This window comes from Vipera ursinii (genome assembly GCF_947247035.1).
Source record: "Vipera ursinii genome assembly, chromosome: 2".
Classification (NCBI taxonomy): domain Eukaryota; kingdom Metazoa; phylum Chordata; class Lepidosauria; order Squamata; family Viperidae; genus Vipera; species Vipera ursinii.
This window is the reverse complement of record NC_139513.1, coordinates 146,948,178-147,019,757: the sequence shown is the minus strand read 5'-3', so window position 1 is coordinate 147,019,757 and position 71,580 is coordinate 146,948,178. Positions and strand designations below refer to the sequence as shown.

The 71,580-nt window shown below is 43.2% G+C and overlaps 3 protein-coding genes across 3 annotated transcripts in view; all 3 read left to right on the top strand.

Annotated features, from left to right (window-relative positions):
• The window catches only part of TUBA1A (tubulin alpha 1a), a 4,539-nt gene extending 2,721 nt beyond the window's left edge, over positions 1-1,818 (top strand). Inside the window, exons 3-4 of the mRNA XM_083350936.1 lie at positions 239-387; positions 696-1,818. Coding sequence (XP_083207062.1) covers positions 239-387; positions 696-1,676 — 1,130 coding nt within the window. The 3' untranslated portion in view covers positions 1,677-1,818. The remainder of the gene's footprint in view (positions 1-238; positions 388-695) is intronic.
• An 8,732-nt stretch (positions 1,819-10,550) lies between these two features.
• On the top strand, positions 10,551-17,700 carry TUBA1B (tubulin alpha 1b). The gene is made up of 4 exons (XM_083356169.1): positions 10,551-10,725; positions 15,634-15,856; positions 15,956-16,104; positions 16,525-17,700. Exons 1-4 carry the CDS (start codon positions 10,723-10,725, stop codon positions 17,503-17,505), a joined length of 1,356 nt encoding a protein of 451 aa, XP_083212295.1. The 5' UTR covers positions 10,551-10,722; the 3' UTR covers positions 17,506-17,700.
• Positions 17,701-24,659: 6,959 nt separating this feature from the next.
• Positions 24,660-68,398, top strand: LMBR1L (limb development membrane protein 1 like). Its single transcript, XM_083353041.1, has 17 exons — positions 24,660-24,987; positions 41,213-41,297; positions 44,173-44,203; positions 50,461-50,600; positions 51,463-51,566; positions 52,343-52,469; positions 54,166-54,234; positions 54,993-55,057; positions 55,792-55,867; positions 56,699-56,782; positions 58,309-58,385; positions 60,389-60,466; positions 61,983-62,056; positions 62,512-62,602; positions 64,396-64,462; positions 65,618-65,779; positions 66,305-68,398. The coding sequence occupies exons 1-17, from the start codon at positions 24,916-24,918 to the stop codon at positions 66,361-66,363; spliced, it is 1,461 nt and encodes a 486-aa protein (XP_083209167.1). The 5' UTR covers positions 24,660-24,915; the 3' UTR covers positions 66,364-68,398.
• The last annotated feature ends 3,182 nt before the right edge of the window (positions 68,399-71,580 follow it).

The following is a 71,580-nucleotide window of genomic DNA, read 5'->3' as shown; positions in this document are numbered from 1 at the left end:
AAATTTCCTAATTCACATATAGAGAGGGCAGAGCATCCACATTTAATTTAAACCTTTATTTGGCACATAACATAATTAAGTATGCATTTGAATATGAATAGCAAAAATGTCGGTGACAATCAATGAGGTCAAAGGAATAATGTTAATTCACAAAAGAAAATCTCAAGAGATATAACTCCCACGTGGGTAATTGAATTGTGTCTTCTGATAGGAAATAATTTTGTTTTGGCTCTCATAGATGAAGTGCGCACTGGTACTTACCGCCAGCTATTCCACCCCGAGCAACTGATCACTGGCAAAGAAGATGCTGCTAACAACTATGCCAGGGGGCATTACACCATTGGCAAAGAGATCATTGACTTGGTCCTTGACAGGATACGCAAATTGGTAACTATTTTGTCTTAAGGGTGATCTATAATACATAGAATAGAAAACAAGCAAGAATGACTTATGTAATTCTGATGAGTATCATGACCAACAAAAATACTTGACTAAGCTGCAGCATACTTCCTATATAATAATTATTATGGATATATATTAGAATCTGTAACATGATTGGAAGATAGTAAGATAACAATTAACAAGCTGATTAACTGATAACTTAAAAAATAAAGACAAAAAGATTTAGTTTTATGGATATTCTTTAGATGATTATTAATGGAATTATATATGTTAACTTTTATTTGTTCTTTCAGGCTGACCAGTGCACAGGTCTGCAGGGTTTTCTGGTCTTCCACAGCTTTGGTGGTGGCACCGGCTCTGGCTTTACTTCCTTGTTGATGGAGCGCCTGTCTGTTGACTATGGCAAGAAGTCCAAGCTGGAGTTCTCCATCTATCCAGCTCCCCAAGTATCCACAGCTGTCGTTGAGCCCTACAACTCCATCCTGACCACCCACACCACCCTGGAGCACTCCGACTGTGCCTTCATGGTAGACAATGAAGCCATCTATGACATTTGCCGACGGAACCTTGACATTGAGCGCCCCACCTACACCAATTTGAACAGGTTGATAGGCCAGATCGTGTCCTCCATCACAGCCTCCCTGCGATTTGATGGTGCCCTGAATGTAGATCTGACAGAATTCCAGACCAACTTGGTGCCCTACCCTAGAATCCATTTCCCTCTGGCGACCTATGCCCCGGTCATCTCTGCTGAAAAAGCCTACCATGAGCAGCTTTCTGTAGCAGAGATCACTAATGCTTGCTTTGAGCCAGCTAATCAGATGGTGAAATGCGACCCTCGTCACGGTAAATACATGGCCTGCTGCCTGTTGTACCGTGGTGACGTTGTTCCCAAAGATGTCAATGCTGCTATTGCCACCATCAAGACCAAGCGTACCATCCAGTTTGTGGACTGGTGCCCCACCGGTTTCAAGGTTGGTATCAACTACCAGCCCCCTACCGTGGTCCCCGGAGGCGACCTGGCCAAAGTGCAGCGTGCGGTCTGCATGCTGAGCAACACCACGGCCATTGCTGAGGCCTGGGCTCGCCTGGACCACAAGTTTGACCTGATGTATGCCAAGCGTGCCTTTGTCCACTGGTACGTTGGGGAAGGGATGGAAGAAGGGGAGTTCTCGGAGGCTCGGGAGGACATGGCTGCTCTGGAGAAGGATTACGAAGAAGTGGGTGTGGATTCTGTTGAAGGAGAGGGTGAAGAGGAAGGAGAGGAATACTAAAGCAAAATGTCACAATGGTGCTGCTCATACAGGGAATATTAAACTATTTAACATTCAGGTTTTGGTCTGATCGGTTAATTTGTGATAATCCAATACCATTGTTATCCCTACAATAACTGATCTGTGCTTTAAAACATGAAATGTTACAAGTCCAAACCATCCACTAAGGTTTTGGGTTTGTGAATAAAAGGCATTCCCTGTCCTAGAAATGAGTGTCTTGTGTCTCTATTTTCAATAATATGTTGCACATTGTGGTAGGATACTGACAGTGGTCATATTTTTACATTATGCCAGAAAAAGCACTATACTACAACAACAGTATGGATTAGTGTGTTCGGCCTGGAAGGGCAACTCCTGCCCCCCCAAATTAAGTACATAAATGTAACATGACATACATGTCCCAAAGTGTCTGGAAACACCCCATTATTTAAGGGCTGAGACATATGAGCCAACTAAATTGGGAAATTAAAAAATTCTGGAACATGATAAGGGCAAACCACTCCCTTGTAATTAACATGTAGAGATAAGTTTGTGTGATTGAGCTCAGATCAAAATGTTCATCTTAGTTGGCCAGAATGACAATCTCTCCTTCCACAATCCAAGCCATATTTTACATGATACCACAGAAAATTTCCAAAAAGACATTAAAGGCAATGTTCTCTGATGCATCTTCTTTAATTTCAGAAGGATAGGTTAGTTTTTTTTCTGGACAGGAAGAACTGTATTTATATGAGATACTTTTTATACGCCAATTTCAAGATAAAACAAAGCAAAAAACAAAGTTATCTCTCTTCTTGCAAAAATCAACTGATTTTTCTTTCAAAAAAGTGGAACTGCAGTCCTAAATTCATTCACTTGGGAACAAGTTCCTCTGAATTTATTAGGGTTTCTTTCTGATTGTGTATGTTTACTTATTTATTAAACTTATATGTTGCCCATCTCACCATCCAAAGGGTGTATACACTATATATATCTGTCCTGCTATAACTCGGTAAAACCCCAATTTTCTTGGGTCTCAGACATAGAAGTAAATAATTTACATATTTTATAAAATAAGAGGTAAAGAGATGGGTGTAAAATTAGCTAGATGTACAGGTAGTCCTCAACTTACAACAGTTCATTTAGTGACTGAAGTTACAACAGCACTGGAAAAAGTGACTTATGACAATTTTTCAATCTTATGACCATTGCAGCATCCGCTGCATTCAGATGCAGATTTACATTCAGATGCTTGACAACTGACCCACACTTAAGATGGCTGCAGTGTCCCGGAGTCATGTGATCCCCTTTTGTGCCCTTCTGACAAGCAAAGTCAATGGGGAAACCAGATTTGCTTAATAGCCATGTTACTTAACAGATGTGGGAGGAAAGATCATAAAATGTGGCAAAACTCACTTAAGAAACTTCCCATTTAACAATATAAATTTTGGGGTCGTAGGTTGAGGACTGACTATTGAAAAAAGCCAGGCTCATACAATTCCTGTTTGGAATGAAAACACCCAAGGGATATATTAAACTAGCATGGCAAATATATAAATATGTCATTTTTTAACACAAATATATTGTTTCATCCAAAAGAACCTTACTAAAAAGTTATTTTTAGATCTTAAAGATGTTACTCTTATGGCGGAAAGCAAATGGTAATATTACCTACTAAAACAACATTAATTTACCAAATGCAATTACATAGGTTGTCTATAATATATAAAAAGTGATGCACCTGTAGATATGGGAGACTTGTGTTCCCCGTAATTCTAGAAATATGACAGGACTTCATTTATTCAGCACTAAATTGTTCCTCTTTTCATTTGAGTAAAATATTTTGTTGTTACACTAGTTCATTGATATATAAAATAATGGGCATACCAGTGTTCTTCAAATATTTTTGAGCAGAGAATGCATCTGATCATGCTCCAAAATTACATGGGGCCAGAAAAAAGAACAATGCTATATATTATTTATAAAAGATACAAAAATTTTAGTATAAGTTTTGAAACAGCCTATGGCTCCAATTATTAAATTTTTAAGAGACTTTTGCTTATTTAAAGATAATGGAAAAACTGCAGTCTATGTTTCTGCAGTATCAAATTTTCTTTATTAAAACTAAGATTTAGCAAAAGCTAACTATAATAGAAATAATAGCAGGAAAATAATTCAAATGGTTCTTGAACAAGTTCTGTGATATAGATTCAAGGAAATTGGAAATGTCAAACATAATTTCTAATATTGAATGTGTTTTTGTGAAAATTACATTGATACAAATCAGAACGCTCCATTCATATCCTTTAATAATCTACTAAATGGTCTTATACAAGGTGCAACTATAACCATTGACAACTGTAACAGCAGCACTTTCATCAAAGTGGCAAATTGTATACCCTTTATATACTTACGTGATATCATAACATTATAAAGTGCATCATAATGTCACAAGACACATTTTGCCATTTATCCTCCATACCCCGGCTACAGACATCGACAACACAGTTCCTTCATCTGTAATATGGAGATTCTACTGGATTCTTGCATGAAACTATGTTATATAACTGTTTATTAAATAAACCATAGTTGGTTAGATTTATGTATACTACGAGTTGTGATGTTATCTATTTTAGATAATGTGTCTTTATGATGGAGGTTTATCATATTCTCAATTCACTACAGAGACCACCTAAATGTACCCTTAGGAGTTCCAGTTTTAGACCAGCAATTCCCATCTTTTACTCACACATAACAATCCATGTCTCATTCCTGTTTTGGGGGACAATGTGGTCAGGGCCCAGTGTCTACCAAGTTCCTATTGGCTGCTTGTGGTTGCTGTAAGTATGTGGCTTCCTCCCAGAGGCTCTGTTTGGCTTGGGCTGCAGGAGAGACTGAAAACCTGGGTTTGAAATGCATCTGCCTTGCATATGTTCCAACAATCTTTCAGAAAACTGGTGGACCTTTCAGTAAAATGGGCTGCAGGTCAGTTTCAACTGGAGAAAGATGTGTCACTAGTTCTGTTCTAAATCATTATAGTTTTTTCTGTGCTTCTGACAATAAGAAGTTTTGTATGACTATGATTCTTACTGTTTTGTGGGGAACTCTGTATACCTCAGTCATTTTGCATAGAAGTTACTGCTAAGATTTATCAACAATGGTCACTCACTGCAAGGAGTGCCTTTACTGAGCAGCACTTCCTGATCTGAAATAATTGGGAGCTGGGGTGAACCTGGCAAAAGTGCTGACAATTTCCCCTTTTATTCCCAGGTGACAAGACGACCAGTAAATATGTGTTAAAAAAATAGTCCACTGGCAGATTGGTAACATAGACAATGACGCCAGGTGAAGCATGAGACACTGGTTTTAATGCCATTGTGTGAGCTTCCTCCTGCTCCACCCCACAATGTTCCTCTGCCCCACCAACCTGTCAACTGAACTATTTTTCAGCATAGGTCTACCAATTATCATAGGTATACAACCAATACAATACCAAAAAACACCCCCACCAATGCAAACTAACACAAGAATAAAACTAGAAATAGAAAGAAAGAAAAAATAAAAAAATAAAAATAGTAAAGAAAATTAAAATATATGAAGAAATTCATATATTTTATATTCATCACAAATATAATTTTAATAATCTATCAACTTCTCTTAAAATAAAACAAATGATTTCTTCTTCCCACATCCAAACACTTATCTATTAATGAATCCTTAAAGCCTCATCATTTCAGTCCAGACTAGCAAAAATCCATCAAAGAGTTACCAGAGTTAATAACTTACCTATTTTAACCTTGATTAAATAAACCAACTTTGTATTCTTCCCTTTTACTTTTAATTTTTGATCCCTTCAAACAATGTCCTAGAACCTGATTTCTTTTCACTTCTTTGTCTCTTCTACAAAATTCTTAAAAGTTTTAACGTTATTTTGAAATCCACATTCAGAACAGTCTCAGTGTTGTAAACATAACATTCTTCTTTCATAACATCTTTCAAACAGTCTATATATAAAGACTCTTAAAATTAATTTTTACAGTCTTAAATAATAAGGGACGCAGTGGCTCAGTGGGTTGGGACGCTGAGCTTGTTGATCAGGTCGGCAGTTTGGCGGGTCGAATCCTGAGTGCCGCGTAACAGAGTGAGCGCCTGTTACTTGTCCCAGCTTTTGCCAACCTAGCAGTCCAAAAGCACGTAAAAATGCAAGTAGAAAAATAGGGACCACTATGGTGGGAAGGTAACAGTGTTTCGTGCACCTTTGGCGTCTAGTCATGCCGGCCACATGACCACAGAGACGTCCTCGGACAAGCGCTGGCTCTTCGGCTTTGAAAGGAGATGAGCACTGGCCCCTAGAGTTGGAAACGACTAGCACGCATGTGCGGGGGAACCTTTCAATATATTCAATATTAAAATATTTTACTTCATCCACAGTAAGTCACATTTAAATGTTCTTCTTTAATTCCAATCTTTGGTACTTTAGTGTGCAATCTTCAAATCTCATCCTCTCATGTGTTTTTTTAAGAGAATTCAAAACAAAACTATTTTCCCATGAAAAGGATTCTGTAATGGCATAATATGAGAATGACCTTGAGGGAGAAGAGGAAAAGATGCTGCTTAGGAAATGATCAAACAAGGGGGGGAGGGGTAAATTGCCCAGTGGTTTAACAATCAAAGGAAGAAACTTAGGAAGGAACCCACCCTGTTTGATCAGCTGACTAAAAATTATGGTGGGAAATTTATATCTTCAGACTTGCAAGATTCTGTTAACATAGCCTGACAATAAAATAGAAGTAACTCATTTCGTTATGTTGCCTATCTGTCTTACCTGGGAGAGTCTATAGCAGGGGTGTCAAACTGCCAGCCCACGGGCTGGATGCGTCACAACAAAACCGCGCCCATCCCATTGCCGGCAATGGGGAAAAAGCTCCAATACGTCGCACGATGTCACGTGACGTCGCGAGTTTGACACCCCTGGTCTATAGATTCTTACAATTAATTCCAAAATCTTATTTCAAATTCATCTGGATCCTTAGTCCATTTGTAACTTTCCAAAATCAAAGTTCTGTTCACTTTTTTGTTGATTGTTCCAAAGGATTTTTTAAAGTCCTTAAAACAGGGGTCCCCAACTACAGTCTGTGGACCAGTACTGGGCCACGGTATGCCAGCAACCAGTCCACACAAATAAGCAAAGCCCCATCAGGCGAGATTCAGGCAGCACACAAAACCACGCATCCTCTGGTCCATGGAAAAACCTCTCTCCTTGGAACTGGTCCCTGGTGCCCAAAAGGAGGAAGACCTCTGCCTTAAAAGGAAACTCAGCTGGTGCTCTATATCAGGGCTTTTCAACCTTTTCACCCATTGTACCACTTTTAGGATATGGCAACATCCGAGTACCACCAGTCACCTAGCAAGGTGTCAAGAACTTGATGACCAAAAAAAAAAAGAAAAAGAAAAAAGTGATGAAGTACAGTCCTCGACTTACAACAGTGACTGTTCGAAGTTACAGTGGCACCGAAAAAAGTGCCCCCAAGCCACAGCCGAGCAAGACACCTGCCTGCCTGCCCGGCGGTGCTCTTCCTCCTGTCCGAGGTTTTCATTGTTGTGAGCATTTCTGTTGAGGATTGGCAGTGGGGGTGGGGTGGGGGGGTGTTAGACACAAAAATAGTCACAAATTGAAATCCACTCTGTTTGAGTTACAAATAGAAAAGAAGTTTATTAGACTTCACAACAAAGTGTAAAAAGTAAGAGTTTGCAAAGCGTGGTGGATTCAGGAAGGCAAACAATGCAATGTAGCCAAGCACTGAACCACACCCCAAATTCCAAAATCACATATTATTATACATCCTATCGCGATGCCCCATTCCCTCCCCCATGGCCCCATTGGCTTACAGTAACACTATCAAGGACAGGACCATTCTCAAGCCTTGTTAGTGAGCCAGGCTATGGAGTAGTTGCTGGAGAAGCACGAATTATATCCCCAGTTCAAGGACTGGAGGAATCCACATTGCCATAGCTGTGAAAAGCACTGTTCCATATACATCATAGTATTCAATCCACAATAGCTAGGTTTGCAAGACATGCAAAACCCCGAACCGCATAGCATTTATTAAAGTAAGCTCAAACTTGCAAAGTGATTTTATAGTTTACAGCTAGCTAACACATCAGAAGCGCTTAATAGCTAAGTGCCTCATACTAACTAACATGAAATTTTCAATCCTTGGCAGCCCAGGCTAAAACCGTTATAGGGGAATGTGCTATACATGCCACCTTGAGTTCCTGCATGAAAGCCTGAAATGATCTTTGATGTTTTTTTAAAAAAAGACTTGGAAAAAATACAGCGTTCAAACTGTTAGATGTTTTTTTGTGCCAGCCATGGCAGTTCCCCAAAAAGGTCATCAGATGGGAGCAAAGAGGCATCTTTGCTCCCACTGGTGGGTCAGGGGTCCCCGGCCCCTGCAGCCCCATTGGAGAGAGTTAATTGGTAAGGGAGGGGCTGAGGACCCCCCATAAAAACCTCTGCTCAGGGGCTGCTCTTGTGTGCTCTCTTTGTTCTCTCTTCTGCTTGCTTACTTGCTGATCCGTGAGCTCAATCCAGGCATGGATGCCTCCATGCCAGGGAACTCTTTCTATTTACTTTATCGTTAAATAAAGCTTTGACTGATTGCATCCCTGCGTGCTGCCTTTTACTTGGAAGCATGGTCTCGTGAGGCCATCTCACACAAACTTAGGGCTTTTTGTCCTATGGCTGAAAGCAAAAGGTCGGCGGCCACACGTGCTACCAAAACGTGAGCGAACTGTGCAGCCTGGCTGCAGACAGGAAGAACCAGCATCGCCTCTCCCTGCCTGGGGAATGGGTGTCGCGGCTTCTGCCAACTGCTGCGGGGGGGGGGGGGTTGGGGGCGATCTAGGGCAGGCGAACGGACCAACGTTGCATCACCCAACAGTAGACCCGTTTTTCGCCGTGTACCGCACCATAGCGGGGCATGGGGAGGCAGGGAAATATAAGTCAGGACAGAGTTCCAGCCCGTGGAAAACAGGAGCGAGGGAAGAAGGGACGATCGAAAGGGGTATCATCAATACCGCGCGCGCTCAGGAGACTGAATAAGAAGCTGCAGTTCATCGGGAACGTTTGAGAGGATTAGAAAATAGAGAGAGAGAGAGATTCGGTTGTGGAAGGTTGCGGCTGGGTTAAGGGCGGGCCTCGTAGAGGAAGGTTGCCAGAGACGCCGCAATCTTGCTGCAAGCAAACGGTACCGGCAGAGCGAGCACGTGGAAGGGCAAAGATGGCGCTTCTGCAAGGGGTCCTCGCTCCCTTCTTCCTGCCTCCGCGCTCTTCGGAGATGGAATTCTTAATTTTCTGCCGTTGCACAGAGTAGAATAGCAACGTCGGGGAAAAAAGGGACCGACTCTTCTCTTGCGTGGCGCCGCAACGGAGGCGGCTTTGTTTATTATGCAGCATCTTTTCCGGCTCCCTTTTTTCCCCCCCTACTCTGCGACAAGGACGTGGGGCGTTGAGGTGCCTCTGTCGGAGGCTCGCAGACTGCAGCCCCAGAAACGCAGCCTCTGGTCGTCATCGGTGCCGCAGTTTTTCTCCGCAGGAGAAAAACTGCGATCTCACTTCTTCGCCCCCGCTCTGCGGCTCTGTTATTTATGGCTTCCGGAACATTCCTAACGCTCTCCATCTTTTGATCCAGTTTAATCTTTGCCCACGTGAGCAGGCAGGCTTCTTTCCACTAGGTAGGATAAAGGGTATTTTTCGATCACGCTACAGATTCAATGAGCAACAAGCTAACTAAGACAAAACGCAATTGTTACTTTATTTCTTTTCCTCCGTTCTGCCCATCCTTACAAAGTTCTCCCTCGATTCCGATGTCGGGAGGAAATGCGGAATGAATTTAGATTGAACCTCAGTTTTAAAAAAAACCACGTCGGTTATTTGAACAAATATGCAGAAGCCTTTGCAGCTGTCGACCATTTGTCTCTCCCCCCCCCACCTAATTCCAGTAAGACTTGGAGCATTACAAATGTCCGAATACAGCAAGCAACGTTGCATAATTTAAATTCTACTTTAAAAGTATATCAGTCTTGCGTTGAACAGTGTAAATGAGTAAATTGAGGTGGTGGGAGGATTGCAAAATACAATCCTGTCCCCCCCTCCCCATTGCTTTAAATTTGAATCCAAAAGTTGTATGAATACATGTATCTATACTTTTCATGTCAAGGAATTTTTTCCCCCTTTACGGCAGGCAGACTTAAATGGAGACTTAAGTATCCATGCGTGGCGATTATCTCCTTGGGGATAGATTATAACACGAAGAACTCCGACAAGAGCATTCCTCGCCTAGTTGATTTCTCTGCGGTTCTTCCTGTACAAATGGGGTTTTAGATTTTGCCTCTGCCCCAAGAGTTACCTGTATCTTTCTTGATTTACCACGTTAAAATTGCCCGAAGGAACAAGAGATTCGTCTCTTTGGATTCGTCTCCAGAGTTGGTTAAAATAGGAGGGGGGAATTATTAAACGTTTATTATTTATTATTTAAGCGTTTTCAATATTTTCAAATAAATATTAAAAATTTGTATACCTTATCCTTGAACTACTCTAGCTCGTTCCTGCAAGGCTTTTCAAGGCAAATAAGAGTTGAACGTTACATAAAAATCTTTCGCTTAAGACTTTGCTGGGTTGCTTCCTTGGTTAAAGACGAAGAACGGATTACTTCGCCGCCTTGGCTGCGCGATTTTTTTCCCCCTCTTCCTCCCACCAAAAATCTCCTGTTTCCCATAGCAAAAGGAGGGTCGTCGGTCTCAGCCAATCACCGATTATGAGCTCACAGATGGACGTGGAGGTTGGCCCAATGGCAACCGCGTAATGAGTCCATGATACTAAATACACGTAAGGCCAGCTTCCCCATCCAGCCTGAGAGTGAGATGTGATATAAAAGTAGCGGGGCGGCCCCTTCCTCTTCCATTCTGTTACTTACATCGACTCTTAGCTTGTCGGGAGAAGTAACATCTTGAGGCTTTCCTTTAATCCCCTTCTCCTCTTTCTTGCCATTCCTTCGTCAGCATCATGGTAAGCGGTGGTGGTGGAGGAGGAGAGACGGGTCGGGGGAGAATAGATGCTGATCCAAGAGAACCTCCGGGGGTGGAAGGGTGCTGCGAGGGATGGGACAGGTTGCGGAGGAGGAGGCGGCGGAAAGAACGCGGAGGCTGGGCGGAATTCTGGGAAAGTCGAGAGAAAAATCCAGCAGGGGAAGGGAGGGGAGATGCACTTATTAGCTTCCCCCCAGCCACGCGACCTCCAGATTTTATTTTTATTTTAATCCCATTTATATCCCGCCCTTCTCCGAAGACTCAGGGCGGCTTGCAATCTAAAGCACAGTGTGCTTAGCAATAGCCTTCATTCTATGTATATGCCTGCTTATTAGGGTTTTCGGGAGCCCCAAGCGGTATTTTTACAAAGTCAGCTTACTGCCCCCAACGATCTGGTGGTAACAGAACCTGCAAAACCTGAAGATAAACGGGGAGAGGGAGGAAAGACCATAGATCGTTTGATTCCTAGAAAGGGGTTCTGGTTCGTTTGATTCCTAGAAAGGGGTTCTGGTTCGTTTGATTCCTAGAAAGGGGTTCTGGTTCGGCTGTCCCGACCCGAGCGGATAATAGAGAGGTGACGTGGGCTTTTGCGGCCGCCGATCCTTGGAAAAGGCACCCAGGGAAAAGAGGCGGAGAGGAGAACTCGGGAGGGAGGGAGGCGGTGCTGCTGCGCTGGCCACGGGCTTCAAATCGAAGGGCGGGAACGCGGTCGGTGGCATTCCGAGAACTGGGGTGGGGGGGGTCAGGCGGGGAATGTTCTGGAAGAACAGCCTTCCCAGCTCCGGGGGCCCTTCGGATGCGCAGCTAGCTGGGGATTTAAGGTACAGTAGGAGGCGCAAGGCGTCTGGAGGCCGCCAGTTGGATTAAGCTGCCCTGGAAAATGGCGGGAGTCGGCCCCGGGTTGGTTGTCTTGAAAGAGACGATCGAGAGGTTTGGCGTGGAGCCTCGTAGAAAAGCCGGTCGCCTTTAGCCTACGCAGATCACCCCTGTGAGTCACGGTACTCGCACAAAATGATTCATCGTTTCTCGCTGCGACGCCTGAAGCAGACTCGGCTGAGGGAGCACGTTCGTACTGTGCTCAAGAGAGCGCGAAAAAGCCCTCAGGGTTTTTTTTTTTAAAAGGTCGATTTGAATCCTGTCCTTCCCAATCTAACCCCAATAATTCGACCGCTACATCGCCATGGGCTGGAATAAGCCCGGCCAGCTACGAAATGTTTCGCTCGAAGGGAGATGCCCGCCTCCCCTCACGGCAGAAAGCGGCGATTTCCGCCGGCCCCTCCCGCGCTGGCCGTTACACTTTCCCGCGCGGCATGTCGACGTGCCTCGAGGGAAGAAGGCGCATGCGCGCGCCGTCTGGGTTGGCTTTGGAGCTACGCGAGGGCGCTTCTGCGGTTGCTGGCTGAGGAATTCTGGGAGTTGAAGTCCACAAGTCATAAAAGGGCCAAGTTTGAAGACCCCTGATTTAGTTGCTTGGAGCAACTGCTCGACTTGCCAAATGCGATTCAGGTCATAAACCGGTTTTCCAAACAAGCCATTTCCAAACTCCTAACTCAGTGAGAGAGAATGCAGGTTCTAGAAGTCTCACAGGAGACTAGCAGAGTTGGTGGGGGGGGGTGTCATCTGAAGAGGATGGTGGTGTAGGGGGCTGCCTAGGCCCCACAGTTTAAAGGAAGGAATATGAAACATACCCACTCTGCTGAAAATTAAGAAATGGGGCAGATGTAATAAGTGAGGCAATCCCTCAAATAACCTGGCCATGTGACCTGAAGGGCTTTATAAGTGATAAGTTTGAATTGAAGGCAATGGTTTATGAAATAGTGGTATTGAATGGACACATTATGGTACCCCCATCATTTGCTGCTGCATTGTGGGTCAGTTCATTAAAGTGTGACCCTGTGTAAAATACCTTGAAAGTGTGAGGGGTGGCCAAGGCGCCAATCACTTAGAGCCTCTCCTTGCAAAAATGGAAGCAACTGGCATGCAAGGTGAACCTATTCAAAGAATCGGGAGCCACGAATATGGGAGGATTCTCAAGATTGCACCTCAATTCTGTCTTCGAGAGTGCTATCCCTTTGGAAGCTCAAAATAGGACTTTACAAATCTAGGGGGTTATGAAGCCCATAACCTCCAGGCTTTGAAGGCATCACTTGGTTGGTCATTTTAAAGACATACTGATGATATATAATATCCCATTACTGTCTGAAACAATGGAAAACCATTGTAACATGGTGCCTACTACTCCTAACCTGTACTCCTAACCTCTCCCCTGCCACCAATTTGTGCTGAGAACCAGGGTGGATACACTACTCGCAGACAGTAATGCATAGATCATCAGCAACTGTCATTAATGCCATCTCAGTGCTGTATTCCGGTCTGAAAGCTGATTGAAAAGGGTCTAGATAATCCATTCCTTCCAGAATCTTATGGAGCTGCAGACTTGACCAACTTTCCTAAAAAGGGGACGTTTAGTGATATGACAAAAAAAATGGTCTAGAACAGGGGTGTCAAACTCGCAAGGTCATGTGACTTGTCACAATATACTGACTTTTCTATTGCTGGCAATGGGGTGGGCGCAGTTTCAGCATGACACATCCCATCAGTTTCACACCCCTAGTCTAGAAGTATTAGATCCAGGGATGGGTTGACAGAGGAGAACAGACTCACCATCTCTTTTAAGAAGTAGCAGAACCATACTATTTCTTAAGGGTATATTTCATGCAACACACACCTTAGGCCTTTAGCCACTTAGGAGGGACATAGATACATAAAGAGTGCTCATTTTCCCACAACCAACAGGCTCAACTCTTCTCAGATAACTGCTCCAGAATGCCTCAGTCATCTCTAAAGGACCTAAACTGCCAAAGTCCACTTCAGAGCTGGTTCAAGTAATTTTGTCTCACAGATGCTTCAAATTGATGATCTGCTGCTTTATCTCTCTAAGAACCAGAGAATTCACATAGGCATGGTCCAATATAAAATTATTGCTCTCCCCCATTCCAGATAGTGACTACGACCTCAGTTGAACAAAGCCACAGGATTTATAACCTCATTTATTTCTGTTCAAACTCATTAGGGCCCACTAAGCCCCTTGGGCAAACTAAATAGGTCCTCCCTGCAGAGGAGAGTGGCTGCATTAAGCAGCTCAGGCAGGGGTGCCGCAATGCAGTGGGAAAGCTGATACAGTAGCAGTAACCCAAATGATACTTACATTTATCAACAAGACCTGTCTTCCAAGTACAGCCCTTTTCTGAGGCTATATTCATACTGTATTTTGTATGCTGTTTATTTAACTGGGATTTTACTCAACCACTTTTTAAATTGATAGGACATACTGAATCATAAATCAGGGTTACTATATCTGGAATACAAAAATCAAGATAAGCACTAGATGACAGCAAAAAATCTAAAGCAGGGTGGATTTTTGCTCTTGGAATGTGGTATCCGTGTAAAAACTAACCATTGAGTGGTAAGCTAACCTATGGTGGGCTAATTTGTAGTTTAAAGTTCCCTGTGATCCCTCTGATGTATCATAAAATATATATGGTTAAAACTTTTTGCTTTTAAATCTTCAGGATTCAGATCTCATCCCTGTTAAAATCTTTCCTGAATTTTGTAATTGATCATCCTTTGGAATTTAATTGTACAAGTTTTCTTTGCATATTTTCCAATTGAACACATGTATATGCATTTGCACAGATTCTAATTACAAAATGTATATAATTATTTTGCACAAATGCTGCAGGTTATATAAGACTACCTGCAGATACAAGTATGTGCATTGGGTGCATAAGCTCATAGTGTTCTGCAGATGCCATCACAGATCCTAACACAAAAATCATGCTTTCATAGTGCAGCTCTATAGAAAAGTACACACAGAAGTCAGTATAAACTTCAGTGAAATGTGTGCATGTTTCAAGTATGGCTGAAACAACTAGTAGTCATAAAAAGGATTTAGTACAGTTCTCAGATTTGAACAGCTTATCTGCCTCTTTAGAAATCACTCCTGACATTTAAAAGGCTTAATTGCCAGACATCTTTTGCCATCTGTTGAGTGTAAGATTCTTAACAAGGTCTTAAAGGAATGTGTTACAACAGGTGGTACTCAGCAGGTTGAACTGGGTCTCTGTAATGAACACAAACTATGTAGGGAGTGCAGGCATGTGCCAGGAATTTAAAGCAAGGCCTTAGATAAATCAAGAAACAGGCTGTAAGCAGATGTTCCACAGAGGAAATGAATGCTAGGGGGGAAATCTGCTTGGCCAGCTTCCTCTTTGTAGACGTGGGAGGCTGACTGCATCTTTTTTGCTTTCTGGCTTGCAAGAAATGTGACTGATGGTGCAGGGAGTGGCAGCAGGGAGTAGCTTTTTCATGATGTTTTTTAAGTATTGAATTTTATTGTGCTTGGAAATAAAAACTTATCAGTACATTTTTTCAGGTGATGTAAACTGAATGAACTATAACAGCTTTAATGGGATTCTAAACTGGAACTTAAAACGTCCTCTATTACACGTTAATAATGTGTGTATTTTTATTCAAAAAAGTTTTGATTGTGTAATGTTGAAGGCCTTCATTTATGACTTCTCTGGAACAACCTGGCTTAAGTAGTCATGTTCCACAGTCCTTGGTTTGTCATTTTTTGTTTTTTAACTTCAATGTGACATGAAGACATGCCAGACATGAAACAGAAAGACAAAGATAATGAAAGAGAATTTATCAAATTTTTATACCACCTGTCCCACCTAACTAAAAATATACAATTGCTAAGCACATTGATTTGTGCTTTAAATTGTAAGCCGCCCTGAGTCTTCGGAGAAGGGCGGGATATAAATGGAATTAAAATAAATAAAATAAAATAAAAATCTTTACTGTTTCTCTGTCCTTGCTACAGCGTGAGTGCATCTCCATCCACGTTGGTCAAGCCGGTGTCCAGATTGGCAATGCCTGCTGGGAGCTCTACTGTCTTGAACATGGTATCCAGCCAGACGGGCAGATGCCCAGCGACAAGACCATTGGGGGAGGAGATGATTCCTTCAACACTTTCTTCAGTGAGACTGGAGCTGGCAAACACGTCCCCAGGGCTGTGTTCGTGGATTTGGAGCCAACGGTGATTGGTGAGTGAGACAATTCATGTAAGTTTTCTCATGCATATATATATATATATATTAAAAAGAATATAGAGATCTTAATTTGGGCATTCATTTTCCCAACAGATGAAGTGCGCACTGGAACATACCGCCAGCTATTCCACCCTGAGCAACTAATCACTGGCAAAGAAGATGCTGCTAACAACTATGCCAGGGGACATTACACCATTGGCAAAGAGATCATTGACTTGGTCCTTGACAGGATTAGAAAACTGGTAATAATAATAATAATAATAATAATAATAATAATAATAATAATAATAATAATAATAGCATAAATGAACATTTGGGATAATCTCGACAGAAGAAAAAAGAACCTTGAGTAGTTATCATCTGAATTTGCTTTCATAACTTTCCCTAGATTAATTACCTGGCCTCTTTACTAGTATGATTAATTGTTCCTTATATCCTTTAATACTGGGCTATTATTTAAAGCACCATTTTGTTGGTGCTTACCTCCTGAGCTTGATGAACTGGAATAATCAAAGTAGCAGCAGACTGGGAATTCACAAACTTATTTTTTTGGTGGCTGTTCATAATCTTAAAACTAGCATGATGGTTATGTAGATTTAATATATTCAGAGATAGACAAAAAATACCTGAAATTACTGTATGAATTCTCTTTTTTCCAATAGGCTGACCAGTGCACAGGTCTGCAGGGTTTTCTGGTCTTCCACAGCTTTGGTGGTGGCACCGGCTCTGGCTTTACTTCCTTGTTGATGGAGCGCCTGTCTGTTGACTATGGCAAGAAGTCCAAGCTGGAGTTCTCCATCTATCCAGCTCCCCAAGTATCCACAGCTGTCGTTGAGCCCTACAACTCCATCCTGACCACCCACACCACCCTGGAGCACTCTGACTGTGCCTTCATGGTAGACAATGAAGCCATCTATGACATTTGCCGACGGAACCTTGACATTGAGCGCCCCACCTACACCAACCTCAACCGCCTTATCAGCCAGATCGTGTCCTCCATCACAGCCTCCCTGCGATTTGATGGTGCCCTGAATGTAGATCTGACAGAATTCCAGACCAACTTGGTGCCCTACCCCAGAATCCATTTCCCTCTGGCGACCTATGCCCCGGTCATCTCTGCTGAAAAAGCCTACCACGAGCAGCTTTCTGTAGCAGAGATCACTAATGCTTGCTTTGAGCCAGCTAATCAGATGGTGAAATGCGACCCTCGTCACGGTAAATACATGGCCTGCTGCCTGTTGTACCGTGGTGACGTTGTTCCCAAAGATGTCAATGCTGCTATTGCCACCATCAAGACCAAACGCAGCATCCAGTTTGTGGACTGGTGCCCCACCGGTTTCAAGGTTGGTATCAACTACCAGCCCCCTACCGTGGTCCCCGGAGGCGACCTGGCCAAAGTGCAGCGTGCGGTCTGCATGCTGAGCAACACCACGGCCATTGCTGAGGCCTGGGCCCGCCTAGACCACAAGTTTGACCTGATGTATGCCAAGCGTGCCTTTGTCCACTGGTACGTTGGGGAAGGGATGGAAGAAGGGGAGTTCTCGGAGGCTCGGGAGGACATGGCTGCTCTGGAGAAGGATTACGAAGAAGTGGGTGTGGATTCTGTTGAAGGAGAGGGTGAAGAGGAAGGAGAGGAATATTAGACCAGCTTTGCTACATCTCTGCTGCATGGGTCGTCTCCATGATGTTTCATTTAACACACCTAGGTTACTAGTTATCTGGGGCAGTAATCCTACAAAGGAATGCAGCAGACACTAGGATGTCTTGCCATTCCACCATGTGATCATGTCAATTTTCCATGTCTGTAAACGTATCATGTCTGTGAAATAAAAAGCTATAAAACATTTTTAGTATGTGCTATTCAATACATTTTTAAAAGAAATGTCTCTGAGTTTAAATGTTTTCTGCTATATAAATATAAAATCTGTTTTTGACTATTAATTTTGGCATGTTCTCTACCCTGGGTAATACAGAAAACCAGCCATACAAGTTTAAAGTGTTATGAATCAAGTTTCTTGGCATTTTTATGCTAAAAAATAAGGCAAATTTTTTACACAGAATTTATTTTGATTTTAGGTTCTAAAATGATGTACATGTGAATAGTCCCTTCGATTACATCTTTACTATATTGAAAGAAATTGGTCAATTCCAACAATTGTCCTTCAATTATTTCACTATATTGTATGGCCACCAACAAGCAAATTGAATTGTACTACTCTTAGTAATTGTATTACTCTTATATTGTAATTGTATTACTCTTAGTAATCCCACATATCCAAACAGGCTGGGTTTGGCTCAGGCTAGTGTTGGGCATAATGGCATTTTGATTGCTGGGATCTCTAGAGTCTAGAGCCCATCAGTACTGACATGTATTTTCTACTTAGAACTGCAGCAAACTAACCGAAACGTTATTAAAAGTGGGAATGTGGCTATTTTAATTTACCATAATGCTCCAGTGATCTTAAGATGTGTATAGAGTTAAGAGTCCAAATGTTTACTATTCTTAAAATATAGCTTTAATTTCAACAAATGACAACATTCTTTGTTATTTTGCTTTGCAAAATAATTCTCTTACTACCTCAAATATACTTTTTCTTAATATTTGTTATGAATACTAATTATTTTTAATTATACAAGGATTGCAATCTTAAAATATTTCGGTGCTTGGAAGCACACTGAATATATAAAGAGAAAAGTCTGAAAATTTGAGATTTTACTGAATGATCATATGGCTAAATTTCCATTTGCGTTTACAAGTCTCACATGAGAGACATCAAATTAAGAAAGGATAAAATAAATTTGTGCCAGTGCTAAACAATTAAAAGATGAATAGTTTGGGGGAGTGATTTTTTATTTAAATAAGTACTGCATAAAACAATGAAAAAAGCATAATCATGAGAGAGGGAAGCCCACATGTTAAGGAAAGAAACACCCTGAGAATTTAAAAGCCTTTTTAATTTTAAAGCAAGATAACAGCTTAAAAATATTTCTACAGAAAAAGCACTTAGCAATTTATGAGAAACTACTATACATCCTAAGAACTGAAAATGGAACAACAAAAACTAAAACCGTAATGAAAACTATTAATTTTTCGGCCTTGCCCTTCTAAATACCACTGATCAAACAAAAAAAAAACCACCATCCCAATTTCAGTATTTTGCTACACTGTCTGGCAACTAATAAGCTACAGGTTGTCCTCAACGATAGTTTGCTTGTTCAAAGTTACAATGCCACTGAAAAATGTCTTATGACCGTTTTTCACAGTTACGACCTTTGCAGCATCCCCACGATCATGTGATCAAAATTCAGATGTTTGGCAACTGGTTCATATTTACGACCGTTGCTGTGTCCCAAGGTCACGTGCTCACTTTCTGCAAACTCACAAAGTCAATGGGGAAGCCAAATTCACTTAACAGCCGGGTTACTATCAACTTCAGTGATTCACTTAACAACTCTGGCAAGAAAGGTAGAATGGGGCAAAACTCGCAAATGTCTCACCTAGCAACAAATTTTGGGCTCGGTTGCCATAAGTCAAGGGCTACCTGTATATTTTCACATGGAATGATAGCAGCCGAGCTGTGGTGGTAGGGTGAAGCTTTAGACTAGAGGTCTCAAATCGCCTGTCTCAAGAAAGCCTCTTCGTATATACCCTAGTTCTGCCTCCCATTCTGGTATACCTGCTTGGTACTGTAGTTCACTCTGTGGCTACTTACCCTTCAATGGAATGCCTTTATTGCACTTGGCATCCTATCCGAGAGATAAGACTCCCATAGCTTTGGCATCTTCTGATTGTGCAACTTTATGTTATGTCCCTAGGGCAGGGGTAGGCAACCGTGGCTCTTTTATGACTCGTGGACTTCAACTCCCAGAATTCCTGAGGCGGCATGGCTCAGCTTGGAAACCTCTCCCTTTCCCCTCAGCATGACTGGCTCAAGAATTCTGGGAGTTGAAGTCCACGAGTCATAAAAGAGCCAAGGTTGCCTACCCCTGCCCTAGGGAAATCAATTCTCATCGTCCTTTGTTGGGAGAATGATCAATCTCACCAGAGAAGAGACAGAGACTGAAGCTATTTTTTTAAAAAAAAAAAGGGGGTGGGAAGAGAAATATAAACAACTCTTTAATCTTACGTTGTTTAGAGAAAGGGATAACGCTGGACGATTCAGATACCCCAGCAACATCTCAGAAGAACCTCCAACAGAAAACATGCAGAAAAAAATTAAAGCAGATTCTAAGATCATGAGGAAAAGGGACAAAAATGACCAGAATTCAGTATGGTGTCCATTTCCTCAAAACTTGCAAATTAAATGAATAAATGTAGAGATTGCCATCAGAGACAATGTGAATTAAATTAATTAAACCCATCAAATACACTCAATTACTGTAAAATAATACAATTTTAAAGTAGTATGATGCCATCTATTGACTATTTTGGAGTTGAAGTTTGATTCCAAAAGTTTGGAGGATTTGCACAGCGTCGTTTTGAAAGGTTCTTTTTTACCATAATGCAGACAGTTCAAATCCTTTGTTTATACTTTTTAAAAAGTTCCAGAAGAATCTGTTACATATAAAGTTGAAATGCCTTTCACTAAATAGTGTGAACGTTGTTACGTTTTAGGTTTAAGATCTCATTACGTCTCAGATGAAATTATTCCACTGTTTTATCTGATATCCTGCTACAAGTTATGGTCAGGAGAAAGATTTCCCATCAATATTCAGATCTCAAATTCTCTAAAATCTGTTGTCTTCCCATTCTGTGCACAGATCATATTTATCTATAACATGTTTAAAATCTGAGATCAAAGAATGGGAGAAAAGGGAAGAATTAGGACTTATAAATTGTAAAATTTAATATTTCTCCAAATATTAAATTAAATATCATTTCTCACTCCAGGGGCTCAAAGCAATTTCACGTGGAGCTCCATTTTATACAAGCAGTAAGTAGGGTGATTGGTAGTACCAGCTGGCTCATGTAAAAGTATTCAGTTCAAATTGTAATTAAGTTATATCATTGGTAGGATCTGAAAGAAAAAAGCGTATTAGCTGCAAATAAGTTTAATCCATAAGTTCTATTTTTACATTGTTCTTGAACATGGACAATACTTTGATGAGATTGAAGTAAAGTGGAAAAAAGAGGAAACTTGAGGTATTGTATGATTCCACTGATGATGCTGAAGATTTCTCTGAAGAAAATAAAAGAAGCTGTTTTTCTTAAGTGTTAAGATAAAGTCCTACTACAAAACCAATTTTTGACCAATAGGTCTACATATTTATGTCCCAGATTTTTTTATTGGTGTGATGTTGTCTTAGAAAGAACTCTATGGATGTTTCTAAACTTTGCAAGGCCTCCAGATGGCGACCTTTATATATATGTTTCTAGGAGATGAAAGACTTGGAATTCTAACTAAATCTACCTTGGTGTAGTGCCATTGGAGTTAGATGGCAGCAACAAGAAAAATAAACAAAATTTAATATTGAATATTTTAATATTTTGTATCTTAATTTCTATGTTTGTAAGCCACCCAGAGCCATTTTACAGTGACATGGACGGCATATAAATTTAATAAAACTTTCTGCCGTTTTAGTGGTGCTAAACTTTAGCAGCTTAGATTTGGTATTTTGCAGGTTGGTTATAATTTCACAACAAAACATTATCTTTATGCAGTAGAAAACTCCTTATCTCTGATTTATCAGAAGGACACTGGTAACTCATTTTCTACCTAACTAATTTTATTAAAAGGTATATATGCCTTTGTGAGCTTCAGTTCACTTCAAATAAAATGGAATGGCTCTGTCACTTGTAACTTTTTTTTAAAAAAATTCCATTTATATCCCGCCCTTCTCCGAAGACTCAGGGCGGCTTACAAGCTTAGCAGTAGCCTTCATTCTATGTATATGCCTGCTTATTAGGGCTTTCACACACACCCCAAGCGGCATTATTACAAAGTCAGCTTAATTGCCCCCAACAATCTGGGTCCTCATTTTACCTACCTCGGAAGGATGGAAGGCTGAGTCAACCTTGAGCCTGGTGGGATGCGAACCTGCACTAATTGTAACTTGTAACTGAACATTAAAGTAAGTTGTGGTAGAGTAGAAATATGGAATAGGAAGGAAGGAAGGAATATTTATTTCCTATAATTAATTATGGAACAGTGCTACCCTTAAGGCCACGGTGATAAAGCCAGTGCTTCTTGGTGATCTGGTTCACACTTAATTTTAAGTCATAAAAATAGGCAGTTCAATTTAGAATGATTTTTATTTCCAATTTTCCACATACTTAGCATTTTGTTAGTTCAAAGACAGAAATGGTTTATGCAGTTCAGCAGTTGGTGAACAGAACGTTGAGAATAATTGTTAAAAGAAAATATGATTTGTTCTGAGCTGGAAAAAGAAAAAGAACGCAGAACATAGGCATCTGCTTGAAACAGAGGTGAAGTTTATTTTGGAGAATAGAATAAAGGCCAACTATCAGAGGTGGACACTTTGAGCCCTTTGCCACAACCCCTTTCTATATAGGAAAATCTTGCCTTTGAAGCTGGGCAGAAGGAATCCAATAGAAGAGAATATATGTAACTCATGGATGAACTGTGGGCTCCTTGGTGTCCTCTGAGCTTAGTTGTTTCCTTGCAGATGTTTCATTATTTATTTATTTATTTATTTATTATTTTAATTCCATTTATATCCCGCCCTTCTCCGAAGACTCAGGGCGGCTTACAAGCTTAGCAGTAGCCTTCATTCTATGTATATGCCTGCTTATTAGGGCTTTCACACACACACCCAAGCGGTATTATTACAAAGTCAGCTTAATTGCCCCCAACAATTTGGGTCCTCATTTTACCTACTTTGGAAGGATGGAAGGCTGAGTCAACCTTGAGCCTGGTGGGATGCGAACCTGCACTAATTGCAGGCAGCTGGTGTTACTTAAGGTGGCATTAGCCCACTGCTCCACCAAGGCTCATTACCCAACTAGCTAACATCATAGAATCAGGTACCCTGCTGAAGAGTTCTGCTTATTTCCTGCTCAATTAGCATTATAGATAGAAATGACATTCTCATGGAGGAAAAGATCTTTGTTTATAAATGGGTGAAATCTCTAGCACCCTGAAAGGAAGTTTACCTGAAGGGGCTGCTGCCTTTGGCCAATGTTAACCTCATTGTCAAGTTTGTTACCTTTTGTCTTAGTGCAGTTTCTCATCTTTTGCCCTTGAAATGGCTGTGAGGTTGGAACAAGGGAAGATTGAGTGGCAAGGAAGATTTTGACTTCCTTCCCACCCAGCAATAAACATAAAAAATATTGATAAAATACTTAAAATTCTCAATTAGTTTAGCCAAGAGATTTCCTGCTGGAATTGAGGTCCTAACATATTGGAGAATATCAAGTAGCAGACATCTGATATCATGAAACAAACATTCCATAGGCTGGACTATTGCATGAAGATATTTTTGCCAGATATGAAAATAGGATAGAATTGGAAGTTTAAAAGGGGAATCAAAGTAGAACACACTTATGCCATAACACAGTGTACGGTACACCTGCATTGATGGCAGTCCCAGAACTGACCCAATGAATCGGTGGTAAAGATATACACTAATGGTATTTGGGCTGATTAAAGAATTTGCACAATACACTCACCTTCTCAGTTTTCAACTTAAGCTGAGCTATTGACTGCCGGTTTCAAGGAAAGGAAATATAAGACAGTTATTTTTTTAAGCTTAGCATAACATTTCATGCATATAGAATATGCATAATCCTGGAAACAAAATAATTGTATTGTATTGTACTTATGTTGTAATTAAACACTAATAGTTATGAACACAGTGAGGTCTTTATTCCATTTTCACACACTGCCTTTGTTCCTATGTACTGTTAAGGTATGAAAGCTTGCTTAGTTTATGATTAAGTGTGAAGTTGACGAAAAACATCTGCAAACCATCCTTAAAATGCCAAATGAAGTTATTCAACACTATGCCTAAAAGAAACCAGTTAGCCAGTGTTAACCACTCATTGAGGAATTATTTGCCAGAAGATTGCTTAGCTCTCTGTTCTGTTCTGTCAAAAGATGAAGTTGTTGGGTATGTGTAAGCAAGAGAATTGGGGTCTTGATGAATAAAAAATAAAAAATTCTGCTTGCACCCACAAATCCTTGAATAAATCACCGATTGACATGCTCCAAGAAGGTAACAATGCAGATTTTCTACTCCACCACTGAATTTAAGGTATAAACCAGGGGTAGGCAACCTCGGCTCTTTTATGACTCATGGACTTCAACTCCCAGAATTCCTGAGTCAGCTGACTCAGGAATTCTGGGAGTTGAAGTCCATGAGTCATAAAAGAGCTGAGGTTGCCTACCCCTGGTATAAACTAAGGTCTAAAGCAGGGGTCTTCAAACTTGGCCCTTTTATGACTTGTGGACTTCAACTCCCAGAATTCCTCAACCAGGCACGCTGGCTGAGGAATTCTGGGATTTGAAGTGCTCAAGTCATAAAAGGGTCAAGTTTGAAGACCCCTGGTTTAAAGTTAACAAACCTTCCTTGAAATAACCGAAGCTTCTCAATTAATTAAAACCCTTCAGTACAAGGAAAGCGGGGCCAGCCACTAGAGGACGCTACTCCATCACCGACATCAATGGGCGGCAAAAAAAAAATGAACGCTCAGCTCAGCCTATGAACCGAGCTTTGGCTTCTAGAGACAACCAATGAAAAGCAGCAGGTAAGCCCTTATCTAGCCAATCGGCTCTTTTCCTCGGGAGGGGATGTGGGGAAGTTATAAGCTCTACCTTTTCCTTTCCATCGTCATTAATCTCATAGTGGGGGTTAGTTGAGTCAGGCGATACTTACTTCGGTGTCTTTAACGATGCAACACGGAGCTTCCTCCGTGGCGGGTGGACCTGAATTGTGACGCGGGTTGAGTGTTGCAACGTTCTAGAAGTTGTCCCTTAACGAGCAAGAAAGGAGGATTCGTGGTGGCGGCTACGCTGGGGTTCTGGGAGCCCTGTCTCCTGCTTCCCCCGGCCCCTCTGCCAGCCCTACAAACTTTCAGCCATGCTGTCCAAAGAATGAATTTGGGGGATCACGACCTGCTGTCTGCGCGGGAGCAGTTATTCCACGAGAGGGTCCGAGAGTGTATTGTGAGTACACTGGTTGTTAATGATAAGCCGAATTGGGTCCCCCCGCCCCATTGTTTTTTTTCATATGACTAGAATTTTAGCCTCTTTATCCCCAGTAAATAAGGGACTTGTAGTCCAATACCTTTGAAAAAGGGGAAGGATTTGTATTTTATTCCCGTTAATGAAGACAAAAAAAAATCGACTACGGGGGATGGTGGTTTTGTCAAGGCGAGTGGAAGCACTAAGGAAAAAAAGAGACCAGGAATTTAAAGCTGAAGAGCAGTGAATGCCATTAGCCCTCCTGTTTGGTAAAATTACATTCTTCTGTGCTCTTTTATCTAAGGTAATTGAAGAGGAATTAGAAGGAAGCAAGTTATAGCTGAGAACTAACTAGAATTGCTTGCTGCCAGGGACAAAAGCCAATCCGTATGTTTACAACCATACAATTTGGTGCCCTCCAGTTACAGTTATTTTGGACTGCAACACATTGACTATGTTTATGCATTAAATCATGGTTGCCCAAACCAAAAAGCCGTATAACTTTATTGTGTGAATCAGGTCATCGTGTTGCACCATTGTGTTTTTTGGCTAAGCTTGTAGTGTGAAGATTAACCTTGGCTTAATGTTTAGCATTAAGTTTCCTAAAGGTAAAGGCAAAGGTTCCCCCGCACATGCATGCTAGTCGTTTCCAACTCTAGGGGCCGGTGCTTATCTCCGTTTCAAAGCCGAAGAGCCAGCGCTTGTCCGAGGACGTCTCCGTGGTCATGTGGCCGGCATGACTAGACACCAAAGGCGCATTTTTACGTGCTTTCGAACTGCTAGGTTGGCAGAAGCTGGGACGAGTAACAGGTGCTCACTCTGCTACGCGGCACTCTGGATTTGACCCGCCAAACTGCCGACCTTCTGAGTTTCCTACTAGGTGCCAATTTGGGGAAAACTTTTTAAAATGTCCATTTCTATTCCGGCTTTCTTCAAGGATGTGACAATAAGTTCATTTGCTAATAATGAAAAGAGTAATTAAAAGAGATGATTCTGTAGCTCTTTTCAGCTCTATTGCACAAGCTTCTCTCTTTAAATTATATTTTCCATACTTCATATTGTTTTCAGTTGGAAGGAAGGTAGCCAGAACAAGTTTGGTCTAGTGGCAAAGATACCAGGTTAGAAACCAGGAGACCCTGAGTTCTAGTCTCACTTTAGGCATGAAAACTGGCTGGGAGATTTTGGGCCAGTCACACACACTCAGCCCAACTCGTCTCCCAGGGGTGGTTGTTATTGAGAAAATAGGAGGAGGAATTTGTGTTGGATAGGTTCGGTGCCTTGAGTTATTTGTAAAACTAATAAAAGTGGGAATACAAATGAATAAATATACCAAGGCAGACAAAAAAAAATCTTATGGACTGTCCAACTTTGCCAACCTCCAGTTGCCATGCCACCTGAACCCAGGTGGATTTCTTACCCAATAAATGTGGATGCAATGCATATTTATATATAGGTACAGGATATGATCAGATATATGTGAACTAATTAAAACTAATGATTAATATTGCCTACAAAGTAAAGACACTTCTTTCTGAAAAGCACTAGGTAACATCAGTGCTTATATGCGATTATATGTGCACCTGGGAATGAAATGTTCTAGAGAACTCTGGAATGTTCAATCAAGCCACACAGCTTTGGCCATTACAGGAAACGAGGTGGTTTGGCAGTTTTCAGAAACAAATTCTCTGGAATGGCTGTAGTATGGATGTAGTTTGGATTCCTGAATTAACAGGCTTGTTTCAGGATTGGACCATATCCAAAGTGCCGCAAAAGCAAATTAACATTTAGACAACTAGCAGAGCATTTCCAAAATGGCAGAATCAGCCTAGACCTGAGGTATAGGAGAGCAGGACACATTGCACATCTTCACCTCTCTCTTTCTGGTAGAATCTTTAAAAAAAGAAGAGAGGAAAATACGGTAAGATGGAGAGGGGTTAAAGGAAAGATTTTAAACCTTGTTTAGAATCTGGAAAAAAGTCAATTCAAGGGGGCAAGCAATCTCTCCATTCTTCCTACTCTTCAGTGGCAATTTGGCAAAATAATTTCTATCAGCAGTATGATAGCAATGAAGTATATGAAGTAACAAATATGTTAAGGTAATTAATAGTGGTTGGCCTCGGGTGCCTGGAGGCCTTAGAAGCTGAGGAAGAGTTTGAAGCTGGGACTTTTTGGTTTTAGATTTTTAAAAGTAAATACAACATTTTTCTATCATCCAAGCACATGAGACGCTTCAGTGAAACATACACAAGTCTAGTGAGGCTTTTGTCTTGGGGAACTCACTGTTCTGTTTTATATTTGCAAATGTGTTGGATGTGAAGAGCTTTACATGTTACTTTGAAGGTGCACCTGGCTCTTCATAAGCGATTTCAGTTTAATCCTGCTTGCTTCATAAATGTCATTAGAAATTAAGAAATTGTAATGCCCAGAGAGTTGAAATAAGTAGTTATGAAATTTTGAATGAAAAATTCAAATGTTTAAAATACCTGTCATCAGGTGGTTCTCAAAAGCAGAAAAGTTGTGGCTTACATGTATATTAATGTGACTTATTAAAGTGGTAGGACAGGAAGGCCTGGAGGAACGTTGTCCATAGGGTCGCGATGGGTCGGACACGACTTCGCAGCTAACAACAACAACATTAAAGTGGTAAATTGCTTCATTCCAAGCTATGTTGATAACATGGCATAGGGTTTTCTAGAGAAAACAGCATTTTAATCTTTGTGCCTGGTAAAGCTGAATTTCTGGGCCACTGACTGGGGATTGTTGTTATTCTGTTAAAATGATGACAAGTTGAACAAAGGCAAGTTTTTTCTTGCCTGTCTTTCTTGATTGTATACTTCCTCCTCTACTACCCACTTAACTTCCTACCTACAAAGTACATTATGGTTTCATACACCATCCTATGTTTAACTTCCATGAAAGATTGAGTGTAGAATTTTGACTTAGGGTGTTGTGAGAAGCCAGCCAATTGTGGTTTATTAGTTTAATGTCATTTCTTCTCTCCTGATCCAGTGTCATGTTTATGGACCAGAGCATTCACTAGTTCATGCAGAGAACTCTGTTTTGATATCAAATGCCCAAGCAGTTAAGTTATATTTCAGAGAGAGGTCCATTGCATCTTTATTTGTTTATCCTTTTCTGTTCAGAGCAACCATTCTCAAAGCTCACCATGATCTAAACCAACCCCAACCCCTGGTCCGTGGACCAGTACCGGGCCACGGCATGCTAGCAACCGGGCCACACAAACAAGCAATCTGTGGGATGCAGGCAGCACACAAAACCATGCATTCTCTTTTTTTTAATTGAAAAGTTTTACAGTACATTTTTAATACAAAACCCCTCCCCTCCCCCTCCCCTCTCCCCAAACCTCCCCAACTCTCCCCTCCCCGACTTCCCAGAGCTAAATACAGGGTGTAAAAATACAAACAAACATAATCTAAAATATGCAAACAACAATAAGATATTAAATTGTATTGCACTTTAACTCTTAATAAAATGACTACAAGCTAATTGTACATCATATAAATCCGTTACTTATACAAATGCTAAGTGAAACTTTTTAGTCCCATATTTATTCTGAATATAATCTATCCATCTCTTCCATGCATTCTCAAGTCCATGGAAAAACCTTTCTCCACGAAACCGGTCCCTGGTGCCCAAAAGGTTGGGAATCTCTGGTCTAAACAGGTTGTGAGAACTTTGGGAGGATGGGAAGGGGAAAATTAGCTTTTCCAGCGTGGTTTTGTGTGCCAAAGGTTAGTCCAGAGTTCCATCTCTGGAGTCAACACATTGGTAGGCCTTTGGAGTTGTGTTACGTCTAGGTGTCTGCTTAGCAGGCAATATATAGTACTTGGGAGTTATGCAAGACAAGCATTTAGTCCTCAGTGCCTAGTTGGTATGCATAATGAGTTTTCCGAGTATTATGTTAACCTTGGAGAAATATTAAATCACTGGCACATGTGACAAGGGAGCACTGAGAATTTAAGATCAGAAAGCCCCCACTTGATCAAGTTCCACCTGGTCCAGTATCTGTTTTTTCAAGATCAAGTACTGTAAATGATTCTGGAAATCACATATGATTCTGTGGTGTCTATTACTTCCCCTGTTGTTGCTTCACCCAGCAATGATACTCAGTACTACCATACCTCTTCTGATCCTGGAACTCTTTACTATCCTGAATAATGAAGTTCATAGAATAATTTTCCATGCATACCTGGTTTCTGAAAATCACGTTCTTTGGTAGCCAATATTTGGGTTATAATACTAATAAAGTTGGAAGGGACCTTAGAAGTCATCTAGTCCAACCCCCTGCTCAGGCAGGAAACCCTATATCATTTCAGACAAATGGCTGTCCAATCTCTTCTTAAAAATCTCCAGTTTTGGAGCATCCACCGCTTCTGGAGGCAGGTTGTTCCACTGGTTAATTGTTCTAACTGTCAGGAAGTTTCTCCTTAGTTCTAGGTTGCTTCTGCTTGACTAGTTTCCATCCGTTGCTTCTTGTCCTGCCTTCGGGCGCTTTGGAGAATAGCTTGACTCCCTCTTCTTTGTGGCAGCCCCTGAGATTATTGGAACACTGTTATCATGTCACCCCTCGTCCTTTTCTTCATTAAACTAAAGGTAAAGGTAAAGGTTCCCCCGCACATGTGTGCTAGTCATTTCCAACTCTAGGGGCCGGTGCTCATCTCCGTTTCAAAGCCGAAGAGCCAGCGCTTGTCTGAGGACGTCTCCGTGGTCATGTGGCCGGCATGACTAGACGCCAAAGGCGCACGGAACGCTGTTACCTTCCCACCGTAGTGGTCCCTATTTTTCTACTTGCATTTTTACGTGCTTTCGAACTGCTAGGTTGGCAGAAGCTGGGACGAGTAACAGGCGCTCACTGTTACGCGGCACTCGGGATACTCAATTCCAGCAATTGTTCCTTATATGTATTAACTTGTGGAAGTTAATTCCATCGATATTGCATTATATAACGGCATACTTTTGAATTGCCAACTGACTTCACTGGCCCTGAAATCACTTGTTTTGAAAAGAAAAAAAAAAGGAAAATTTTAGAAATAATCTATCATGTATCCTTTTATTGGCTGGGTTGATGCACTATGCTAATTTATGATTTCTTTCTTTAGCTTGTTTTAAAAGCCACAACTGGATAGCCATAGTTAGTTTGAAAAGGCACATTAAGCCATAGATTAAGATTTATAAACTGAAGGGACTGAACTTAGACACTCTACTAAGACCAAAAACCATATAACCCACATACAGAAATGGCTTATTTGGATGTGTGCATCTTGCCTTCTTTGTCATGTAAACTAAAGAAATCTGCAGAGATGTATGCTTTTTGCAATGGGGGAAATATCCCGATTTGTAGATGATTTTGGTGAAATTGAGCATCTAGAACTGAATGGCTAACAACTTTTCTACTTGCAAGATCTATCGTCTGGCTATTACTAATAAGAACTTCTTACTGCTATGAATGATCCTGCGCTCTCTCTCTCTCTCCCTCCCCCTCTACTGTTCTTTTCAGAGGCTGTTCTGTGGCAGATTGCATCTTTTACCAAAATAATTAAAATAATCTACAGCAGAGGAATTGCAGACCACCACATAGCTCATAACAAAAAATGTTTAATATTTTATATATAATATTAAATTTAATTCTTTAAAACAGACATTAACGGGCAATAGAGAATTTTTTTTAAGCTAGCATTGCCAGGAACCTGACAGATTAACTTGTTACAAGCATTTGAATGTCAAATATATTCTGATTTGTCAACTTTATGTTCCGGTTTTTTTATTCTCCCTCTTTGCTGAGAAATCACACAGACTGATAGATATACCATTAGTTGAGATTCACACATGGTTGATGTATATACTATTTTATTCCTGCTGATTATTACAAAGTATTGTTCAACCATGGTAACCCTGCAGTCTGCTGAGTAAGGGTTCTTATTATATCAGATTTTGTACTAAAGTTCATTGTGACAGTTATGTTGATTGAGTGATTCATTCATTCATTTCAAAGAAAGTGTGGTAGCTGAATTGCAAAAATACATCCCCCTGATTTGACTTCGGGCCAGTCACTCTTTCTCAGCCCAACCCTCCTTGCAGGGTTGTTGTGGAGAAAATAGGATGAGGGAGAAGCATTATGTATCTTCACCGTCTCTGAGCTTTTTTTTCTTAATCCCATTTATATCCCGCCCTTCTCCGAAGACTCAGGGTGGCTTACAGTCTAAGCACAAATCAATGTGCTTAACAATAGCCTTGATTCTATGTATATGCCTGCTTATTAGGGCTTTCACACACACACCCAAGCGGCATTATTACAAAGTCAGCTTATTGCCCCCAACAATCTGGGTCCTCATTTTACCTACCTTGGAAGGATGGAAGTCTGAGTCAACCTTGAGCCTGGTGGGACTCGAACCTGCACTAATTGCAGGCAGCTGGTGTTACTTAAGGAGGCATTAGCCCACTGCTCCACCAAAGCTATTTATAAAAATAAAGATGAGATAAACGTCTGATAAATGTAAGTAAACAAATAAAAGGCTGTTGGTGCTCCCATGGAATAATCCCATGGAGTTTGTATGCCAGAATAATTTTGGATACAGCCAACTTGGTAAGGACCAGATAGAGGTTGTGTATATGAACAAACTCTGAGCTGCTTATAGTGGACGCCTTTGAAAGGAGCAGAAACATGTAGAAAAAACTTATTGCCAATTAAATGCACTTGCCAACAAGTGCTTTGAAAGCCAAAATCTTATCTTTGAAAAGAAGGGAAGAACTTCCTTATCATCTCTTCCATGCCGGGGAGGATTCCATGATGCTTGTTTACTGTCAGGTTATATTTTTCCATCCTTCCATGTTTTAATTTTCAGTTAATTAGAAGTGCCGTTCTAGGAGGCTTTATTCAGCTGGGCCTTGTTTGGCCTAGATTTCAGGGCAACAGGCCTACTTTCTCATGCCAGCTTGTTCTAATTTCATAGCACAAAAGAATGAGGCCAAGATCGATCCTAACAGATATGCATGAAGAAACCTCATCTAAAGAATGAAGGTAGCATGCTGTAAATGTATTTACAAATCAGAATTGGTGGTGCAGAAACCAATTTCAAACTGATGCAACTGCTGCAGAATTGGGGGAATATTCATGCCATCCAGAAATGAGATAAAACACTTGAAGCTTTAAGAGTATAGCTGCCTTTTTTTTTCAGATCCAAGCTCACAGACACCACAGTGAAATCCAGTCCAATCTTTGATTTGCTTACACCTAATGGACAGAATCTTGCCAGACCAAAGCTATAACCTTACTTACTAGACATATCCTGAGATTCTATGGCAGGGGTCTTCAGACCTGGCCCTTTTATGACTTGTAGACTTGCAACTCCCAGAATTCTTCAGCCAGTGTGCCTGGCTGAGGAATTCTGGGAGTTGAAGTCCACAAGTCATAAAAGGCCCAAGTTTGAAGACCGCTGTTCTATGGTGTGGCTACTCTGAACCTCTTCCTTCTTCCGCCATCCAATTTGGGATTGCACAATCTCTTAAATTAGGCTTTTGCCTCCACCCTGGGACGCCTTGGTGCTCATGCCTGGATTCCCCCCCCCCTTTTCCAGGTGCACATTCCATCACAGTTAGGTATCAAAGGTACTTTGCTTCCATTATTTTTGCAAAACTCAGTCCTTTCATGTGAGCCTTGAAGAAGCTTGTCTTGCAAGTGAGCTGCATCCACAGCATTCGAATCCATTGAAAATGCTTTTGTCTATGGAAAACTTGGCTCCTGATCCTGGAAAAATAATGCACTCTGATGCAGAGTGTTTTTCTCAACCTTCACGGTGCCTCCCTCTCCCCCTCTTTCACGTGTGTGTTCTTTCTCTGGGCAAATAATCCTATATTCTCTTCTGAGCAAATACCGCTAAAAGGTCCTAGTTCCATTTAGAACTGGGGTTCACTCAAGGGAGCAGTGAGACAAAACCGTTGCAGGACTCTGTTTTCTCCCAGCTGAAACCGTGAGGCTGTTGTTATCTGCTTCCTCCCCGATCCAAATTGGCCCAATTCCCAGAAGAAACTCCTTACCTCAGCAGAGACAACGTGGAGCACTAACTCTGGACTTTCCGTGTCTGACTCTTTGCTTCTGCTTGCGTAAGATTTGTACCTGCTATAATAACCTCTGGAATTTTTTTGCAAGGCGAACTGGAAATCAGATAGCAGGGTTGCTAGGCATGCTTGGCACAAGGATTAGGCTTCTGCTCCTACAGGATTCTAGTAGAGTCAGTTTCGGAAGAGGCTGGCATTGCCCTCTTCTCCTGAGCTCTGTGTTATCATAGGCTTCAGATAATGCTCCCTCCTTTGAAAGAAGTTGGTTTAGCAACCTGAAGTGGTATAGATTAGAGCAGGGCACTTGCCCTGTCTGTGTGTCACAGACTGCGTAAGTTTTGTTTGATTCATCATTCCATTCTGAATACATTCAGTTTTACGCACGTTTAATATGCCTTTCTGCACATAATCCAACCTTCAAATGTTTACCAAAATATCACAAAAAATGCACCACCTGTGCATAAGTCTACCTGCATTCAAGTGTCGTCTTATCCATAAATGGGCTTATATTCAAGTGTATATGTGAATATGGATACTTTGAAAAAAGAATCCTCATACATTCTTATGGATTAGCCCATCCTCACGTAAACCAAGCCTGATTTTTTGGAAGCATTTTGGCACCTAAAATTCTTGGCTTATCCATGAGTATATACAGTATATTATGTAAATGCAAACAGTATACAAAGCCACAAATCATAGCTTATAAATGACAAATTTTACCTTGGACATAGGTTCAATAAAAGAATCATAAATAAGCTCTCTGCATTTTTGTAAATATATTTGTATCATCAGTGATGTAAAATCAGACAGTTTGGTCCTGGCTCACAGTTGTCTTCCTGTGGAACACAGAAAGGACTATAAGCCAAAAATGCTGCCTCCAGCTTGCCAGGAGAGATGTATACTCGTGAGTTACCTCGATTGTGGAATTTAAAATTTTTTCCTGGTACACAAAGTAAAATAAAATAAATGATTAGCACACCCTCCATAATTTAGAACAGAGTTTCCCAACCTTTCTGGCTTTGTGGACCAGCAGGGGCAGGGTGAGAGGGGAAAGGGGATGGTCCCGTGCGAGCATCTGGTAAGCGCGTACACACTCATCCATTTGTGCAAGTGGCAGGTATGCATGCCCACCGCTCATGTAAATGCAGCACGCGCACACGCCTGTTCACAGAAGTGGGGGTGCACACACGCTTGCCACTACTTCCATGCATAGAGGCGCGCGCGCGCACACACACACACACACACACACACACACACAAAATGGTTGCTAGGGAAATCATACAAAGGAAGCATTGAGTTTTTTCTGGACATGTTGTTCTGTAGTTGTGAAAATGAAATCCTGCAATTACTGTAGGCCTTTTACCAAGTGGGTATCCATGTTGGTGTGTTGATACAGTGGCTGTCTGGTTAGCAGTTCAACCAATATGTGCAGAAAGAGACACATCCAGGCACTGAACTTTAAAATTTATTGGCAAGAATAGAGTGGGTAACGATTGCTTTGAACCCAGGACCCATAAAATGGAGTGAAACAAGAGCTCCCGTCAATGTGAACATCACAGATCCAAGGTGATTCATTTTTTTAAAAAATCACCAGCAATATAGTGGAGCAGAATCAGAAGTAGCTCAGTTCCCTTAAGGGGATGACCGATAGTTCTCGACTTACGACCACAATTGAGCCCAACATTTCTGTTGCTAAGCAAAATGGTTGTTAAATGAATTTTGCTGCATTTTACAACCTTCCGTGCCACAGTTGTTAAGTGAATCACCACAGTTCTTAAGTTAGTAACTCGGTTGTTAAGTAAATATGGCTTCCCCATTCACTTTGCTTGTCAGAAGGTTATGAAAGGTGATCCCATGAGCCCGGGACACTGCAACCGTCGTAAATATGAGTCAGTTGCCAAGTGTCTAACTTTTGGTCACATGACCCCAGGGATGTGGCAACGGTCATAGGGGTGAAAAACTGTCATGAGTCACTTTTTCCAGTGCCATTGCAACTTCAAACAGTCACTAAGCGAATGGCTGTAAGCTGAGGACGACCTGTCCATTGTGATATTAAATGGGAGCCAGAGCTAGTTGAAGAAATTTTGAAAGGTGTAAATACTTAATGCTCCAACTGAAAATTATTTGATAAATTGTGACTAAGCAAACCATGGGGATCGTATAGCGTGTGAGCCAGGCTATGATTTAGGGATCCTAATGGTGATTACAAGGATTAGTGCAGTAATTAGAAATGCCTGGCACGGTCTCCAGCTTCTGGAGTCTTGTCTCTTCCAGGGTTTTTGAAGCCCTCCAGGTTACTTGATGAATGCTCTATGCCACTGATGGCGAACCTTTTAGAGACCAAGTGCCCAAGCTGCAACCGAAAACCCACTTATGTATCATCGGATGCTGGGTGGGCATGGCCCGTTGGGTGGGCGTGCCGATCAGCTGTTCGGCGGCTCGGAAGCCCCCACCTCGGGAGAAGAGGAGGGGGTGAGCCTCCAGGTAGGGGTAGAGCTCTCCGAGGCCGCCAGAACTTAGAGTTTTGGTGGCAGAAGGATTGAGCCCCCCCCCCCCCCGAAGCCTGGGCATGCTCCGGACTGCGAGGCGTCTCTGCTCCGGGTTTTTTGGAGCAGAACAGGGCGTTCGCAACCATCCCTGCTAGCAAGGAAGAGCTTTTGAGAACAAGGACGCAGGCAGAGCGATGCAGGAGATTTTGGTGAAGATGATGTTTTGATCTTTAACTCAATGGACTTTGCTGAATCTGCAAGTGAAAGTGCGTAGTTAACAATAGAGGGTGAAAATGGCGGCTATATCTTCTAAAGTTCCTGCCCTGAGGCAGCAGTCTTCGGTGAAAACTTCATTGTCCTCTGCATCTGAATCTGTATCAGCTTTTACAGTAAAAGATTTGCAGAGTTTGCTGCAAGAGACTATGGAAAAGCAAATGCAACAATTTGTTGAGATAATGGAGAAAAAGTTGGAGGAGAAGTTTACAGAGAAATTAGCAGAAATGAGAGCAGACATCACATCTGTAATGTCAAATATGGCTAAAAGCATTGAGATTTTGGATGAAAGAGTGGAAGATCTTGTTCAAAATGATATTAGAATGGAAGCCAAAATGACAGAAACTGAAAATGTGATAGAGAAAATGGATTATGATTTGATTTTGACACAGTATTCTCAGATGGAGTTTGCTTTGAGAATCAGAGGCCTAAAAGAAAATCCTAAGGAAAATTTGACGAAAATGGTTTCTGAGGTTTTGGAAGGGGTGTTGGAGCGACTAGCAGATGAAATAATGGAAGATATAGATAAAATCTTCCGTGTTAATTCGTGGATCGCAAGACAAAGGAAATTACCCAGAGATGTGGTGGTTTATTTTACAAAGAGAAAGATTAGAAATGAAGTTATCCAGGCCTCCTATAATATTGATTTTGTAATGGATGAGCAAAAAGTTTTGATTTTAAAAGAGATTCCTGCAAGAATTTTAAGAAAAAGGAAGGAATTTGCTTTTTTGACAAAAGAATTGAGACGACGTGATATTAAGTTTAGATGGCAAATACCAGAGGGTATGGTGGTGACTTATGAAGGTACGAGGCATTGTTTTACCACGGTGATTCAGGCACGTGACTTTTACAGTAATGTTTTAAAAGCAGTCCCCATACCGTCTTTGGAGTCTACAAAGAAAAAAGGTGACAGAGAGCCTCAACGTTCCAGAGAGAATCCACAAGATGTTGAAGGGTTAACGCAGACAGATGTGAAAGCTACAGGAGTGGGTCAAATTTCATCACCACGGGAGAAGGCCAGAAATTGGAAGAGGTGTGCTGCTTCTGGAAGATGAAGCAAACCTGAGGATTTAGTTGCATAATTGCAAGAGATAATAATGTAATAAGGATGCTAGAAGGATTAAGTATTTGGGGATTCATTTTTCACCCTTATAAAATAATTATATAATATTTTGTGTTGCTTTAGTTTTAAGATGATTATGAAAATTTAATTGGGAAGATTTGTAGTAGTGTTTATTGATATTCTGTAGGTTATGCTTTGTTATTTGGATGGAAAGTTTTAAGCCTGGAAGGTAATGTATGGTATTTTAAGTTGTATAATACATTAGGAGAAGGAAAGGTTGTATAAACTTGGTTTTAGTATGTTAAAGTTTAGTTGGATAGAAGAATAGTTTTATAAAACTGATATAAATTGTTTTATGTGTGATTGAAATTAATTTGTAATACTTTTATGGGCAATATTGGAGTAGGTAATAGAATATAAGAATATAAGAATGATGTGATTATATAAAAAATTTTTAAGTTTGGAAGTAATCTATGGTATTTTAATTTGTATAATATATCAGGATAATATGAATTTAAAGCTTAGTTGGGAAGAAGAACAGCTTTAGACAATTGATATAAATTGTTTTATTTGTGATTGTTTTTATTGGGTAGATTGAAAAGTATTATCTTGTTTTTGAATAATTATTGATATGATGTATATATATATATATATGTTTGGAGTTTATCTATATGAGTTAAAGTTCGATAGTCTATATAGTTCAGGATTGTTTGCGTAAGATAGATTATGATTGTTTGTATTTTTATACCCTGTATTCTGCTCTGGGAAGTGGGGAGGGGAGGGGACAGGGAGGGTGGGGTTGGGGAGGGTGGGAGGGAAGGGGGCGGGGGGGGGTTTCTTTTTCTTTTTTTTGTTGTTTGTTAAAGCTAAAATGTATTCTAAAACTTTTTAATAAAAAAAAGAAGGCCTAGGACTGGGATGACGGCGCGCATGCCCACAGGGAGGGCTCTGCGTGGCACCTGTGGCACGCGTGCCGTAGGTTCGCCACCACGGCTCTATGCAGCATTCAGCTTCCTATCTCAATAAAGCTTGGAGGGCAGGAACCATCTGTGTTTACATTAGAGTAGCCCATAAGGGAAGCCTTTTGCTTTGTTAAGAAAGGCTGCTGGCTCCTTGGCTAGGGGTACTTTAATCTGTGGTAATGAAGAAATGAAATGAAGAGCTGTCCGGATTGATTCGTTTGGAACCCAGGATGCTCCTTTTGTGTTTGAAGGTTAATTTGGGGGCATCATAGAGGAGGTGGAGAAAAAAACCACTTCTTCCTGCTTGACTGCATAGCACTCTGCTAGGTCATCTCTCAGGCAGCAACGCCAAAGCACATCATACTACAGGATGCCAGCTGGCTCAGAGTAATTTTGTTTTGCTCTTCTGCTTCCCTTTTGGATGAGAAGAGACTGTACACTACAAGCTGTTTGTTCCTCTTTCCACACAGAAGAAAGATGGGAATGGGATTGATATAAAATTGAAGTCATGGCTTCCTGCTTTCAAAAAAGAATAAATAAAAAATGCTTGGCTGTATCTTCCTTATTTTCTCCCAGGCTTTGTTCTTCCCCTGCTTTCAAACTTGTGCATTTCTGTAATTTCGTTTTATTAAGAGTTTTGAAAAAAAAAGTTTTTTTTAAAATAAGAACTAATATAAAGTAAAGGAAAAAAGGGCAAAAATAAAATGAAAAGAAATAGAAGCAGCTTCCCATTTTTTTGCAGCAAATATAACTACAATGGGGTCCTTGGTGCTGTCTCAGCTTGATTGTTTGTTTACAGACCTTTCATTACCCAAACTAGGTAAGAGTATCATCATCATCAACAACAACAACAAAAAACACATGATGATGTTACCTAGTTTGGGCAATGAAACATCTTCAACAAACAATCAAGCTCAGAGACCACCAAGGATCTCACAGTTCAATCCTGATCTACAAATATTCTCTTATAAATATAACTACAATTACAAAATTACCTCTTACTCTGTGGTTACAAAAACAAAAGCTTTTTTTTTGTTTTTTTCTAATCATCAAAGCTATAAAACTCCAGTTCATTTTTTTCTGTTTCATGCGAAATGTCTTTAGGGGGTTTCTGGTGAGCAATAAACTTAGATATTGTCTTTTTCCTAATCAAGGAAATTAGTTTGGCTTTCTCTGTAAGCTTCATCATTTTCACTAGACTTCTGTATTTCTAAACACTGGAACCTTGTTCCTGTTGTAAAGCTGAGATACCACGTATATGTGGTCATTTTTCTTACGGCTGAAATTCCCCGAAGGGGGTCTCAACTGTGCTTATTACTCTGCTCCTGGGAGGAGTAGGAGTTGTCCAGATGCAAGCCAGAGTGTTTAGTTTTGCTAACAAATGCTATTTCCTTTACTAAGTAGTTGCAAAAAGTTAAGCAAGCTGGCAGAATTTGAAGGGATTCAAAAAGAATTGGTTACTTTTTGGTAGCAATCTCTTTTTTATATATAACTTCAATTCTTTGATATGGTTAATTGGGAATATTCTAGAATAGATTCTGTGAGAATCTAGCTCTGTTGGCTACTATGGTGGAGGGATTTTGGAAATCCATCGTATTTGGATACCACCACATTGAAAAAAGGATAGTGTGCAACCTTGGTCATGTTTTAAAATAGCTCCCTAGTGCAAGCAAGGTGGGCTAGGAGGCTGCAGCATTTAATTGTCTTACAGACGGTTGCTTTCTTTCTTGAAGAACAAGATTTTGGAACCTAAGAATGCAAAAAGATGAGTCTTTAAATTAAACCTGGTATGTTTCAGGAGCACCACCTGAATATCCTTGGGCAGCCCAGTAAACTTGTAACTAGTAGTTGTTGGGGCTGGAGAGCAACTTAATGCTCATTCCACACAAAAAAATAACAGGATTATTTTGAAATGTTTATTTGCCTAGAACTCTGACCATTTGATTTTTTCAGATTTAGGCCTGTCTTGTTTACATAGCTCCACTGATGGGATCTTCTTTTCATGTATTAGTTTTGTTGTTTTAACTTCTGTTAAATCCTGTTCTCAGAAATGTATGGGCTATATTGGGAGGGTACATTTTCCATTTTCTGTGAAGTTACTAGACGAGGCAAATGTGGCTTCAACTGGAAGAAAGTCTGAACAGATGCAAACCATCATCGTTTTACTCTCAAATCTTTTAATCTTTTAAAGATGCATTTGTTAAAAAAAATTACTTTCTTCCCATTGTTATAATATTCCAAATATTAAGGATGAGCTGGCAATGGAATAGCTAAGATGTCGAATAAAGATATAGCAGTCAGGCTAGAGCAGGGGTTGGCAATCTTGGCTCTTTTATGAGTTGTGGACTTCAATTCCTGAGCCAGCCATGCTGAGGGGAAAGGGAGAGGTTTCCAAGCTGAGCCATGCTGGCTCAGGAATTCTGGGAGTTGAAGTCCACGAGTCATAAAAGAGTCAAGGTTGCCTACCCCTGGGCTAAAAGAAAGGATGAAACTTGCTGATCCACTTTTCCTCCCATTTCACTTTTCCATCCACTCTTTCTTTCAATTGTAAGCTAGACTTGGGGGGATGGGATGACTTCTAAGCCTTCTTTAGAAACTGATGTTTTCAACACTTTCCTGAAACGGTTTCTCTTTTGTAATTCTCTTGTCAGCCACGTTGCTGCTCTAGGTATCTTTCCCTCAACCGTAAATGTGGTTTCCTGGGTTTTCCAATGTTGGCGCTCTTCAAACATGTGGCATTATTGCTGCAATCTCTTACCACCACCTTTGCTTTATGTACGTTTGAACCCAGTCTAAATCTTGTATGTAAGCATGTAGGCTGCATTTGCAAGAAAAGGCCGATAGTTTCCTGCTTTAATATTTCCTTGTTTTGTTTTGTTCTCTCCAGCTCTTAAATCACTGCCCCTTCCCAGCTATTGTTAAAAAGAATGTTAGGGAACCCAAATAAAATTAGAGGAAGAAATGTGGCTTATCTCAAACCTCCTGGCTGCTTGTTGTCTGAAGAAATTTCATAAAGAGATGTTGATAAAGGAAAACATTGAACACCGTGATGGGAATAGAACCGATTTGCTCAGTAACTACTGGTAAGATAGAGAAGATGATGACCCTACAGCAGGGGTGTCAAACTCGCAACGTCATGTGATGTGTTGCGGCGTATCGCGACTTTTTCCCCCATTGCCGGCAATGGGGTGGGCGCGGTTTTGGCGTGACGCTTCCGGCCCCTTGGGCCGGCAGTTTGACACCCCTGCCCTACAGTATCCCAAATTGTGTTCCATTTGCTCTGGATGAAGTGAGGATGACTTGTAACCAGCATCTCTAACCAGTTTTTCCTTCTCCTCCCACAGATCTGCACCCTTCTTTTTGGCAGTCTCTACATCCTGTGCTACTTCATCTTAACCTACTTCAAAAGGCACACAGATTTCACTACAGGTAACTGGCTAGACGGGCAAATCAGGGTCATTTCTCCCTTACCTGAATGGGCAACTTTCAGTGCCAAGAATTCTCAGCAAGGGCCAGACCTGCTGGGAGCTGAAAGCCATCCGTCCAGAAGATATCTAGGTTTGGGAAAGCTGTTCTAGGTACATGGTTTCAGAAGGCAGATTTATTTATTTGCTAGATCCCCAATTTTGTTAGATGCCTTTTCTTCAGGAGTGTAAGTTTCCCCCCCCTCATTTTTCCCACGATCAACAAAACTTTGTTGTGGGCTGGGTTGAGGGAGAGGGACTGGCCCAAAATCACCCAGGGATTGAAGATAGACTGGAATCTGAGTCTTCCCTTTGTCATTCCAAGTCCTGAACCACTATACTACACCACCACTGAAGTTGTGGAAGCCATGTAGGGCATGGCTTTTTAGAGTTTAGGGGTAAATGGGACATAATCTTATGCAGAATTGACTTGGGAGGCCGGTGTGTGGTGTAGTTGGTTCACATAGTGTGGTGGGATGGATGGTTTGTTGTCACTGTGTGTTGGGGGGGAGAGAGCACGGGGGGGGGAGGCTCAGCTAATCTCAATGTACAGATGTTGTACTTTGACAATAAAGGTTTATTATTAAATGAAACTAGCAGTTTCCTTTGGTTTTACAGTAAGATTTCCAAAATATGCATCCTGCTCAATTATAACAAATCAGCTGAGTTCACATTGCACCAAATGCTCTTGTTTAATCCTGCTTTTGCTGAACCACCCATAATTTAAACTCACCAAGGTTTAAAAACTACAGTGGCTGAGTTCACATACAGTATTACATTATGTCAAAATCGGGCAAATCGCTTGATAGCTTAGCACACCGTGGGAATCCAGCCTTCTGGTATGCATGTGTTCAAAGTGAACATCTCTGCTGCAACAACATTTGCATTGGCAAAGGTTTGACCTTTTCAGGCAAAACTCTCTCCACCAGATGAATACCAGAAAGTCACTGGCTGGATTATTACTTCTACAATTCCCAGAAGGAAAACCAGTCCCAGGTCAGCACTGTCATAGCTGTAATTCTGAAAGATCCAGGAAGGCATCAGATTGAGGGAGATTGTACTGTCACAAAGTCTTGGATGCTTCTGTAACAGCCAAATTAATATTTACCTTCCAGCAAAGAACTTATTTGTTTGACCATTAACGATGATCTTCCATAACTTTTCTCAACTGCCTTTATGAGTCTCAGAGCATCTATCTCAAACTTGCGATTAAGCCAGCTGATTTTAGCAGGATTGGCAAATGTTCCTTTTCCAGCCACTTGGAGCCTGTAAATTGTTCACAAAGCAATGGGTGAGTGGACTCTCTCGGCTCCCTCTGGTTAGCTCCCTCAGGCTTCAACTAACTTCTACGCAGAATGCCTGCAAATGAAGCTTCTGGAGACAATACACCCTCTCTGGCCCAAATGGAAAGATTTCTTCCCCAGAGTTCTGCTTTGCAACAGCATTGAGGTCTCTGCACCCAGTCCCTGTAGAAGGGCTTTTTCATCTTTTAAATTAATGTTTGTTTATGCTGCTGCTAATTTAGTTGCCTTGGTAGCACTTGGCCTCTAGGGAATATAGTTCTTTTTCCAGCTTAGCAATTTTCCAATTGCTGGGCTTGTAGTTTGATGCTGACACTTACTGGGCAGAAGGAGTATGAGGAAATAGTGAGACGTGGCCACCTGTAAAATCCATTTGCAAAGACAACCTGGTTTTACTCCTGTACTGTAACATTACATTTCTCCTAGATAGATAACTACAGCATAAGTATTCCCACAAAATCTTGCTTCTGCTACTGTACCCTACACAGCTGGGTATCAGGTTCATAAGGACATTTTTATGTGTGCAATTCTAACCAGCCAGTCTGTGGTCCTCTGCCTGGAGAGAGGCACCATTCACCGCTCTTCCCTTAGAGAACTGTATACAGAACACAACTTCTGTATATTTTACTTTATATAATTCTTTATATTTCAAGGAAACCACCTTCTCTGAGGAGGGTTGAATGTATATGCAGATGGGGTGGGGGAGAGAACAGACTATATCCATCTCTTTGAAATAGTGAACAGAGAGTAACAAAAACTTCTCTATAAGGGTTTTTCCCCCCTAACCCAGGGGTAGGCAACCTTGGCTCTTTTATGACTCGTGGACTTCAACTCCCAGAATTCCCGAGCCAGCCATGCTGAGGGGAAAGAGAGGTTTCCAAGCTGAGCCATGCTGGCTTAGGAATTCTGGGAGTTGAAGTCCATGAGTCATAAAAGAGCCACGGTTGCCTACCCCTGCCCTAACCTAGCTGATTTGAACAGTAGATTCTGTCATCCCTGGTCAACCAGCCTGTTCAAATTGTTTGAACGAGCTGCATATTTTATAATTGATTATGGTGGACAAGAAGTAACTTCTGCTAATCCCGGGGAATTCCTCTTCTAGCCTACTTTCTTCTGTGTTCCCCCTGTATTTATATTACGTTTCACCCTTGCATAAAAAGTCATGGTTTTTGCAGTGAGCAGGGACACTTTGCCCCAAAGTGTCCTGAGGTGGGTTTAAAGATTGCCTTTGTTTCACTGGGATTCAAGCAGGTCTAATATAAAATGTCTTGTGACCAACATGGAACACTGCAAAAACTAAGTGCCATCCTTACGCTTCCTGTTAGGACTATCCCATGTATGCTGCAATTAAAAGTTTGTCACTGGATGACACAAATTCAGATCTCTACTCCCCCATGGTAGTGGGTGGTAATGACTAGTCTACTTCGCTAGACTGGAAAGACGAACCCCATAGACGTTATCTTGAGTTCTTTGGCAGAAAAGTAACTTTGAGCACTTAGTTTAGTAACAGTATAAATAACATTTTTTTCCTATTCTTAGTTGATGAAGATGCTGCAGTCAATCGGATTGCGTAAGTTCCCTCTTTTTTCCTCTTTAAGATATTCATGACTTGCCTTTCCCCTGCCTTCTCCCCACTTCTGTATTTTCCTTTTTATCATTTTACGGAGTATTTTTTTTTAAAAATTGAAACGTCCAATAAAAATGCAGCCAATCTAGATTTCCCTATCCCTCTTTTTGTGTAATTAGGGACACCATTCAAAGGTATTTTCAGAATGTGGCCCAGGTAAACAAGTAGGAGGAGGAATTTTTTATTGCTCTTAGATCCGGGCGTAGAGAATTTCTTATAGGCAGTCATGGAAATGAACAGCCCTTATTAAGGCTTTCAAGAATCCCTGTCCTCTTCAGACATTATTCTTCAGTTGTTTGATAGCAGGGCAGCGTATAAATTTAATAAATAAAAAAATTTAGAAAAGGCATGCTTTTGCATATCTTTATATAAAAATAAACCGTGCTTGCTTATTCAGATCCATATTTATAAGGCATTCACGTGGCATATTAAGCAAACCACATTATCTTACCTCCCCATTAGAGGTTACTTCACATCCAGAAAGTTAGGTTTCAGCTGCCCACCCGCCTTGAAAAGACTTTCACTTGGGATAAATTAAAATTTGAGAGCCTTATTTATGACTTCAGGCTTCCATTAACTGGAACCGCTCTGGATTTTGATAAGACTCAAGTTGAAAGAACTGGCCCAACGGAGGAGTGTGTGTGTGAGAGACCCTCATCAAAAATACGAGGTGAACACAGCTTCTCTCTCCTTGTCGTGCTCAAGTGTCTTACCCTTCTTATCCTTTGACTATGGACCAAAGAGAGAATGTCTGTTTTGGGAAGAAAGTCGTAAATATGAGGAGTAGTCGTCTATGGCTTCACTGTGCTGCAAGCAGTGTCAGATGGATGTGGATAAGTGCAATGTTCTGCAAACCATAATGACAGCTGTCACAGGCCGCATTTACGCGGCCGCACTGACAGCTGTCAAATCTGACACATGCGCTACACACGCGGCCGTTTGACAGCTGTCAAACGGCGCGCATGCGCACACAGCCGCAAGCTGTCAAAATCGCGGCTTCCCCACAACGGCAGCCGCAAGCTGTCAAAACTAACGCATGCGCACTCTCGTCTCAACTGTCAAACTCGCGGCAACCCCGGCGGCCGCCGCGAGCTGTCAAAATTGGCGCATGCGCAGTCGCGGCAACGAGCTGTCAAACGCCGGCCGCCCGCCAAAACCAGCTGACAGGATTCCCTGCCTAAACACCTACTAAGCGCTGTCGCTGGGGGTGAATTCTGCCCTACAGCTGTCTGATTGGCCCCCTATTCTTGGAGGGAAATTGCGCCCAGGTGATTTGCTGCCCCTATTTGACGGCCGCCTATATAAGCATGTTGTTCTCTGTTCCCGGTGTCCGGGCTGACTAATAAACCTGTTTTCAAGGAAGACGCGTCTCCCTTGTCCTTCCTGCCGATGATCTACCTGGCGACGAGGGTGGGATCCCGGTACTAGCTGAAGTCACGGGCCAGGAGTGTTGCTGTCCGGTCAACCGCTGAAGTCACTTGCTAAGTCACCGACCGGACAAGTCAACCTACCAGGCGCCCGAGTACCGCGGACCCAGAATGGCAGCCCTAGGACACATAAGGGAGTTCGACGTCCGGCACCCCGAAGGATGGGAGTCGCATTTGGGCCAGGTCGAGGGGTACCTCCTCGTGAATAAGATCACGGAGGACCGCCACAAGGCCGCCGCGCTCCTATGCCTGAGCGGGCCAGCGGTGTACGACATCGCCGTTGGCCTCTGCAGCCCGGACCCGGTCACCACCATTCCGTTTGCCGAGCTCACGGACCGCCTCAGCAAACACTTCGTGCCAAGGCGGTCCGAACTGTACTGGCGGCTCTCGTTTGCCCGTCGGAAGCAGCAGCCGGGGGAGACCACCACCGCGTTCATCGCGACCGTCAGGCACGCCGCCCGCAAATGCCATTTCCCCGACCTGGAGGACCGGATCCGCGATCAAGTCATCGCCGGTCTCCAGAACCCGCGCTTGCAGAGGAAACTTGTGGCAAAGCCCACAATGGACCTCGCAGAGCTCACGCTAGAAATAATGGCATACGAAGATAGCCACCGCGAAGAGGCCGAGTCCTTTGGCGAAAACCCGGGCAACTCTGTCCATCAGGCCAGAGAACTCGACCAGGGGCCGCCGGAGCCCGAATCCGGGGTCGACGCAATTCTCTCCCGCTTCAACCGGATGACCGCCGGCCGGGAAAGAAGCCGCAACCAAGACCGACAATCGGGCCCCAACTCGAAGAAGCCGCAGACCAACGCCAGGGCAAAGTGTGCCAGTTGCGGCGGAAGCCATGCCCGAGCCACCTGCAGGTTTAGGAACGCGAAGTGCCACGGCTGTGGCAAGACCGGCCACATCCGATCAGCATGTCGCAGCCTAAACCGGGAGACCCTCCACGACCTTGACGAGGTCCCCGCAGGTAGGACAGTCCCACCCCGCCCTCAACCAAGAGTTATAGGGTCCATATGTTCCTTAACAAAAACCCCCGCTAACAACATCCCCAGAGCCAAAGTTAGGACGTGGGTCAAAATACAGGGAATCCCCTGCGAAATGGAGGTCGACTCTGGATCCTCCGTGTCAATCCTGTCAGGAGACACCCTCCAAAAGATAGCCACCAAAACAAATCACCGCATCCCTATCCAGCCCTCCAGGGTCTTGCTGGCAGATTTTCAAGGGGCGCAAATAGATTTAAAGGGACAAGCCGTCCTAAAAGTAGATTTTAAAAAATTCTCTGGCCATTTAACAGCCCAAATAACCAAGCAACCAAGAACTAGTCTGATAGGGTTAGATTGGTTTGAGGCATTAGGCATTCGCCTCGAAGGAACTAACCGCATCCAAACCGACTCTTTAGATAATATCTGCAAAAAATTTGCGGATGTTTTCGACGGCTCACTGGGCAAATATAATGGCCCCCCCATCGACCTCAAGTTTAAACCAGAGGTCGGACCAATTAGAATAAAAGCCAGGAAAGTTCCTTTCGCCCTAAAACCGAAAATAGACAAGGAATTAGACCGGTTGCTCAAGCTAGGAGTCCTAGAACCAACAGACAGCGGAACTTGGGAAACCCCCATAGTGACACCTGTCAAACCCAATGGTGACGTCAGAATCTGCGCAGACTATAAGGCAACCCTCAACCGCGCACTTAACCCGCATGCGTACCCAGTTCCGTCAGTAAGAGACGTTCTAACAGAAATAGGGTCCGGCTCCATTTTCGCCAAACTAGATTTGGCACATGCCTTCCTGCAACTCCCAGTAACCAGGGAAACTGCAGAAGCCCAAACCATAGTGACGCACAGAGGGGCGTTCAAAGTAAACCGCCTCCAATTTGGCATCTCAGTGGCACCTGGAATATTCCAGGAAGTCATGGAGCGCACCCTCAAAGGCATCCCCGGAGTCTGCCCGTATTTCGATGACGTCCTCATCGCGGGCGATTCCACCCAGTCCCTAGCAACCAGGCTGCACGAAGTCCTCTCGAGATTCCGCGCAGCTGGCTTAAAATTAAAACGGGAGAAGTGCTCAATCGGAGTACCCTCCGCAGAATTCCTGGGGTACAAGATAGACAGCAAAGGCATTCATCCCACCAACGCAAAAATCCAGGCAATACAAGCTGCACCCCCCCCAAAAAATAAAACGGAGCTCCAGGCATTCCTAGGGCTCCTAAATTTCTACCATTCATTTCTACCTGCAAAAGCCACTATAGCAGAACCCCTGCATAGGCTTCTGGACAAGGGGGCCCCCTGGAAGTGGACCCCACTTCACAATGACAGTTTCAAACAACTGAAACAAATACTTTCCAGCGATACAACCATATCGCACTACAACGAGACCAAACCTCTATGCATCGCCTGCGATGCTTCACCTTATGGCATCGGGGCAGTTCTCAGCCATTCCCTTAACGATGGCACGCAAGCCCCAATCGCTTACTATTCAAGGACACTTTCAAAGGCCGAGCGCAATTACGCGCAAATAGATAAGGAAGCCCTGGCTATCGTAGCTGGAATTAAAAAATTCCACGATTACCTCTACGGCAGACCATTCACAATCTATACAGATCACAAACCCCTCCTAGGCATTTTCACATGGGACCGCCAGACCCCGCAAATTCTATCCCCGCGAATGCTTCGCTGGACGACCTTCCTCTCAGCTTACTCCTATCAGTTAAATTACAAGCCTGGAAAGGAAATGTCCCACGCAGACGGCCTTAGCAGGCTCCCACTGCCCCACATAGACCCCGACCCAGCCCCAGCCGGCCAGGTCCTGGCCATCCAAGAACTAACAGAATGCCCAGTAACAGCCAAGGACATTGCAACCGCCACAGCCAGAGACCCCACCCTCAGCAGGGTACTCTCATGGGTCACATCGGGTTGGCAATCAACCTGCCCCTCTCCCTCCATTCAACCCTATTTTGCAAAGAGACAAGAGCTTTCAACTCACTTAGGCTGCATTCTTTGGGGCTGCAGAGTAATAATCCCCTCTTGCCACAGAGCAAGAGTTCTCCAAACACTTCACGAGGGCCACCCTGGCATTTCAAAAATGAAGGCTCTGGCTCGCAGCTACATTTGGTGGCCTTCCTTAGACAGGGACATCGAGCAGCATGTAGCCGGCTGCTATCTCTGCCAGCAAACCAGACCCTCCCCTCCGCACGCACCAGTCCACAAATGGGAAACCACTTCCAACCCTTGGTCCCGTATCCACCTCGATTACGCAGGACCATTCCAGGGACAAACATTTTTAATTATTGTAGATAGTTACTCTAAATGGCTGGAGGTTCTCCCGGTTTCAAGCACCACCTCAGAGGCCACTATTCAAGCCTTAAGGGGAGTTTTTGCAACCCACGGTTTACCAGATGTCATAATCACTGACAACGGACCTCAATTTACCTCCCGTGATTTCCAGATCTTCACGAGGAGGAACTGTATTAGACACGCAACATCGGCTCCGTTCCACCCGTCCAGTAATGGCCTCGCAGAGGTCATGGTAAAAACCACCAAAGACTCTCTGCGCAGAATGATCGTCGGAAACTGGCACCGTCGACTCGCCCGCTTCCTCCTCGCCCACCACTCCACCCCTGTATCCACCACCGGTAAATCCCCAGCAGAACTGAGATGGGGTCGCCGACTTGTCACTCGACTTGACAGACTGCACCCAGACAGGCCAGCGGCCGAAAAACCCAACAAATTGCCACACAAAACATTCTCTAAGGGACAAAATGTATGGGCCCGAAATTATGGGGGAAGGGATAAATGGACCCAGGGGGTGGTTCTCGATCAAACCGGCCCCTTGTCATACACCATCAATGCTGGCTCGGGACTCACACTACGGAGACATGCCGACCAACTCCGGCCCAGGTCACCCCCAAACCCCCCCACACCAGAAACAGCGGCAGAAGATCCTGCACCCCCCAGCACCGTTCACCCAGAGAACGTTTCCGCTCCAGCCGACCTTCCTCCTGAGGAAGCCCCCGCAACAACGGAGAAACCGTCGCCTCGCAGATCCACGCGACCGAAAAGACCGCCAGCGTATTTACTGGACTTCGAATGGGCCGGGAACGCGCCAACAAGTTCTAACACTGTTAAAAGTTAAAGTTAATTTACCTTGTTCAGTTCAAGGGGGGGGGAAAGGGGTGCAATGTTCTGCAAACCATAATGACAGCTGTCACAGGCCGCATTTACGCGGCCGCACTGACAGCTGTCAAATCTGACACATGCGCTACACACGCGGCCGTTTGACAGCTGTCAAACGGCGCGCATGCGCACACAGCCGCAAGCTGTCAAAATCGCGGCTTCCCCACAACGGCAGCCGCAAGCTGTCAAAACTAACGCATGCGCACTCTCGTCTCAACTGTCAAACTCGCGGCAACCCCGGCGGCCGCCGCGAGCTGTCAAAATTGGCGCATGCGCAGTCGCGGCAACGAGCTGTCAAACGCCGGCCGCCCGCCAAAACCAGCTGACAGGATTCCCTGCCTAAACACCTACTAAGCGCTGTCGCTGGGGGTGAATTCTGCCCTACAGCTGTCTGATTGGCCCCCTATTCTTGGAGGGAAATTGCGCCCAGGTGATTTGCTGCCCCTATTTGACGGCCGCCTATATAAGCATGTTGTTCTCTGTTCCCGGTGTCCGGGCTGACTAATAAACCTGTTTTCAAGGAAGACGCGTCTCCCTTGTCCTTCCTGCCGATGATCTAATAAGCATCTTATCCTTTCTTTTGTGCCTTTTTACTCAGGCTGTGGCTGTGCACCTTTACTCTGGCTGTGTCCCTGGGGGCAGTGCTTCTGCTGCCCTTCTCCATCATCGGCAATGAAGTCTTGCTTTCCTTCCCTCAGAATTACTACATCCAGTGGTTGAACGGCTCCCTCATCCATGGTGAGTTCCCTGCAATACTTCCTCAGCAGGCATGGAGGAGGGGCATCTGCCTCTGTGGGGAGAAGGAAGGAAAGCCCCTCCCACCTCCTGTGTACTTTCATAATGGAGACAACTCGAATAGCAAGAGGGATTGGAACTCTCGGGCAAGTTTTAAAACCAAGTCTTAGCAGACGGTAGCACCAAGTCGACCTTGGTTGATCAGAAGGTCAGATCTAATTGGTACCTGCATGGGAGACCAAGGATGATAAGCTGGACTTGGGACATCAGAAAAGCATCTGGGGACATAAGGATGGGAAACCTCTTGTGTAATGCTGCCCGTTGCAGTCACGTGGAGGCAGTTTGAATTTAAGGGAGTCTTTCTCCTTTAAAAAAAAAGGGGGTGGTGGAAAGGAAGCAAAATTAGCACCCAAAACTGCTTTCCCTCTTCAGAGTTCTCTGTGTCTCCCAAATCTTAGCTTCTCTCCTTTGAAAAAATCCCACAATCGCCAACATTTGTGTTGTACAACAAAGACCCTGCGGGATGAGTACTCTCCTTGTCTAGAATTGGCTGGGTCTGAAGGAAGCCACTTCAGAGCAGGGGCTGCTTAGGGAAAGAACGTCTGTTTGAAGTCTGCATCAAGCGTGTATGTCAGTGCACCCTTCCTGTTCTCTGTAGAAGGTGGCTGGGATCTTCAGCTTTGAGAGGGCTCTAGGATCCAGCTTTGACTCACCAGAGTTGGGCCGCTGTGGATTATCCCAGGAATGGCCCAAATCAAGGAGGCTAGCAGGGACCCAACATCAGGGGAGGGAGCAGTGATATGTCTTTGGGGAGCTGGAGCAGAGGCCTAAGGGAATTTCCTTTCCCTCTTTTCTGTTCCCCTAGGACTCTGGAATCTCGTCTTCCTCTTTTCCAACCTCTCCCTCGTCTTCCTCATGCCCTTTGCCTACTTCTTCACGGAATCAGAAGGCTTTGCCGGATCGAAGAAGGTACCGGCTCCTCCTTTTCATTTTATTTTATTTTATTTACACACGAACACGAACACACACACACACACACGTGCACACTTGAATTTCTACACAAAATAAAATTTAAAAACCATTTATTTATTTATTTATTTATTTATTAAAAGTAGGGTATGAAAAGAGCCTTGGTGGAGCAGTGGGCTAATGCCTCCTTAAGTAACACCAGCTGCCTGCAATTAGTGCAGGTTCGCGTCCCACCAGGCTCAAGGTTGACTCAGCCTTCCATCCTTCCGAGGTAGGTAAAATGAGGACCCAGATTGTTGGGGGCAATTAAGCTGACTTTGTAATAATGCCGCTTGGGGTGTGTGTGTGAAAGCCCTAATAAGCAGGCATATACATAGAATGAAGGCTACTGCTAAGCTTGTAAGCCGCCCTGAGTCTTCGGAGAAGGGTGGGATATAAATGGAATTTTAAAAAAAAAGTGCAAGGAACAACAGAAAATAATACTAGAATAAAAGTAACTTCCAACTTTCTTCGATAAAGGTACAAATACACACACACACACACAAAATAACCTTTTTGCTCTAAAATTCAGCAGTGCACAGTATAGCTATAATCGCAAACAGTTCGAATTGTTAAATCCCCAAATTTAAATTTCGCTGCTTTCAGTCGCAAGCAAAAAGCCCGAAAGCGATTTCTACCTAGAAACAAAATAGTGCCAGCTGCCTCTTGAAGATTTCTTATAGCACTCCCAGCTCTGGAGCGGAAATTAACAATCCCCCTTTCCTCTGTCTGTCCAGGGGATCATGGCTCGGGTATATGAGACCTTTGTAGTCCTGCTGTTGCTAACCCTGCTGGTGCTGGGGATGGTCTGGGTCGCCTCTGCTATTTTGGACCAGGACGGGGCGAGCAGAGAAAGCCTCTATGGTGAGTTACGGTGGGGAGGCTTTTTGCCCCTATAGCAGACATGTGAAACACAAGGCCCAGGGGGACCGGATCCAGCCCGCGAAGTGGTTTCATGTGGCCTGCGAAGCCATCCTGGAAACAGTGAGGGAACGGCCCCCACTGCCTTGGCCCTGGCCCAGAGACCCTCCTTCTGCCAGAGACCCTTAGATCTGTCCCGCTCCTGCCCAGGCCCCCATAGTCACCCTTGATGCGAACGATGTAGAGCTGGCCACGCCCACCCAGTAGGCCATACTCACTCTAGCCACGCCCACCCAGTAGGCCACGCCCATCCTGGCCATACCCACCCGGCCCCCTGAGGGCAGCCGCAATGCTGATGCGGCCCTCAATGAAATTGAGTTTGACACCCCTGCCCTATAGGGATATACCTCCCACTGCAAGAGGAGATTACAGCCTCTGCTAGCAGGGAGCTGTGAGGAGGGCCCTTGAAGACGGATGCCCTTGAAATCGACATGGATCTTTAGCCAACAAGCATAAATAATCTTTATTTTTATCCTTCATCATCTCATTAGTGGAGCTGAGTTGTGAAGGAATTGTTTGGTCAGCTTGTCCAATTTTTGTTTGGCCAGTTTGTTAGGCCAGTTTGGTCTAGCAGCTAAGGTGCTGGCCTAGGAACCGGGATACGGTGAGTTTTAGTCCTGTCTTAAGCATCCGAAATTGGCTGGATGACTTTGGTCAGTCACTCACTCTCAGCCCAACCCACCTCACAAGGTGGTTGTGGGGAAAACAGGAAGGAGTATTAAGTGTGTTTGCTGCGTTGGGTTATTTATAAACAATAACGAAGGCAAGATACAAGTCAAAACAAACAAATTAACTGGGTGCTTCCAACCCAGGGTTCTTCATGTAGGCAAAACTCTCCAGTGAATAAACCAGCTCTTAGTAGCTTAGCTCCTCTTGGTTCATACCTCATGAAAACCAAGCAGGAAATGAAACACACGACTGGACGGTTGGTCACCTGCAAATTCAGAAGGACTAGTTCTGCCTAGCACTGATGTTTAACCTCTTGCCAGGAGGTTAGAGCAATACACTGGGCAGAATATTTGAGAACAACTCTTCGTATGATTTGTAGTGTATTGGAAAGAATTTGTGGACTGACAGAACAGGACCTTTTTCTTTCTTTGCTTGATTCAGAAATTTTTGAGAGCAAAAACCAGTGTGGTGGCGTGATTAAGGAGTTTTGTTAGAATTAAGAGAGAGTCAGATCCTAGTTCTCCCTCAGCCACAAAAGCTCAGCGGGTGACTTACTTTGGGCCTGTCATTCTCTCAGCCCAATCTACCTCACAGGATTGTTGTGGGGGGAAAATAGGAGGGAACGCCCTATGTGCTATCATCAGCTCCTGAGTAAAAGATCTAAGATATAGATCTTAGAATTAATAAATTAAGAGTAAATGTGATCAGATGCCCCTTGCTCAATAGTTTCCTGTTTTCTGAGAGAGTCTATTTTGTATTTAATAGGAACTTCAGCTCAGTCCTGGGCAATCTGGGAGCCTTCAGATATGGCTGAATTCAGTTCCCAGCTTCCCCTTGTTCTTGGCTCTGATGATTGGAGACTGTTGGGCTTTGAAGTTCAGCAACATCCTTGACATTTCTAGGCCTGGAGGCCCCTGTTTCCTTTCTCCTGGACTGTAACCTGTCTGTATTCTTTTTTTTTCCCCCACAGATCTCTGGGAGTATTACCTTCCCTACCTCTACTCCTGCATCTCCTTGTTCGGTGTCCTCCTGCTCCTGTGTAAGTTTTCAGTTCTGTCATGTCTGCTGCTTCAGAGTTTGGAGCAGAGGAGGAATGTTTTTATCATCTGCTGCATAGTTCTTTGAATTGTCAATACTGGTAATTGATTCTGCAATATACTACACGTGTTCTGTTGTAGAAGTATTATGGTTTCCCAGAGCAAAGGTCTTCAGCTGGTCAGTTGACAACCCAGTGCAGTAACTTTTTCCAGCTCCCTCTGCATACATGTGGACTACAACTTCCAGAATTGCTAGCTGGCACAGTCATTGCCTGATAGGTCAGAACCGCAACATTCATCCATGCTAGTTCAGAATTCTGAGGGTTGCGGTTCTAAAGCATTTGGAAGGGGTTGGAGAATGTTGCTGGGTTGGCTGCCACCATCTATCTCACCATTTGAAAGAAAAAAGCGCCTCTTTGAATAATGCAATGGAGAAATATTAGAATGTGACGATTAATATCTTGAAGAGCCCAATAATCGGTTGCATTGTAGAAACAGGTGACTTTGGTTTATTTATTTGACCTGCTGGGTTCCTAGAATGGCATCCGTTTTCCAGAACTGCTCTGTGCTGGACTCTGAGAAGAAATAATGGCATTCTGGCATGGTGGAAGGGCAGAACAAGCAGAGGGGTCTACTTTCCTGGCAGAACCTATCAACTTCCTTAGATTCTGGAGAGCAGTGCCACCTTCTGGCAAGCAAGATCATTGGGGAGTTATTTGCTGGGGCTAGTCACAACTGTCCTGTCTCCAATTCTTTACAGTGTGTACACCCTTCGGTTTGTCACGGATGTTCACTGTCACAGGGACACTGCTGGTAAAGCCCAGGGTAAGATAACTTCAGGCTTTCTATGGTCAATTCCAAAAAGGGGGTAAGGAAATTATCAACATCATTTGCTGTACCAAATCAAGCAGTAGGGATTGTCTCCCTTTCTAGCTAATAGTGACCAAACCATTCTTTGGGAAGGAGATGAAACAAGCAAAGCCAGAGATAAGAATAGCTTAAAGCAGAGTTGGGGACACATCAGGACTGCAAGATTTCCTTCCTTCCTTCCTTCCTTCCTTCCTTCCTTCCTTCCTTCCTTCCTTCCTTCCTTCCTCCCTCCCTCCCTCCCTCCCTCCCTCCCTCCCTCCCTCCCTTCCTTCCTTCCTTCCTTCCTTCCTTCCTTCCTTCCTTCTCTCTCCTCTCTCTCATATTTGGTTTAATGGGTATTATGATTTACATTACGTAACGCCTAAAACTGTTTTGATTGGTAGAATGAAATAAAGGCCACCATTCTTCCATCATAAAATCCATTGCCAATTCCTCCTCCTCCTCCTCCTCCTCCTCCTCCTCCTCCTCCCGCCCCAAGCTGTTTTAAGCAATATACTATTGTTGATGATGTTGAAACACTTAGCAGACCATTATTGCTAATCCCACAGATCTATCCATTAAACCAGCTCTTAGCCACCTGCTCTGCATCTTTACCTAGTTGATTGGGAAAGAGAAAAGATATTGGCTGTAATAAAGCAAGCAACTTTATTCCCAATAGGGTGTTGAGAGCATGTTTCCTGTCTTTTCAGCTCCTGGAGGATTTAGATGAGCAACTGAGCTGCACGGGATTTGAGGAAGCTGCCATTTCTCGCAAGATCAATTCTGGTAGGTGCCCATTTAAGACTGGATAGAGCTGAGGCTTGGGAATTCTTGTGCTTGGATTCAGCAGACGGCTGAAATGACTATTCGTTTACCTATTTTCTATCCCATTGCAATCCATATCGACTCTCGATGGTGTACAGCACCACAGACCAACTAAATCATTAAGACCTCTACAGTAATAAATAGTTCTATATAAAATCCTTTCATAAATGACAGAGCTAACACATAACAGCCATCGTGACTGCATACGCGTGTTAGTCTACAATGGATCTCCAGGGGAGCTCATTTTGAACATGTTTTGAAAGGGCAATTACAGGTAGTACTCGCTTAACGATAATTGGATCTGGCAACTCTGTTGCTAAGCAATGCAGTCGTAAAGCACAATATCACACGACCATGCCAACTTTTGGCGGAAGTTGCAGTAGTCCCAGTTGCTGTGATTAGAGGGCTGCAGCATTCGATAGTGACATGATATTTGCAACCTCCTGCTGGCTTCCCCATTGCCTTTGCTTGTCAGAGGCCATCTGGAAGGTTGCAGGGGGTGATCACATGACTGAAGGATGCTGTGACTGTTGTAACTGCCAAGCGGGTTGCCATGCATCCAAATTATGATCATGTGACAGTTGTAGTGACGAGGACCCATCGTAAGTCCGCCACATTCGGCTCCGTTGTAACTTCGAACGGTGACTGAATAAGTAGTCACTTGACAAGGATTACCTGTTTATAGGACTGTATCCTGTTGCCCTGAGAAGCAGGTTGCTGCATGTGGGCATCGGGGCTGATCCAGGTTCTGTCTCTTTACTCTCTTTTTTTGTTTGTTTTGCTTTCGTTCAGGGAAAACATCCTGCTGGCTCAATTTTGATATGGAAATGTTGAGACAACAATACCTAGCCATCCATGCGCACAGGATAACACTGGGTAAGAATAAAATGCCATGTGGAAAGAAGCCAGCTGCTCCTGCTCTTTTGCCTGTGGAGATACTCTGTTGCTCCTCTGTTGATACCACATAACCAACATTTCCAAAAAAAAAATCCTCTGATTTGCTCTATCAAAACGGTCCTATTTTCTATCCCTTGTGTTCTGTCTATTTTTGCACCAACCGCAAATTATTTTTTTAAAATTATGGATAGATCGAACACTTATGCAATGCTAACCTGGGAATACTCAGATTAATTCCCCTCCTGCCACACGAATGGGCATACTAAGATCTTCCCAGATGCATTCACCTTCTCTATTATGTATATCTTCTATGCTTTTTCAGAAACCTGCCAGGACTTGGGTTTAAGAATTTAGCTCAGCGGGGAAGCCTTCACCCTTGATTGCTATCCTAAATCTGCTTATGCTCCATTTAGAGCCAGAGCAGGAAATGGATACCTTCTAGCCAGCATGCCTGGCTGAGGAATTCTGGGAGTTGAAGTCCACAAGTCATAAAAGGGCCAAGTTTGAAGACCCCTGTTCTAGATGCGTAGGCTATCATCTTGGTAATCTACAACTTGTTGAGATTGTATTAAAATTCTGGAAGGGAACAGATTGCTCATCTTCATCTTCTAAATGTGAGATGGGGCCATACAAGACAAGATGATTCCAACCTAAGAACTAACATCATACAAATGCCTGGTCCTTAGCTTTAGAGAAAGACTTGAGGATGATCAGCAAGATCAAATATCCAATGCCTGGGATTGAGGCCTATAATTCTTACATCATTTTTGCTTTTGATCATGATGGATGGTCCTTCTTCCTTCTGGGCCTTTCTTTCAGGCTTCTCTCCCCAGATTCCACATACTTTTTTTTCTTTTTAAAGAAAAGTAAGGAGAGGGGAGAGGGATGCAGTGGCTCAGTGGGTTAGGACGCTGAGCTTGTCAATCAGAAGGTTGGCAGTTTGGCGGGTCGAATCCCAAGGGCCACGTAACAGAGTGAGCACCTGTTACTCATCTCAGCTTCTGCTAACCTAGCAATTCGAAAGCACGTAAAAATGCAAGTAGAAAAATAGGGACCACTACGGTGGGAAGGTAACAGCGTTCCGTGCGCCTTTGGCGTCTAGTCATGCCGGCCACATGACCGTGGAGACATCCTCGGACAAGCACTGGCTCTTCAGCTTTGAAACGGAGATGAGCACTGGCCCCTAGAGTTGGAAACGACTAGCACACATGTTTGGGGGGAACCTTTACCTTTACCTAAGGAGAGGGGGATGAATAAAACACACATTAGTATTAGCTCTTTTTCTTTATTAGGTTTGATTTTATTGGAGACAGACATCTAATTGGAGGTAGATATACCTCGCTCTATGGCAGTAAGGTCGTTCTCCTCCTTAGAAGAGAAGGCAGTTTTAATAGGGGCATCCTAGAAGTAAAAAATTGTCAAGAGGCCATGGAAAATTGTCATCCTTCATCTAATATAACTTCCGTGTGTTGTAAGTGTGCATTTCCCCGCTTCTTTTTTGGCAGAAACACGCCGCAAAGCTTCCGCTTGGCAAAGAAACCTGGGCTATCCACTGGCTATGCTGTCTCTGCTGTCGTTGACGGTAAATTCTGGGGCTGAAGTTAATTGTAAATTTCTATTTTGGCCTATATCAGTCTTTAAACGGCATTTTATAACTCCAATAGCACGCCGCCATCCAGATAGCACTGGAAAGTAATTCCTATTGTTCATCAGCATGCCCGTATTGAAATACAATGTTTTCAAGTTGACCCCCTTCCCCAGTGGTGGGATTCAAATTTGCGAACAACTGGTTCTCTGTGTGGATGCCGCTTTCGGAAGTCCATTCTGGGCCTGGACAACAAAAACCTAGCTACCGGTTTTGCCGAACTGGTGCGAAGCAGATGAATCCCACCACTGCCCTTCCCTGTCCCTCATATAGAGGAGCCTCTCCAACTTTTCTGCACTCCAATGTTTCGGAACTTCAGTTCCCCATATCCAGTCTTTAAACTTGCCATGTCAACTTCCTGAAGTAGGAAAATAGTCTGAAAATGATCCCTAGAAGTTTTTTAAAATATATATTTAGAGCTTTATTTACATCTACTCTGTATGCTAAAGAACAGTGTGTTGTTAAACTGTGAAGTAGCAATAAGAGATACATGTATATATTTACAACCTCAGCATTTTTTAAAGATGTGTAGACTTCAGCTCCGAGAATGCCTTCCTTCAACATGTCGGCTGAGGGATTCTGGGAGTTGAAATTTGCTGAGCTTAAGTAACTGCTGTAATAAAACAAGTTATGCAGTATTATAGATCAGGGGTCCCCAACCCCCAGTCCGTGGACCAGTACCGGGCTGCAGCATGCCAGCAACTGGACCACACAAAGAAGCAAAGCCTTATCCACTGGATGCAGGCAACACACAAAACCAGGCCCCCTCCGGTAACCGGTCCCTGGTGCCCCAAAGGTTGGGGACCTCTGTTATAGATAATTCAGCCCTGAATAGAGTAACCACTAGGGGGCAGCAAAGAGTTACTCCAGAGAAAGTTATTGAAGCACTTTATAATGGCTGTGTTTACCTTTCCTATTAAGTCCATCACAACAGGTTTTGGGCTTAATTTGGACGTAGTTTGGGGGTTTCTAAACATTTTGCCACCACATCTCACCTCCCTCTAGTGGAATCATAACTGCACACCAGAATAAACACAAATGAAAATGAGAGCAATATAATGAAACTGTGGGAAAATGGATTTATTCTAACAATGTAAACTAAAAGTTTCTCCACACCTTCCCTCGAATCTGCATGCCCCTCCCCAAGCAAGGGACACCACAGTGTTTGGGACACCCAGGTTTAGTATAATGTGTGACTTTGGCCATTGTGACCTCTAAGCCACAGTTTATAGATTAAATCCAGCCAGTTAGAGGGCTTTGTACTACAAAGCCTGATTATCAAATCATGTGTTGGGCAGTAAATGAATATGAATAGAATTCAGTGAGGGCAGAAAGACAAATAATTGGTTATATTATGCTGAGTCTGCAGGCAACTGACGATGGATGTATGTATCCCTAAAAGAGATTATTCTTCTGTGAACCTTCAGTGTTCAGGTTCAATGTTTTGGCTTGGGAACCTGGTTTCAAAGGTGACCGAAAAGTCCCTAGTATTATTTTCGAATGTTGCATGTAGCTCTTTAAGGTGCAAGCTCGAGATGCAGCATGGAAACCCCTCTCTTCTCTTACCTTCCACCTAATACTCAGAAGTACATGGTATTTTCTAGGGCCGTGGTGGCACGCAGAGCCCTCTTTGTGGGCATGCACGCCATCGCCGCCGTGTTAGGCCTTCAGCTGGGTTTTATAAAACTTTTTTGCTTTAGGCCTCCGCTGCTGTGTGCAAAAAAAAGAGAAAAGGCTCAATCAATCAATTTCAACTTCTTGCAGAAAAAAAAAGATCTCACAAAGTTGGCGTTGATTGAACTTTTTAGTCCCACCCAGTTACCACCGCAGCCGTGCCCACCCAATGGGCCACGCCCATCTGGCACCCAACGATACATAAGTGGGTTTTGGGTTGCAGTTTGGGCACTCGGTCTCTAAAAGGCTTGCCATCACTGTTCTAGGGTATCTCTGTCCTGGTTGTCTGCTTCCATGTTCTGGAGCTGCTGTTGGATGATGCTGCGATGCCTCGAGGAATCCAGGTGAGGGCGCAACAAGCACCTGATCTGTCCTTGGTGCTTTTCTGGAGCCTGATTTTCATGTGCTGCTTGTATACCACGAATGACTCTGTGTCATATATCCTCATTCATCATTCAGATGGGTACACAATTTCTTTCAGCTGGGGCAAGATCCCTATTTCAGGAATCCAGCGTGTATCCTCCATTCCCTAAGGAGAGCTGGTAGCCTATAAGCCACAGGTGGGCAATTAATATTCCCAAGGGGCCACAGGAGAAACTGGAACTGTTGTGGAGGGCCAAAGCAATAGGTTGTGAACGTGCATAGGTGTGCGCGTGCACGCGCGCACACACAGACACACAAATTGAAAAAAGCAGTTGCCTTCAAAATAAAACCAACCCACACAAACTGGACAGGGACAGCCAAAGGGCTGGATGTGGCCCAGGTGCCATAAAATGTTCAGGTCTGCTATATGCAATTGCCCAACGAGTATAGTGGAGAACAAACTCTGTGCTCCAGAAAGTTATATTCTATGATTCTTCATATTGCATGGAGTGAGCAGGTTTCCTTCAGAGTGAAACTCGGCTGCCTGTGCCTTTCCTTTCTGTACCTTCTGATTTTGCTTCAGAGCTCCCCCCATCATCTGAAACAGATGCAGAGGATCTCTAGAGCAGAGTTCTCCAACCTTTCTGGGCTCATGGCCCGGAGGGAAGAGCAACTTCCAAATTACTGTGTGTGCATGCAATGCAGGCAAACAGGACCACACCCACTGTCACAGTACTAGTGGCTGTGTTTGTGCATGTGCCATGCGCTGGCACCATGTGCATGCGTGAATGGCTACACACCCCCGCGGCAGCTAGCACCACGCATACGCAAATGGGCCGTGCACACGCGCACACACACCGCGCTAGCGTTCCCGTTCACACCCATGCGCATGTGCAAACGGCCGTGGGCACTAGCGCGAGTGGGGGGGAATGCACGCCCTGGCCAGCCATTTCTGCGGCCCGCTGACCAAAAGCCCACAGCCTGGTACCGGGCCACAGCCCATAGGTTGGGGATCCCTGCTCTAGAGAACTCCAGGGAGAGATGGTCATTGCCTTCCCTTTGGCCAATTGACAGAAGCTTTTTCTTCCATGGGAGAGGCTGTGAGTCAAACCATGTATTCGGTTTCTTCTGATGATGGGAAAATGCAAAGACCTAAGCAGGGCACTTAAGCTGGTCAACCAACTTTAAAATCCAACTTTTATGATTGTAAGGAATAGCAGGACATTTATAGAAAGGGATCCCCTAGCACAGGGATAGACAACCTTGGCTCTTTTATGACTCGTGGACTTCAACTCCCAGAATTCCTGAGCCAGCTATGCTGGCTCAGGAATTCTGGGAGTTGAAGTCCACGAGTCATAAAAGAGCCAAGGTTGCCTACCCCTGCCTTAGCAAGAATTTGGTTTGGGTTGCAGCACTGAGCTTTTGATATGCAGAAAGCATAGGTTTTTGTCATGTTTCCCTCCCCAAATAACCCATTTCCCTTTTCTCATTCTGCAGGATGCACCACTTGGGAAAGTTTCTTTCTCTGTGTTTGGCTCCTTTGGGGCAGCCATGCAGGTCATTCTGATTTTGTATCCTTACTGGAATCACCTTCATTGCTCTTGGTGCAGTTAATGCCCTTCATGTTTAGAAAGAAAACGCCCATTTTTCCCACTGGTCTGTTTCACATTTATTTTCACTTTGTTGGACCCTCTCATAATTAATAACCTGCTTCGGTTTTCTTTCATCCTGTCTCTGTTATTGGAAGCCGTCATGTAACTGCTATATGGAGTCACCTTCTCTTCCACGAATTGGTCTATTCCCTTTCTGAAGCCATACAAGTGGGTATCTCCCTGAACCCAGCACCATCATTTGCAAAGAAATCTTTCCTTTTTACTGTCCTGAATTTTCCATCGTTCAGCTTCCATTTTACTATAAGTTTGCGTAATCCATAATATGGGTAGTTGTATTCCTTCTTTTCTCAATGATCTGTAATGTAAAATTTAACTGATTTCCATCTCTTCTGTTCTTCCTTAACGTTTCTCAGTTATTTAATGATCTCCTCTGTTGTGGGGTTCTATAGCTCCCCATTTTTCATTAAACTGCTGCCTGAGCAACACAACACAGCTATGACTAAGGTAGGATTTTGTCATACAAAATTTTATTATTATGTACTTTTCGCTGATGGAACTTCCAAACCATTAGTTGAAATGTTGTTCATGGAATGCTAGAAATACAGCAAAAAGGAACAATCTTTTTAGCGGTTACTGTATTTGAATAGATCAGAGGTGTCCAACCTTGTCAAATTAAGACCTGTGGACTTCAACTCCCAGAATTCCTCAGCCAGCCATGCTGAAGTTGAAGTCCACAAGTCCTTTTTTAATTAGTTTGTATTATAAAATACAAAACAAAATAATAGGAAAAATAGGGAAGGGAAAAGAAAAAAGTTGGGGGGGAGGTAAAAAAAGGGAAGTTCGCAAGTCTTAAAGTTGCCAAGGTTGGACATTCCTGGGATAGATTGTCCTAGGAATGCTAGTTTACAGAATTGTAATAAGGTAGAGAGCTTTGAATTTTGAAACAAGATGGTGGAACAATCTCTGGTAGAAAATGGTGTATAGAATAGCAAAGAGACCTAGTTGAGAAATGGGATGAGTAAATTTTAGCAGAGACAGGCAAGGGCTTCTAGTTTGAAAGAGGAACGCTTGGGTTTATTGATATCTGTTCAAAAGCCAGTTATGTAACTGCATTGTCTGAAAGACAGTTTCCTGACTTTCCATGAGTCTGTTATTTGTGATTTAAAGATACTGAGATTCAGTGAAGTAGGGGGTATCAGTCCCCTTCCCTCATCTTCATAATTTCGAGGGTGAGAAGTGAAACTGGAGACTTAACAGTTGAGTCTCCCTACTACAGCCCTCAAAAATGTCCCCAAATCTCAACTTCTGAGCCATTTGGGAATATTTTCACAGGGTAAAAGATATCATTTGCATTTCAGAGATTTTTTTGCTCACCCTCCGACTCTCTAAATCTTCAAATAATTCAAAATCTGTCTGAAAAACAGCCATTGGGAGGAAATTTGCCACTGAATCTGGCAGCACAATCTCGGGAACCGGTTGCGGTTTGCCCCAGTTCCAGATTAAAGCACAAAATTCCCATGCCTCATGTTTAGCTATTTGACAAGCCAGATGTTGCTAGTGTTCAGCCATCAAATGGGATTAATGGAGAGACTGCCTGCATTTTGGAGCAGAAGTACCATAGAGAGATGCTCCTTGCCAAAGGCTTGAACTCTGGATCTCCCCATGCAAGTTGAAAGATGTGTTAAGATGCTGAAGACCCTCAAATTGCAGAGAGATCAGTTGCAGTCTCTTCCGTCCCTTGGAGGGAACAAACTGAACCTAGTAAAGAGGTTCATCTATGGGTCAAGGAACAATTAGAGCCAGTTTGGTCTAGTGCAGGCAACCTTGGCTCTTTTATGACTCGTGGACTTCAACTCCCAGAATTTCTGAGCTAGCCATGCTGAGGGGAAAGGGAGAGGCTTCCAAGCTGAGCCATGCTGGCTCAGGAATTCTGGGAGTTGAAGTCCACGAGTCATAAAAGAGCCAAGGTTGCCTACCCCTGGTCTAGTGGTTAATGTACCAGGCTAGAAAGTGAGAGATGATGAGTTCTGGTTCTACTTTAGACATGAAAACTGGCCAGGCAACTTTGGGCCTATTTCTCAGGCAAAACTGCCTCACAGGGTTGTTGTGGTGGTGGGAAATAGGAAGAGGAAGGAGTATTGGGTATGTCCGCTGCCTTGAGCTATTTGTTTAAAAAATAAAAATAAAAAAGGGATACAAATAAGTAAATAAATTACATATTCTTGCATATGATTGAATGTGTGAGGCAGCCAGTGGCAAGAGTGCACATCATTGTTTTCAACTGTATTTCCCGGCAGATCATTGGCAACTGTGTCTCTCTCTTGGTGTTGAGTTCTGCACTTCCTGTGTTGTCTCGCACGTTGGGTGAGTCTTGTTCTTTCTTACCCATATCTATATGTTATCTGTAGCTTCCTGTGTCTGCATATCAGATTGATCAGTCAAATAAATTTGTGGCCTCATAGTAAAAACTGGAGCTATAGTAGTTACAAAGAGACTTGCACAGATAAAACCTAAATACTGTGGTAAATAAAAAAAGGTTAATATAATCCTCCTCTTTCTGCCAGTAGATCTTCTGAAAAGGTACGAGAAACGGTGAAACACTAAAATTCTGTTCCCCTGGAAAGCTTTTTTAAAATTTTCAGCACCAAATGGGATACATTGCTTTTTTAATGAAAACAAAAGTTGTTAAGATGCTCAAGAGTTTGGAATAAATATAAAACAACGATTTTTACAAAATTGCCCCTATGGGTGTTCACCCCCCCAGAAGCTTTTGTTTTTTAGAAAAGAAATGGTGGTGAAGCCAGACTGATGGACATATGGTAAAACAGTATATTTCAATTCTGAAGACCCCCATCTTCAAACCTAGGGAAGAATTAGAATTAGAAGGTCACGCTTGTCACTGGTTTACGTATCAACAAATGAAGGAAAGATTTCAACTAGACAAAAGAGGCCATGGTTTTGAGTTTGCTAAAAATGAATTGGAAATCCTACTATGTGGTAGTGATGATCATATAATTGCCAGGGTCTATTAAACGTTATTAAAATTGAATTTGGAAAATGAACATGTAAAGCACTGTATGATCCAGTGGGCAAGGCATTTTGGGTATAAAGTGATGCTTGAACAATGGGAGAATGTGTGGATAAAAGGATTAAAATTCACATTTAATTATAACGTAGAAGAAATTTTTTACAAAATGATGTATTGCCGGTATTTAACACCAGATAAGTTATCTAGAATGTATGAAGGCATTTCAAATGAATGTTGGAAATGTAAATGTAAAGAAGGGACTTTTTAATCATCCTTTTTGTTTTCCCTTTCTCTACTGTTGTCACCTATTTGCTTTTGTATTTTCACACTTGATGTTATATAAATGAATAAAACTAATTTGGAAAAAAGCTCAATTCTGCTGTCATGCTAGTCAAGCCAATCCTCCTCCGAGAGCCCAAGGTGGGGATTGGAAGACAGGAATATTTATGATGCACGAGTGTCAGCATTCTCCCCTCTATTCTTGGTTTCAGGGATTACAAGATTTGATCTGCTGGGAGACTTTGGGAGGTTTAACTGGCTGGGAAACTTCTACATTGTTTTCCTCTATAATATGCTCTTTGCCGGACTCACAACTCTTTGCTTGGTCAAGAAGTTCACCTGGGCTGTACAGGCAGAACTCATCAGGGCAGTTGGTAAGTACATCTGGGTCTTCTTCTGGGATTGGTGGGGGTGGGGGGTGGGGGGAAGAAAGCAGGTGGCCTGATCAACCTGGAAAGGGCTTATCTCTTGGGTTGCCTAGGGCTGGAAGCCTCTTCTTTTTCGGATGGCCAATAGCTATTGAATCATAATGCCGTTTGTTTTACTTAGTATCTTATGTGAACCCAGTCAATTGTTGTTTATTCGGGAAGCTCTAAGGCTAAGCCAGTTGGGCCTTAGTATATGTGTATGCATCTGTGTGTGCCCAGCATTTGATTTTGGGAAAGGCTTGGAACTTCTCTTAAGCTGGCCTGCTTCCCATTAAGAAAACCTTTCTGCCTTGATTGCATGCTGGCTTGTTTTATTCTTTCTAGGTGCTAAACCTCCAAAATCACTTTTTGCAGTGGCTTGCAACAGATAACAAAATTATTGTGTTGGACTGGCTTTCTTGATGCCCAAATAGCAAAGGATGAGACTGCAGGCTTGACTTGTTCCAACTACTTCTCTTTGCTCTTCCTTAGGCCTCCACAAGCTGCCTCTACCTGTGACCCGATCTTACCAACCAAGCAAACTCAGCTAAAATAAGAGTTGCGCCTGGATTGAGCTTGGCATTGACTATGGATAGACCTTTCTGACTTTGTGCTCGTGTTCTGAGCCAATCAGTGAAGGGGGCGGAGGTCGGGAACTTCCTTCGTTCTGACTCTTGATTTGACTGGCATCCTGACAGGACCGTGAGATGAAGAAGTAGTGTCCTTCAGTTGCACGACCCGTTGTTCCTGCCTCCCAGAAGCCTGAGGAACGACAGGCTTCAACACAAGAAGGGCCTTTGGGACTTCTGTTAAGGTGCTTTTCTGGCAAGAGAGAGAGAATATGCAGTTCATTATAAAAAACCAAAAACCACCAACCCAGCAGAATCAAGGCAGCAGAAGTAGGTTAGGAAGAGGACAAAGGACTCAGACCGATAAATAAAATGAGCTGCTGGACTAATTTTTAGGGGGCAAGATGAAGGTTCAGCCTGCTGGAGAAAGAGCTTATCATGTCCCTCATCGTGATAACAGATGCTGCCGTTCTCTATTTGGGGGGCTTTTCCTTTCCCTTTTCTTTACATGTGTCTTAAAGTTCATACCTACCCTGGCCTCCTTTCTCTCACAAAATCCTGTGGTCCAAAGGGGCCAATTCAAGTTTGGAGTGGTTTTTAAAATTTGGTTTCGTACCTCACTCAAGTGCAATATAAGTTGGCGCTATTGGGCCACGTATACCATTCAGCAGCCAACTTGGTATGTTTGTGTGTGTGTGTGTGTGTGTGTGTGTGTGTGGAGAGGGGGTTGTTTGAGTTTTGAGCGTGTGTGACGTTGAGAATGACTACTGTAACATGTTTTGTTCTTTCACAGCAATAGTTGTCAACATAGGATCCAATCAGTTTCTCCTTGACCAATTTTTCAGAATGATTTAATCCAGCCGGAAAGAAACCGCTGCCATGCCGTTACGGGGCAGCCAGTCTTCTGAGTCCGAAGCTCAGGTTTCAAGAATATTCATGCAGCTCTTCTTCTCATTCATGTCAGCTTTGGGGTGGTAAATTCCCCATTGGGTGGACTTCATGGACACTTTTGACTAATTTCCCCACTCAGATTCTGTGAAGGGCATCCCAGAGGCATTGTCCAGTTCTAACTAACTAACTGGGCAGTTAGTTTCCATTATTGGTAAATATTGGTTGCTTTAGACATGCATGAATATTTATGCAATAGGGTAGAGGGAACAATATTCTTCCTCCCCCAACTATTCATAATTGTTTGAGGTCTTTTTTTTATTAATGGCATCGGGGCCATGGAATGCCACCCCTGCTCCAAAGGTTTTCAGCTTCTTTTGCATGGCTGGCATTCTAGCCTCATGTCTGTATCTACTGTGAATGCTTCCACTGGGAGTCTCTCAGCCCTTGAATGCTTGACCAGATGCCCCCTTATATTCTGGTTTCATTGAAAGTACACAAAGCTTAATCCTTCATTTTATGGCAGAAAACAGTAAGCAGGTTGGCTATAAATGGGGAGATGGCCATCAGATGGGCCAGTCATTTATCATCATGTAGGCTATCTTGAGTTGCAAGCATGCTCTTTTCCAGCATCAAAGCTTCTGTTGTAGATAGGTAGGGTTAGCAAGCCTCACAGCTGCCCTTGGTGCATAACTCAGAGGACTGAAGATTACATTGTGATGACAATGAGCCACTTGTCTCCATAGATGTTAAAGCTGGAGCTGAAAAAAAGTTCAATGTTTCAAATTCTGCATTCTCCACAGGTCCACCTTTAACTTTGCCCAACGAGATACCTTCAGATATGGATGTACTGTATCTCCCAGAATCTTTAATCAACATATTCAAAAGCTTTGCAGGCTATAAATTCTAGGATTTGCAGTCCCAATCAGTCAGAGAAGGCCTGTTGAATAAAGGTGGGTTAAATTAGAATAGGAAAAAAAATTCTGTTAATCCATCTGTTGCAGGAAATACAACAATGTTTATACTTCAGCTCAGACAGGACTGTCTTTCTTGTTATGTAGTGAATGTCTGTTCTTATTACATGGAACTCCTAGCTGTGTAAGCAATAAATTGTGGGGTTGTTTTTTTACAGAAATCCTTTCTCTAGATGTTTATTTTATATTCTGGGAGATTGGAGAAAGATAATCTGCTAGTAGATAATACAAGTAACAGGAGATATACTGTATCTACTGAGCTTTGTAAATGAGAAAACCCATTATATGAACCTAGCTAACAACTTTTATTAGCTAGGTTGATATTACATAAATCACGACAAGGTTTGTATATCACTGTTTCAGCCACTCCAAACTTTTACATGGTTTGATGTGGATGTGAAAACATTCTGTACTCAGTTGCTCTGCCAATCAAATTGAGCAAAAGCTGTTTTTATTTGAGCCATATGATGCAAATCAGAATTGTTCTTTTCTGAGTTTTGAAAACTTGTGTTGCAAAATGGCAATTTAATATTTTGGGAGCGGGGGAAATCTTTTGTTTATGAAACGACGACACTCCTGCATCATGCTTGGCCATGTTGAGGTGATCAACATTTCAGCTAGTATGATTTGTGGACTGTGTTTCACAACGTAGTGTTAGGAGCCAGCTCAGCATGGAGATTTATCAATTTATTGCATTTGGTGCAATATATCAATTTAATCATGTCAAAAAAGAAAAGAAAAACCATCTGTCTAGTAGTGGCTTAATGAAAGGACTTGTAAGGACAAGGCCAAATTGGTGGTCCTTAGGAGTGGAATTAGAATTACAATTGTTATAATTCCAAGCCTAGTCTTCCAATACAGATCAGCTTTTTCTCTAGGCCCCAAATAGATAGCACATCCACAACAACCTATAAAATTTAAAGTTAGAAAAATGGGAGGAGATAAGCCTAAGGCTAAAAAAAATGTGTTATGAAAATGCTAACTAGGTGGCCTTTCTTGATAAGCTCTAGGAGAGTGGATGACGGCTTTTTGTGATCGAAAGGCAGGAAGACAAAACCCAAGTTTTAAGCCCACGTTTCACCTGAATCTATGTGCATATGTGTATGTACAAGTAATTCTTGGCTTACGAACATTCATTTAGCAGCGAGGGTCATGTGATTGCCATTTGCAACCTTCCTTCCTGGCTTCCGACAAGCCAAGTCAATGGGGGAAGCCGGATTCACTTAACCGCGCGATTCTCTTCACTCTACTAATTTGCTCAATAACTATGGCAAAAAAAATTGGGCGCAACTCGCTTAACAGCCATCTTGCTTAGCAATGGAAATTCTGCTCCCACTTGTCATAAGTTGAGGACTACCTATATTCAAGCTGAGTCCTAGACTTCTAATAAATGCACCAACTACAGAGGAAATTATCACAGGCATGGGCCTTGACACCAGGACCCTTAATACCATTCTGCTTCATCACTTTAGAAAGGAAGGAAGCAGTCATTATTTAGGCTTTTGTTATGAATGCCTTGCAGCAGTGGCCTAATTCAAGAAACTGATGGATTGGTGAAAGTACCAATGGTCGACCTTTCCTCCTTTCCCTGTAGTGACATAACTTGAGGGTGAGTCCTTGGCAATAAAGATCCTTCCTTGCTCTTCCCCCACCTTGAGTCTGGTAGCTGAGGAAAAATTAAGTTTAGTTTATTTATTTTATTTTTTTATTTTTTATTTTTAATTCCATTTATATCCCGCCCTTCTCCGAAGACTCAGGGCGGCTTACAAGCTTAGCAGTAGCCTTCATTCTATGTATATGCCTGCTTGTTAGGGCTTTCACACACACGCCAAGCGGCATTATTACAAAGTCAGCTTAATTGCCCCCAACAATCTGGGTCCTCATTTTACCTACCTCGGAAGGATGGAAGGCTGAGTCAACCTTGAGCCTGGTGGGATGCGAACCTGCACTAAGTTTAGTTTAGTTTAGTTTAGAATTAGAGTAGAGTAGAGTAGAGTAGAGTAGAATAGAATAGAATAGAATAGAATAGAATAGAATAGAATAGGGACCTTGGAGGTCTTCTAGTCCAATCAATGTACCAGGTGAAGCAAAACCAAGGAAAGGAACATCTGAAAGTGCTGCTTAAGAAACAATTTTTAAAATAATCGTTTTGACATCTGTGGGCCAACTTCAGCCATGATCCAAGAAAGGGGGAAAGAGGCTTCTCCTCTTTGGCCATATCTCTAGGGCAGGGGTAGGCAACCTTGGCTCTTTTATGACTCGTGGACTTCAGCTCCCAGAATTCCTGAGCCAGCATGGCTCAGCTTGGAAACCTCTCCAGCTTTTATGGCCGTAAGGAATAGCAGGACATTTATAGAAAGGGATCCCCTAGCACAGGGATAGGCAACCTTGGCTCTTTTATGACTTGTGGACTTCACGAGTCCTAAAAGAGCCAAGGTTGCCTACCCTTGCTCTAGGGCCAGGAAACGCTCAAGCATGTTGCTCTCTGCTCAGAAGGGCAGCTTCAGGAAGGGATATTCTGCCTTCTGGTTATTTATTTCCTCATATCCTGGAACGCAGGAAACCAGGCGGAAAGTGCAGGAAACCCAAGCAGCTCTGTTTCGATGCCTTTCGGCCTAGTGGCCTACAGACCTACTTCCCCTGAAGAAAACCAGGGCGCCGGGAAAGGGGTGGAAATCTCCGTGCAAAGGGCCTGAGGTGCGTCGACGTGCAGGGTGGCTCAGAATGGGGCAGCGGAGGCGGGGGGGGGGAGAGAGAGAGAGAGAAGGACCCCGAAAGTGAAACCTCCTTCCGAAAACACCACTTCCTTAAGCCGCCCGGCCCCCTCCTCCCCGCCTCTTCCTACGAGCAAGGTAAGTCGCGGGATCCCCAGCCTCCCCAGTAGAGGGCGCCAGGATGCAGGCTGGCACAACGACGAGGCTGCTCTCTCTCGCCCAGCCTGGGCAGGGGAGGTGGCGGCGGAGTCCCCGCCGCGGGAGTTGTGCGCTAGGTCGGTGTCCGTAGGGTGCGCCTCCCACCGGGCATCGGCCCCTGCCGCTTGAAGGGAGAGGCGGCCCCGGGAGGGATGTGGCCGGCACAACGACTCTCGGGGGCTGGGCTTCGAGGCGGAGCCGGGCAGCGGGAGCAACGCCGCGACCCAGCTGGCTTCCTCCGAGCCCTTCAGGAGAAGGGTGGCATCGCTGGCCTCTGCGTCTGGGGCTCCTGCCGCCCGGTAGCCCGCCATCGGGGAAGGAGGCCCCCGCCATGGCTTGGGGCAGGGAGAGACGCCAGGGGGCAGGGAGAGCCGGGCTGCTCTGGGGAAAGCGCTGGGAGCTGTGGCGGCGGCGGCTTTGAAAGG

Excerpts from the sequence above, each read along its gene's own strand:
- TUBA1B (XM_083356169.1), top strand. Across the intron at positions 15,857-15,955 it reads TTTGGAGCCAACGGTGATTG|ATGAAGTGCGCACTGGAACA; the intron begins GTGAGTGAGACA and ends TTTTCCCAACAG. Across the intron at positions 16,105-16,524 it reads TTGACAGGATTAGAAAACTG|GCTGACCAGTGCACAGGTCT; the intron begins GTAATAATAATA and ends TTTTTCCAATAG.
- LMBR1L (XM_083353041.1), top strand. The coding sequence starts at position 24,916 with ATGAATTTGGGGGATCACGACCTGCTGTCTGCGCGGGAGCAGTTATTC. Across the intron at positions 41,298-44,172 it reads GCACACAGATTTCACTACAG|TTGATGAAGATGCTGCAGTC; the intron begins GTAACTGGCTAG and ends TCCTATTCTTAG. Across the intron at positions 62,603-64,395 it reads ACAACACAGCTATGACTAAG|ATCATTGGCAACTGTGTCTC; the intron begins GTAGGATTTTGT and ends ATTTCCCGGCAG.